General features: G+C 34.6%; 5 protein-coding genes and 1 non-coding gene across 11 annotated transcripts in view; 3 read left to right on the forward strand and 3 right to left on the reverse strand.

Moving 5' to 3' along the window:
- Positions 1 to 6,962, reverse strand: part of LOC142613019 (signal peptide peptidase-like 2) — a 9,538-nt gene extending 2,576 nt beyond the window's left edge. Inside the window, exons 1-9 of the mRNA XM_075785198.1 lie at positions 6,360 to 6,962; positions 5,368 to 5,526; positions 5,141 to 5,252; positions 4,739 to 4,858; positions 4,395 to 4,546; positions 4,102 to 4,284; positions 3,763 to 3,797; positions 2,836 to 2,992; positions 2,343 to 2,396 (exon numbers count right to left, since the gene is read on the reverse strand). Of these exons, the coding sequence (XP_075641313.1) occupies positions 2,343 to 2,396; positions 2,836 to 2,992; positions 3,763 to 3,797; positions 4,102 to 4,284; positions 4,395 to 4,546; positions 4,739 to 4,858; positions 5,141 to 5,252; positions 5,368 to 5,526; positions 6,360 to 6,497 (1,110 nt within the window). The 5' untranslated portion in view covers positions 6,498 to 6,962. The remainder of the gene's footprint in view (positions 1 to 2,342; positions 2,397 to 2,835; positions 2,993 to 3,762; positions 3,798 to 4,101; positions 4,285 to 4,394; positions 4,547 to 4,738; positions 4,859 to 5,140; positions 5,253 to 5,367; positions 5,527 to 6,359) is intronic.
- An 18,549-nt stretch (positions 6,963 to 25,511) lies between these two features.
- LOC142614036 (UDP-N-acetylmuramoyl-L-alanyl-D-glutamate--2,6-diaminopimelate ligase MurE homolog, chloroplastic) lies at positions 25,512 to 31,048 on the reverse strand. Of its 2 annotated transcripts, none has more exons than XM_075786558.1 (6): positions 29,081 to 31,048; positions 28,631 to 28,747; positions 28,128 to 28,303; positions 27,409 to 27,554; positions 26,723 to 26,995; positions 25,512 to 25,835 (listed from the first exon to the last, which is right to left on the reverse strand). In XM_075786558.1, the coding sequence occupies exons 1-5, from the start codon at positions 30,954 to 30,956 to the stop codon at positions 26,977 to 26,979; spliced, it is 2,334 nt and encodes a 777-aa protein (XP_075642673.1). In that variant the 5' UTR covers positions 30,957 to 31,048; the 3' UTR covers positions 25,512 to 25,835; positions 26,723 to 26,976. The 2 variants fall into 2 exon arrangements, with proteins under 2 accessions (XP_075642673.1, XP_075642674.1); XM_075786559.1 differs by having other exon boundaries at positions 25,589 to 25,835; positions 26,707 to 26,995.
- Positions 31,049 to 31,121: 73 nt separating this feature from the next.
- Positions 31,122 to 31,195, reverse strand: TRNAV-AAC (transfer RNA valine (anticodon AAC)). Its single transcript has one exon. It is a non-coding gene; the product is annotated as a tRNA-Val (tRNA).
- A 15,642-nt stretch (positions 31,196 to 46,837) lies between these two features.
- LOC142612368 (uncharacterized) lies at positions 46,838 to 47,416 on the forward strand. The gene has a single exon (XM_075784468.1). It carries the CDS (start codon positions 46,838 to 46,840, stop codon positions 47,414 to 47,416), a length of 579 nt encoding a protein of 192 aa, XP_075640583.1.
- Positions 47,417 to 64,637: 17,221 nt separating this feature from the next.
- Positions 64,638 to 70,087, forward strand: LOC142613657 (uncharacterized). Of its 4 annotated transcripts, XM_075786101.1 has the most exons (8): positions 64,646 to 65,068; positions 65,577 to 65,607; positions 65,794 to 66,041; positions 66,451 to 66,518; positions 66,780 to 68,445; positions 68,525 to 68,640; positions 68,777 to 68,951; positions 69,034 to 70,087. In XM_075786101.1, exons 3-8 carry the CDS (start codon positions 65,858 to 65,860, stop codon positions 69,624 to 69,626), a joined length of 2,802 nt encoding a protein of 933 aa, XP_075642216.1. In that variant the 5' UTR covers positions 64,646 to 65,068; positions 65,577 to 65,607; positions 65,794 to 65,857; the 3' UTR covers positions 69,627 to 70,087. The 4 variants fall into 4 exon arrangements, with proteins under 4 accessions (XP_075642217.1, XP_075642216.1, XP_075642213.1 ...); XM_075786102.1 differs by lacking the exon at positions 65,577 to 65,607 and having other exon boundaries at positions 64,638 to 65,068; positions 65,851 to 66,041; positions 69,039 to 69,181; XM_075786098.1 differs by lacking the exon at positions 65,577 to 65,607 and having other exon boundaries at positions 65,851 to 66,041.
- Positions 70,088 to 70,152: 65 nt separating this feature from the next.
- Positions 70,153 to 72,089, forward strand: part of LOC142613658 (uncharacterized) — a 4,132-nt gene continuing 2,195 nt past the window's right edge. Inside the window, exon 1 of one of the 2 annotated variants that reach the window (XR_012840301.1) lies at positions 70,153 to 71,217. Coding sequence is in view for 1 of the 2 variants with exons in the window: in XM_075786103.1 (XP_075642218.1) it covers positions 71,029 to 71,217 (189 nt within the window). In the remaining variant the exon portion in view is untranslated. The remainder of the gene's footprint in view (positions 71,218 to 72,089) is intronic. The other variant, XM_075786103.1, reaches the window with a different exon arrangement.

Below are 72,089 nucleotides of genomic sequence, written 5' to 3' on the forward strand. Positions count from 1 at the left end.
TTCATATTTCAAAAAACCCTACTATATCAAAATATCTCTAATAGATCTTTCCAATCTCTGGATACTTTACCTTTTTTAGTAACTTTCAAGCATCACATGTAAGGCGTGAAGCTAGGGGCGTTCATCAAGCTAAATGACCACAACCGACAGCCAAAGGCATCAGTCATGGTGGTTGAAACGGAAAAAGGAAAAAACTGATGGGGCTGGCCTGGCATGCAGATTTTAAAAGCTATCCAAAAACACACTAACCAACCCATATATATATATATATATATATATATTTATTTATTTATTTATTTATTTATTTATTTGAAGTAATAGCTGCACAAAACAACATTGTTTTGGAGGCTGATAAACAAGAAATCATCCTCTTCTCAAAATTTCATTCTCTCTCTCTCTCTCATCAGAGTCACTGCTTAGCCTGCTCCTAACCAAGAAGTTCTTTCAGGAAAGGGTGAACTCTCTCTCTTTCTCTCTGAAATTTTACTGAAAACTCTACAGGGTTTTGTCGTTTTGCAGGTGATATTTCACTGAAAACTAAAAATATCCCTCGATTTCCCTCCAGAGTCGAGGTCTTCTTTTATTCCCCCTCCCTTCCAGAAGTGAATGACAAGATTTTATTTGGGGTTTCTGGAATTATGTTTTTTTTTTTTAATGATTAGTTTTGTTTGGGGTTACTGAATACTTGTAACAAATTCATTAATTGACTTTGTTTGGGGCTACTGATATTAAGAAATGCATACATTCAACTTTAAAAGTTTGAAATGAGTTTTGAATTGGAACTATAGAGTAATGTGTACTGATTTAGCCAACCGCACTGCACATGGAAAACCTCCCTGTGATGTGGGCAGTCCAGCCCATTCCACAGTGCAGTGCAGTTTGCAAATTTGGGACACCAGCCTCATCTGTGCAGTGCAAAAATGTACAAAGAAACTGACCGATTGCACAGATTGACACCCCTACGTGTAGCAGATATATTACTTAAATTTGTAAACTAAACCACCATTACACTCATGATAATTATATACAATGCCATAAAAGATTTCAGCCACAAGCAACTCTCCATGTAACTGTAAGAGCTGTACATATTTAAAAATTTCAACATGCTCTCAAATGTGCTAAACTTGAGCCTCTCCCTACTCAAATTTCTGTAGAAGTCTCAAATTGATAAATTTGGGCTTACACATAAACAATCGCGTGCTTCTTATTAATTAAACACATCAAAATGCTTGATGCAATCTTACCTTCACATATACATTTCTGGCATCATAAAACGTTTAGGGGAAATTTCATAAAAAGGCCCAATATTTATACCATATTTCAGATTAGATCCCAAGTTTTTAATTTTGTCAATTAAAGCCCTAGACTTATGAAATTGTTTCAGTTTGAAGCCACTGTCCATCTCTATTATTCATGTCAGTTATTCTAGGCAGTAATGGAACAGAGAGACATTGGAAATCATTGACTAAATCCTGTATTTCACCTCGGGCTTATTTCTAAATCAATTTGGTAGCCACAGAACAGAAAGTGTAAAGAAAGTGAGAAAGTTATTGCCAGAGAATTTACAGTGATGGACAGAGAGAAGCTCTCTCTCTCTCTCTCCACCTTCTGTTCAGTGGCTACCAAATTGATTTAGAAACAAGCCCTAGGTGAAATACATAATTTAATCAATGGTTTCCAACTTCTCCCTGTTCCATTCCTGTCTAGAATAAGAAAAAATGACTAAGAAAGATGCAGAGAGGCTTCAAATTGAAACTTTTTTTTAAAATTTAGGATTTTAATTGACAAATTAAAATCCTGGGACTAATCTGAAATAGGGTATAAACTTTAAAGCTTTTTATGTAATTCTCCCAAACATTTATCAATGAATATCTATAAAAATAAAAACAAAATAAAATAAAACAAAAATAAAAACCATAAATTTTTAGTTCAGCTTAACGTAAAAATATTATTAATAAAAGAGCCAAACCGAGTACATTGAGGATGTACTATGGGGGCACAAATCAGGAACCAAAATTACAACGATCAAGTAAAACAGGAAGGGAAGAATAAGAAAAATGATAAAAGACCACACTCCAATAAAAAAGAGTGTGCAAGAAAAAAAACTTAATCTCTAGCATAGAACGTTCACATCCCTCAAAGCTTCTACCATTCCTTTCACGCCAAATGCACAATATCAAACAATGAGGCAATAGTCTCCTTAAATCTATGTTGCAATGTCGCTATTGTTGCACACTATTGATTATAAATTTTGTTTTTTTTTTTTAATTATATATTTTTATAAATATAGCCTAGTGTAGAGTCATTCCCTTCCAATAAAACAAAAGAGTTTGAAGCATTACCTTGAGATTGGGTACATGGACAATTTGAAGAACAGTAATAATCAGCGCAATTCCCTGATTGAAGAAAAAGGAAAAGATAAGCAAGTATTAGTTGAATTTCATCCTATAAGTACTTGCATTTTCTAAGAATCAATCAGATAACTTGGAATAGGTCTCATGCCCCATGTTTAAGATCTAGTTAAATTTTCAATCATTAGCATCTCATCTATATATATGAAATTACTATAGAAGAAAGCAGACGAAAATTCAATAGAGCACTACTTGACAAGCAACGCCAATCCTATAGATTGGGTGAACTCTTTTGGCTCATGGCAATAATGCGAACTAAATTATGCAGGTGTACCATCAACAGTGAATAGACATTGATTACTCAGTAATATTTAGAGATCCTAATGTATACTGGCCAATAGTCTCTTGTAACTTGTATTAATACTTTTAAACATAAAAAAGAAAAGGAAAAGGAAAAACAGCATATAGTGAAGTTTAAACTTACAAGTATATCTTGACCTATCCAGGCGAAGGAGTCATCTCGATAAACTGCCCAAAGAACAGCAAATGCTATGCATAATGGAGAAACCGCCAAAGTTAGGAATGAAACAGCTCCAAAGAAAGGTACTTTAACATATGATTCTGCAGTACGTTTGAACCACCTGCACAAGCATGTGTAGATTTAGTTCTATACCTTTTAATAGTTAAGAAACAAATCTTTCACCTAGATGGGCACAAGTAACCTGTAAGAAATGATATACAAACACATGCATAAGCACAAAGGCCAACTGAGTGTTTTTTTTTTCTTTTTTTTGGGGGGGGGGGGGGGGTCAAAGCTAGAAAATCTTCTACCACATTTTCTCTGAGTCAACATTTCAAAAGCTTGAACACATGATTTTTCATGTATTTAGAAGATTTTTAAATGGACATAATTTCTATATTCACAGCAAAGGGGCATCATTTTTTGTTAGAATATTAAAGCGTTTATGATTATGTAATGTAACAGTATTCAAGGAAGGAGAACATGATATTGTAGACATTGGCAATTTGGGGATTTTCGAAACTTATAGTGGGTTCCAATTAGTTCAACTAGTAAAAGTCTCTTATCGTTGAACAAGAGATGTGGGGGTTCAAAGTTCAAACCCCACCTACACTAGAAAACAATTAGTGTCTTGGCCTAATGACAGAGCAATCATCATAGAGTGTACACCATAAGTTGAATTTCTATCCTATCTATCCAAAAAAAAAAAAAAAATCATAGCAACCTACTAACACATGCCAATACCTATTCTGAGCCACCTAGGCAAAGATGCAAAAATTGTTACCACCAGGCAGCAAGTGCCTAAGTGGCTGGTTAGTTTCTCAAATACAGATTTGTTTAACATGCTGAAAGCCTTTTGACTCATTTCTCAGTAAGAGATATTATTTGTACCTTGACAATAAAGCCACCAAGCAAGTTTGCAAGCCCTGCATGTACAAGGAACTACATAGTTAGAATTGACCAAGAAATAGAAGAAAATAAGGGAGGTAAACTAAGAAAAGGATAACACAACAAAGGCGAACTAAAATATGTTCAGGTTCCGGTACTATAATCGCAACATGGTGAACCTTTAACTAAAGATGCATATTACAAGTGCATGTGCACATCCGTATGTCTGCAATTCTTTTGTGGTGCTTGAATTAGAAGCAAATGCAGATATATGCATATATACAAGTATTTACATGAGCATGCTGGCAAATATGATCATTATGAAGTAGGGAGATATTATACCTCTACACCACCAATGCAGAAAAGAACCACCAAAAGATCAAGGAACCAGACTGACATGAGTTTGTATAGTACAACCAAGAAACATGAAGCAATAATAACAAACAGGACAGCAGATGTTGTGTTAATGTCTACAACACCAGTATTGCCCATGGCTCCAGCACTCGGGATTTCATCTGCAGCATCCTACAAGAACAAGATAATTTTTTAACTCAAGACGGCATTTATAGCTGCAAAGAGAAGAACACTAGTATGGGAAGGCTAAACATATTTAGCTAAGAACAAAAATTGATAACCTTAAGTAGCTTGTCCTGTTCAATAGCCGCTTCTCTAGCACTCCATGCAGACCAATAAGATGCACACAAGATAGTACCGACCGCCATCAACCACAAAAATACTTCTGCTATGTCGACTATTGGTCGGCGTGGAGAGTATAGCTGCACAGACACTGCAGGAAGCCTATAAATTCTAAGTAAGCTGTATAAAAGTAACAGTGGGATAATTATATGTGCCTGAAAAGATGGTGCACATTTACTCACTCAAGAGAGATGACTAAATAGATTATCACTTATTGAAGTAACAAAAAACCTATGATGAACAATAGATCACTTGTGGTTATGTAGAACATGGAAATGCTTACCTGATGAACTATTCTTTAGCATTTTTTCCAAGCTTACACCAGCATCCTGTGGGAGCATGACAGCAGGAATCTTTATATCTAGATCAGTTTCATCTTTTTCACAAACCATCTTGTAAAGTTCTGCAGGAAGAAAAAAACAAGCTCAATACCAAGTTAGTAATGGTAACAGTATTGACCTTTAGCTTTGTATCACCTCTCTCCCCTGCTGCTTCAGTATCTAATTTTGGACCAGTATCTATATATCACACCATATAAGAACATTAAGCATGTTCATGCAAAATTGGATCGCAATTTAAATATCAATTTTCACAGTAGTATAACACATTTATTTGGTGTGCCCCTTACACAGCTTCAATTGTGTTAATACACACATCAAAAAGCAAAAACAGATATGTAGATTACCTTTCTGGTTATTTATAATGAGTACAGCTGAAGCACCAGCAGCTTCTGCAGCATTTGTCTTGGTTGTGAATTTGCAGTTGCCTCGTTCCACCATTAAAACATCGCCAGCAACCTAACACAATTGAAATCACAGTACCACAAACATTAATATCAACAAATACATTTTTCCCAATCAGCATGGTTATGTTTAGATTTTTAGAATATATGAAATGGAAAAAAAGAAAAACCTTATTCTTTGGTGTAGTACAACAATCTAGAGGGTCCGAAAGTTTAAGGAGAGTTTGGTTTGCATTTTTCTCCTTTGACACGATGGTAGTGCCAAACCTAGCACCCACACCAACAAATTCATCGTTCTCTATGCCATCAACCCAAGTTTGAATTTTTACCTGACACAAAGCCACATTCGTTTAATGTATGAGAAAATAGGCCAAACCACAAAAAAAGAAGGCATAATACATCAAACCATTACTAAATGACCTTCCCGTTATAGCTTCCCCAAAGCAGATACATTTTATGTCAATCTAGAAAGCAAAAAGGATATAAAGAAATGGAGATGGCACTCAATTATGACCCAAAAAAAGTATGACAAATTTTGTCATAATTATCACTTCCACTTCATAAGATTCACACAGCTAAATTACCTGAACAGCATTATTGTCATACCAATTCAAAAGCTTAATACCCACTATAAGATAATTACAAACCAACAACCACCAAAAACATCACTGACTGCAAAATGCATAGATTAAAAAAATTATTTTAAACATTAAAAAAATAAAAAGAAGAAGAAGAAGAAGAAGCCCGCATCCAACCTAATGAAGAGGAAAATAACAGGAAAGATAAGAATTAACACAAATTTCAGAGGCATATATGTAGAAATGAGAAATCTACTTTTACTAACTAAATTAAACTATAAATAGGTCCATACTCCATACTAATTTGACTCTTAGATATAATAGAGGAAAAAAGGAAAAAAAAAAAAAAATTGTAAGCTCAGCATCATCTGCGTGTGGACAAACTATTAGCTCCAAATTAAACAATAACAAAAAATTATTTACTAATTACTATAATCATATTCTTCCATATCATTAACCCATAAAACACAAAACCCAGGAAAAAAAAAAAAAAAAAAAAGACAAATTGAGCAAGACCCAGTTGATAAATCACTGAAATAAGAAATGGGTATCTAAGAAAAAAGCAAAAGCAGCACTAGATTTACCAGAACGAAGTCGTTGGCACAGCCAGGCTTCTTGGGAGCCGTATCGTCACCGTGAACTATGTCCCCAGCTCTGACAGTACAAACATGACAGACCAATGAAATCACAGCTAAAACCCAGCTTAGCCTCCGTGAATCCATGGATTCTTTACCTCCTCTTCCTCCACCAGATTCAGCAACCCTTTTGCTTTTGGGTCCTCTTCCTCTGCATCACAAGCTCAAAAGCACAACAGACAGACAAAAACACAGGGATAGAGCGAAAGAGAAAGGTCTTGTTGGTTTGGTTTATTCGTAGTGACAACAACTACAAAAAAAAAAACTTGTATGTTTCAAAGAAAACGCTTTCTTGGATCTACTGAGATTTGTATAGTAATTTCGTACTGACACTGTTGCCGGTAATTACGGTCACCGAATACAAGATTAACTACTTCTCAAAACAAAAACAAAAACAAAAACAAAAAATACGAGATTGTTTTTATATTTATTTTATTGATTTAATTATAATTTTATGTCTGGAATGAGTGAATGGCTAAAATGATTATATGTTGAGTATTGAGTTTTGACCCTCCGTACTTCCGGATAGTTGAATACCGCGGGAATATTAATGGTTAATGTCATGGTTGTAATTTACAACTTTATAATAACTTGTAAAGTCTCAAAATATATACATATATATATATATATATATATATTTCTCTATCTTTATTTTTACGTTTCTTTATTTTTTCTAATCTCGCCTCTAGTTTTTGACATTTTCAACTTGAGAAATACAAAAAAAAAAATTTCAGTCTTTTCTCAAGACTTGATATGATGGTTAGGTGTTAAGATATGGTAAGGTGTTGGGTGATAAACTCCAACACAACTCGCTAATACGATACAAAATTAACAAATTATAAATTGAAATTTAACGGTTTTTGTCATATTCGGGTTGATAAAATTGGCATATTTAATAAACATGTCGACAGTATCATGTTCGTCTCTAACTCGCGTAACATGTTCAACATGTTTGACATATTTAATTAAATATTATTTTACCAATATACCTTTCAAAACTCTAGGTATATAAACTTATTAGTCATTGTGGTTATTTTCTTTGACATATTGTGATTAATTATTTGTGATATTAAGATATGCTAGTTTTGAATAATTATTTGTGGTAAAGTTACTCGTTAAATTCTAAATTTTTTTTTCTTTTTTTTTTGGTTTTTCATAGTTTTGATAATTTTCAACAATGAAATAAATTAAGTTAAGAAGTAATAGAATATTTAAATAAACAAATCATCAAGAATGAACAATTTGCATGTTTTACCAAATAATTTTCTTACTTGGTTTTTTTAAAAGCTGACAAAATATAAAAAGATGATCATCAATAGTATTTAAATTTTGTGAGAATTTAAATATGCATCTAATTATGTTTATTTTTAAATGTATTTGTGCATATACATAAATACTTTTTTAAATGTACAAGCTAGTTCACTTAAAGATGAATAGGTTGGATTTCTATCAATCCATAACTTTTTAGGCCTTCTTATGAGGGAGAGAGAGAGAGGCATACAATTATATATATATATATATATATATATATATATATATAACCATACTCAGCCCACATTTGGAGGCCTTTACATAGTAGGCGCCCTCGGTCATGGCTTAAGTGGCCTCAGTTATCCTAAGTAGGGAAGCTACCTTCAAACTTCCCCTTTTATTCTAAACTACTAGAAAATGATTACAGTATCACCCATCTTATCAAGTGACAAAATGGAAAATAATGAAGTGTTTGTTTTTAAAGGAAAATAATGAAGTGTTTTTGTGGCCAAAGATGGTTTTAATTTTCTTTCTATTTATTTATTGCTTATATTTCTAGACAACAACAATATTTTTAACACGCATCCATAAGTAACTTTATTACATCAAACATGTTAGAATATAAAATACAACTAGTCGCAAACCTACGCTATACATGGGAATATATTATTACTTTGTAATGTGGTATAATGTATGATTAATTTTCTAAAATTTACTGAAACTAAATTGTTCTTCTTAAAAATTGAATTATTTATAAAAATATTTTTCATCTCTCTATCTTTACAAATATATCATCCTATTATTTTGAGTGTTGGTTTTTTGAAAAAAACGGGTGTATTTAATTGATATTTAAATGGAGAGAATAAAAGTCAAAATAAAAGGAAGATGAAGGGATAAGGAAATTGTAAAGTTAAGGTATAAAGTAGTAGGAAGATAAAGAGGTAAAAGTGAGAAAAAATGTTGGAGGAAGAGTAATTGTAAGGTCAAAAAATAATAAGGAGAAAAATAATTAAAGAGAAGAGAGAAAATGTTGCAAATAATTAAGTGGATAACTGGTTGCTGATGTGGCTCAAGAGAAGCATAGTTACAATAAATGTTACGTTTTAGCTTATATATATATATATATATATATATATATATATATATATATATATATATATATATAGATAGATAGATAGATGTGTTACCAAGAGCCTTATGGTTCAACTAGCATCTCATAGTATTTACGGTTCAAATCCTCAACCTCCCAACTATCAAATTATCTCATATATATATATGGGTTGGGTTTTGCAATCATAGAGAATATACAACAATAATGTAATCCAACGGTTGAATTGTCAAAATTCGCATCCAATTAAAAAATTTCGAATGGTGTAACATTATTTAAAGTTACACCTGGTGTAATTTGAACCCAAACACACACACACACACACACACATATATATATATATATATATATATAAAGACACACATTGTGTCGTGAAATTTACTTCATAGAAGACAACTCATAGAAAGGCAAAGAACTAGTGAAATGTCTTATTCTACTTTCAACGGATTGAGATCAAGTACAATACCTAGGGTATTATACTTGATGCAATTCCTATGAATGATTGAGATTGATAGTTGCAAAAAGCAACTTTCATTCTCAACCATTGATTCAAAAAAATTAAAATTTTTTTAAAAAGAGTAAAAAGTAAAAGTTAAAAAGGTGAAAAGTAAAAAAAAATTTATGAATGATTTGGGTGATTTGCACCCGGTGCTATACCCAGGTATTGCACCGATCCTATAATCCACTTTCAACATACCTTTCAACTTAAAAACAAAAATAATCCTGGTCAAAAAAATTCACCTCCCAAAGTAGTAGGAAGGGTGGATTTTGATTTTCCTTGTTATTTTTCAATAACAACAATCACATGTGATTGATGAATTAGAAGCTAAAGGAATGTACATGAGCATGCCTCCTATCTCAAAACCTACTAGTTTTGTCTTGAATTGTGCTAGTCTCGAGCCCCACTTACCCAGAAAAAAAGTACATTATGTTTTCTATAAATGCAACCTCTCACTCACAATGTTTCACTACATATCTTTTTTTTGATGAATATGTTTCACTACATATCAAAGATATGGTACAAGCTTATTAACGGAAATTTGAAGCTTTTTGATGTGAAGCACTACAAGATATAGCAAAAGATAATGGGTGTGTTTCAATTTTCAAACAAAAATAAAATAAAATGTTAGGAAATGTTATTTAGTTTTTATTTTTTTGGCCATGATTGAAGTACTCGACATAAAACGTTCGAGACGGAACATTGTGTCGCTGTTGTTAGACCAAAGCACGTGACTATGACTCAGTGAGTACAAACAAATTCATTAATCACACTGTTTCTCAAAACAAAAACAAAAAAACATTAAAAAAAAGATCATTAAGAACACACCAGAAGAAAAAAGTTTTCGAGTAGTTTTTTTTTTAATGATTAAGTGTCAAATCAATCTGTATTTTTACTCCAAAGATAGATATGTGTCAATTCAGCTATAGTTTAACGCTGTATAAATTTATTATGGCTAAATTTGCGTCTTTCCACAATTCTGGGATTTTTGGAAGAATTATGCCATATATTCTGTTCTGTCTAATGAAGTTTTGTTTTTTTTTTTTTGTTTTTTTTTTTTGTTTTTGTTTTTTGTTTTTAAACTGAGCTATAGTTTATTCGTAATTTAGCGTGGAGGTTGCACTTGAAATTTTTATAATCCATTGTATTAACTTTGTTTATTCTTTTTCCCAAAGTTGTTCTCTACTTAAAAAAAAATATACAAAATGCCCTAACAACTCCATTTCTGAAAAGAAAATTATCTTTGAATGACCAATTTGGGTGGCAGGAAATAAAGCTAATAGACTCCAATTATACATCAAGATGATCGATACTCAAATGACTCACATAATCACATCTAGCTCATTATCAAATAATTAATCCTTTTCCTGGGACATATAATCCTTCTCAGTACCAAAATGTCAAACCACTCGGTGACTTTAAATGATTGAAAATATTGTGTACAATCATGACCCTTTGTATATGGTACTATGTCTAAACTCATAATTGCCAATAATGCATTGGGATAAAGTTTAAACAATTTGAAAAACCATCCAGACACATTATTGAAAACTGGTTCAGGAGTATCCATCACAGTCAGGCATTAGCAGTTAGCCTTAAGCAGGTAAGGGTTATGATATTTTATTTGATGCTGACTTTTGATAGTGCTTGTCTCTATGAACTTCCAAAAGCTTATCTTAGTTTAATTCAGGTTAAGGTCCATAGTTTAGTATTGAAGCAGCAATTAAAAAGTAGGAGGGAGAGGGATGGTTATCCTCCATATTGTTTAGATGTTTTTAAAATTAGGTAAGATAGAAGGGAATAATTAGTCTTTTCATAATTTGTAATTTTGTTAATATGATAAGAGTAAATTGGGTAATTTATTTGGTCAAACATTTTTATATTATACTCCCCTTCAAAATCTCTCAAAGTTAGGAGAATTAAAAATGAGGAGTTATAAGAAGTTAGAACTATTTCAAACCCCTCTAAATCCCTCCCACTCATTCCTTAAAAAATATGCAAACAAAGTAATTTGATTTATTCTCCCTCCCTACTACTCCCCCTCCATCCAAACAAGATATAAATCTCCAGTTGCATTAGGAGTTCAGGCACACGCCCTCAAATTGAAAATAAATTATTTTGTGAGTTGAAGTGGACTAGGAAATCTGTCTAAACTTAAATACAGATCTTTATGTATTATACCTTATATTTTCCAATTAAATTCAATGACTTAGTGGTCAATGCAACATAACCATGTGATTTATTGGTTTATTCCCCAAACTATCAAAAAAATATCAGTTTATTCATCAATGAATTTTCTTAGTTAGAGATTTCAAGATCATATAGTTGAACTTAAATTTAATTAAATGTCAATGTTGCATTTTTGAGTCTGTCCATCAAAATTAACCATTGGCTTGAATGAGTTTTATTAGTCAAATTATAATTAAGAATTGTGTCTTCGACATGAAAAGATGATATTCTAATGAAGTAAAATACAAATAAGAGTTACGGCATTCAATCTCATATTGTTATTTGAGCCCAACAAATCATTACAATATTAGCATTAGCAATTGTTGGTGCAAACACAATGATAATAGAAATAACACAAAGAGAAACAGAATAATACTTCTGAATTTTTATTAGTTTAAAGAAAGAGATTACACAACACTATTTGGACTGAAGCGCGGCACTTGCTCTCTTTAAGGAGATTCAAGTCCTTGGTTGGCTAAACTTTGTAACCGGTGCAGACCGTCTTTGACTTGTCTCCCCCAGGAAACAATAGCCCAACAAGTGTCGTATGGCTAGAACAATCTCTGTACAAAGTGTTCAAGCCCAAAATTCCACCAGAAAGAACACCCTTCCTTGCCAAGAATCTCTCTATTTTTTTTAGTGTATATTGCAGTAACTTGGATTGTGTCTGAATGGGTCTATTTATAGGCTCAATGGGCCTCACAAAATTACTATTTAAATTAATCTGATTAATTAGGTCCATTATTCTGATATAGTGGGTGCTACAAGATTAATTGTTGGAATATTAATTCAGGTCATTTACTCACCAACGAATATGGTAATTACTCTGAATGGGCTGTCAAGTAGGAGGATCCAAGGTGCTGATTCATTTCCAAATTTGACACCTCCACCCTTCACCTCTCCCTTGCGCACGTATCTGGCCCAATATTTGAGACAATTCATGCTAGCCCATTAATCACCACAATTAAAAAGAACAAAATAGTCTCTCTCATTTTCAATGTAGGATTAAACATTTTCACTAACTCCTCATCTTCCACATTCACTCCCACATCTTTACATTTATGTTATAAAATTTATTCATTTTAATTATTTAATATTAAAATGCTCCAACAATCCCCCACTCATTTTAATATTAAATTTTTAGTTAAAGAGAGATTACCAGGCAAAGATGGGTCACTATGCATCATGAAGGTGTGCTCTGCATTGAACCTTCACTTAGTAAAACAGCGATCTTAACTCCAGAGTCGTAGTGGTCTCCGACTTGAACTAGGACTGCTTTCGAAAAATTAAGCGTCACTGCTTACACATAACAACCCAGGTGTTGACATGAGCTTTTATAGCTAGCACTTTACGACCATGTGCTGATCTCGGTTTCATGAGTGTATTTGAGATTAAGTCTAAATCTCATAGGGAGCGGCCCCACCCCCACACTCACATAGGTGAAATTTTGTCAAATGTGCTCTTGTAATTCTGACACCCCACTCATACGAGCTACAAATTTCATTAAGAGTTTTTTACTCAACCTCTCCACATTACAGGATAAATGCACTTATATCATAGGGATGAACAATTAAAAAATTATTTACAAAATAAATAATTAACAAAATTAATTGTGCATTTCTTACGACCATCATATGATTCGTTTTTCCCATTGAACCCGATTCTCAGGATCTCTGATCTTTGGGTTGGGTATCCTCATACATGGCTCATGATTCTATGGATTTTAGTCCCATCCCCCTCGATGTATTCCAGACTCTATCTTTTGCCAAGGCCTTGGTAAATGGATCTGCAAGATTATCATTAGATTTAATATAATCCACAGTTATGATATCACTACTCAAATAAGATCGCACTGTACTGTGCTTTCTTCTTATAGGTCTGGATTTACCATTGTAATGACGGTTTTTAACTCAACCAATTGCAGTAGTGCTATCACAACTAATTAGTATAGGTGGAATTGGCTTTTCCCAAAGTGGAATTTCATCTAACAAATCTCTAAGCCAATTTGCCTTTTCACCAGCTGAAGCTAATGCTATTAATTTAGCTTCTCTTGTTGAATTAGCAATTATTGTTTGCTTTTTAGATTTCCAACAAATGGCACCACTACCTAAGGAAAAAATATAACCAGTGGTAGAGAGAGAATCACCTGACAAAGTATTCCAATCGGCATCACTAAAACCTTCAATCACAGCAGTGTATTTTTTATAAAACAAGCCATAACTTTTGGTACAAATTAAATATCTCATGACTCGCTCAATAGCTAGCCAATGATCTTTACTAGGCTTGCTAGTAAACCTGCTTAGCACTCCTACTGCATATGCAATGTCAGGTTTAGTACAATCAGTAGCATAACGCAAACTACCAATGATGCTAGCATAATCCTTTTGATTAAAAATCTCATCATCATTATTCACAGAAAATAAATGAACACTAGAATCAAAAGGAGTAGCTACACTTTTGTGATCATGAAAATTATATTTTCTCAATATTTTATCAACATAATGTGATTGATCAAGATATATTCCATCACATGTTTTTGTAATTTTCATGCCCAAAATAAAATTAGCCTCACTAAGATCTTTCATATCAAAATGGCTTTTAAGCTTTTTTTTTTTGTCTCATTTATAACATTCATATTTGAGCAAAAAATCAACATATCATCCACATACAGACTAATAATAACATGTAAATTATTCCATGATTTAGAATAAATACATTTATCATATTCATTTGATTTATAACCATTCTCAATCATGCAGGAATCAAACTGTTCATGCCACTGTTTAGGTGCTTGTTTTAAGCCATATAGGGATTTAGTTAGCTTACATACCTTGCTTTCTTGTCTAGGCTCTACAAAACCTTCAAGTTGATCCATATAAATCTCTTCCTCTAGGTCCCCATTTAGAAAAGCAGTTTTTACATCCATTTGATGAATTTTCAAATCAAAAATTGCAGCAATAACAATTAACAATCTAATATATGTAATTCTTGTTATCGGAGAAAAAGTATCAAAGAAATTAAGATCAGCTTTTTGTTTAAAGCCTTTTGCAACAAGTCTAGCTTTAAACTTATCTATTGATCCATCCGATTTCAACTTTTTTCTAAGGATCCATTTACAACCTATGGTCTTACAACCCAGTGGAAGATCTACTAATTTCCAAGTTTTATTAGAAATTAGAGATTTCATCTCATCATTTACAGTCTCTTTCCAAAATATAGCATCAGGTGATGTTAAGGCCTCTTTTAAATTTTGGGGATTTTCCTCAATGTTAAAAACATAATAATCAGGACCAAAATCCTTTTCAACTCTAGCTCTTTTACTCCTTCTAGGTTCCATTTCAAAATTTTATTGATTTTGTAAATGTGAAGTAGAAGAACTAGGTTGTGACAAAATATTTTCTTTACCCCCACTATTTTTCAATTTAAAATTATTTTGTTTTCAAGATCAAAAAATCTATAGGCTGCACTATTAAATGCATAACCAAGAAAAGCAGACTGAGGCGCGACACTCGCTCTCTTTAAGGAGATTCAAGCTCTTAGTTGGCTAAACTTTGCGCACGTATCTGGCCCAATATTTGAGACAATTCATGTTAGCCCATAAATCACCACAATTAAAAAGAACAAAATAGTCTCTCTCCTTTTCAATGTGGGATTAAACATTTTCACTAACTCCTCATTTTCCACATTCATTCCCATATCTTTACATTTATGTTATAAAATTTATTCATTTTAATTATTTAATATTAAAATGCTCCAACAACAATAATAATAACAATTGCAACTCTCTCTCTCTCTCTCTCTCTCTCTCATGTAATTCCTATCAACCTTGACATTTAATTAATGTTTATGGATAAAATTTAAATATAATTTCTTAAGCAATGTATCATGAAAGCTCGCCTAGGTTGAGTGGTCATGAAAGGGCCTTGAACACAATCTTAAAAGGGCAATTTGGCAAAGGTTCAAGCTAATCTTTCTTTTGTCACATCTCCATTAGTGGCAGGCAAGTAAGATTTTGCTTTGCGGAGAAGAATAAGATGGATTATTTCTTGTTCTTTCTAGGTTCTCTTCCTTTTTTGTTTTTTCCGACCATAGGCATCATATATTTTCAAAAGCTTCAAAGGAGAACACTAAGATCCAAGACTTATTCCTTTCACATTCAACCACATGAATTACTAGCATTCAAAGTTACTGTCACTATGAGTCAACTCCAGATCGACAAGTAACAAATATTCCCACTAAACCAATTTCTGTAACAAAGCTGAAGCATATATCCAGCTGAAAAAGCTTTCTCATTTATGATCAAGAGAGGGGGGTGGGGGGAAGGGCAGCTCTAGACGTGCGAAAAAAGATTTTATTACATTCCCATGTTAGCTTTAATGGGAAGGTATCAAGGCACATACATGAACTTGGCCAGAAAAGCATACCAGTAAAATTTAGATTCAAATACTCCCACTATGGATTAAAGCGGATACTAGATTATGGAGTGAACATTCCAACCCCACACTATTCTTTGTACAATCATATCATGATGGAAAGAGAGAAATCCAATTGCAAAGCCAGTTTCCTAGGCAAATAAAACCTCTTTTAACATTTCCTCCTAAACAAAGAGCTGGTGGAAGACCCCAAACCTCTCTCTCTCTCTACAATGGTTAAATAAAAATCACAGTAAAAACAATGATAAAGAAAGTCAATCTAAATTGAAGCAAATTAAGGAATAACATATTTTGCCTGGGAAGTTTTGAGTCAACAAGATATTGAAAAGAATGACTAGACTAGATGTCATAGCTAGGTTCATGCATGGAAAATTTTAGAAAAGCTTTTGTTTAGTGTTCATCCCCACCAATTACTTTGGAAATAAACGATCATCTTTAAGTTCTGGGATTTGAAACCCCATGGGTCCACCATCAACTATATAATTGGAATTCCTGTGGAAGTTGTTAACAACATATTGTTCTGATAATGCATAGCTTCCACCAGAATATGTTATTGCTCCTCCATTCATCCTTAGACCCATTATGTTGTAATTGTCTTGGGGTAGATTTTTCAAACCAAGCTGGCTTGGAATGCTATAAGCTTCTCCAATACCCTGATGAAGTGGGTTTGGGAAAACAGTTCCAATGCTTGTGGTTGGAGTGCTGTTTTGGTTGAGGCAACCTACAATATTGGAACTTGTTTGAGTAAAGCTTCCAAGTCTTTCTTCTTGCCGCATGTCATGAAAGTACCCGCAATAAGAACTTGAATTGAGCATCACATTTGCATTTGATAAATTCACATCCCTTTTATTCCCAGAAGATCTTGGGCTGGCATAATTGCAAGGAGATGTCTCAAGCCTGTAATTCTCATTACCGGCTTCCGTTAGAATAGTAGGTAATGTCAAATGCATGGAAGAAGCAACCTGACCTGAGGCATTGGATGGAAATTTTGGATTAGCAGTTGCCAACCTTTCTCTTTTGTCATTTTCAGTTGATGGCATGGATCCAATGGCTTGCCTGTGATCAACTCGATCTTCTAGTACTTTTGAGCATTTGCTGGAATCAGCTATCCTTTTGCCTTTTACAAATCTTTCTGAAGTGTCGTTATTGCAGTTTTGAGCCCTCAAGCCTAATACAAAGTTCTTCTGATGTTGCACTTGGATGGAAGGACTAGATTGAAGATTTCGCGTAACAGATGAGACCAACCTTGTTTCACCTTTCTCCTTTCTTGTAGATGCACTAGGTCCAGTAGATTGGCCATAATCAACTTGATTTTCAACTGCTTGATAGCGATTATGATGACCAGTGGCCTTACTGCTATTAAAAGGCCTCTTTAAAGATCCATCATTGCAATTTTGAGCTCCCATGCCAGACTTCAAATTGTCATGAAGCTGCACAATGTTTGTGTCATGATTGTTTTGATGCTGTTCTTGGATGTTCCCTTTAAAGTTGTTTTGACACTGCACTTGAATCAACTCCTTGAAGTGGTTTTGATGCTGCATATGGATGGTGTCCTCAATTTTTTTTTGATGCTCCACTTGGACGATATCCTTGAAGTTGTTTTGACGCTGCACTTGGACATAATCCTCAAAATTGTATTGATGATGCACTTGAGCATTCTCCAAATTGTATCGATGATGCACTTGAGCATTCTCCTCAAAGTTGTTTTGATTCCGCACATTGTTCTTCTCAAAGTTCTCATGCTGCACTTGGATATTCTCCCTTCCACAACTGCCTTTTCTATTTTCTGACTTCTGAGCAGTATCATCTGCCACCAATTTTTGCATTTCCTCCTTCATCCATCTAAACAAATTTTCTCTCGTATCTTTAAGATCCTGTAATAGAGAATCCATGAAGATTTTAACATCAACCAGGGCTGCATGGTCATAAGCACTAGCTCCATTCTTATTTCTATTAAGTTCTTCTGGAGAATTCCTCCCCATTGCATTATTAGCTAAATTTTCCTTTCTACTCCTTCTGGCATCCTTTTTCTTAGCTTTCCCAATTTTAATTTGACCCCCATTGCCAGGAATGCGCTTGCCCTTTTGCTGAACTCTATTGGTGTCCATGGCCTCATTATGTTCATTAGAAATAAAGCTGGAAACTAGTTTATGCTTCTTAAGAACTGGCTCGCTACTTGAACTTGATTTGGACTCTTCACTTGAATCAAACTCAGTGTCTCCCCTCCTAAACTCCCACCGCTGCTGAAATTTCGATTCCTCTCTCATATTTGAGGTGGGGGGCATTATCAAAATCAGAGCTTTACAGTGTTGGGACTATGCAAAAAGTGAAATAATTGATTATCTACTGCAAGAGAAGCTCCCACTTAAAAATGCTTCAATGAGTTTTTTGAAGAATGAAAGCTGTTGGATACATACTTCAGTCTTCCATCCAAATTGAAGCTTGAACTCATGTCAAGATCAAATGAGTTATGCTGTCACAACACCTTCCAATGAACAAAGTTCAGTGAAGTGCCTGAAAGAATATCAAATCTGGCTTCTCCGTTCTTCTATCTGGCAAAGAAAGAACAATCAAAACTAATCAGAATGATTCAAGGGGACAGAAATACAGCAGACATCAATAGTTTCTCATAAATAAATAAAAATACAAAAACATGTAAATGAACCCAGAAGGGGAAAAGTACTTAAAGCAAGATAAGACTTCTTTTTAAAGTTTTCACATTTTGATCTTAGAGCCACCAAAAAAATAAGAAAATAAAGCAAGTGGTTTTACAAACTTAATATACGATAGAAAATCAACAAGCAGACCATCAACAACCAGAAATTAACAGCATACATTGAAAATCCAAATGTAAAAACAAAAGCCCAATTGGGAAAACAAGAATGCCTACTTTTACAAGTTCAAAAACCCAAGTTTTACCTAACAGTGCAAACAATCAAGTAATTTTTTTTTTTTTCCAAAATTATGAATTCTCAAAAGTCATAGCTTCTCATGAAGCAAATTGAAAAACTAATAAAGACCTAAGCTTGCATAAAAAGACTACTTTTTCATATAAAATCAAAACTTCATAAACCCAAAAATATATATAAAAGAAGAACCTTGTACAACTCCACAAGAATATAACAAAAAGTAACAAACAGGCACTGGAACAAAAGACACATCAAACAATGAAATTCCAAATATTATCTCACATGCCCAGAAACATGATCAAAAGACACATCAAACAATGAACAGCATATTAAGAAGAAAAAAAAACTATTACAAAGTGAACCAAATAAGAACAAAGTTAATGGGGGGTTTCATTTGGAGATAGATATATTCCTAACCATTTTGTCAGCAGATGAATATTGGTGCAAAGCAAGAAATTCCCATCCCCATGATCAAAACTCCATGTCTCACTGGAACTCTTTTATTTTCCTTTGCACTTATGTCTTATACTAGCCCTCTTCACTAAAAGAAATAAGTTTTTTTTTTATTCAAAAAAAAAAAAGCTTTTTGCTGTCTGTGTAATTGTTATTTCCATGTGTGCAGTGTTGCTGTATTTGGTGAGTCAGTGAGTTGGGTGGAGAGTGGCAGAGAGAGTAATGGGGATTTCTCTCTTTCCAATGAGTTGGTCTGGTGGATGGATGATTGCTAAGATAATCATCAATGGTTTCCTTTTAATTATTGTTTGGGAAAAAAGTAGTTTTATTAGTATGTTTCTCTATTTTCCACTCAGATTCACAACCCCAACGTTTCTTATCTGTTTCAACCAAAGCTTGCTGTCCATGTTGGGAAACAAAGTTTGCCTTGCCATATAGTTCTCTTCCTGCCTTGCCTCATTAGGGTCCCTCTTCTCTCTCTTCTTTTACGTTCTTGCGTTTCTTGTTTTGAACAATCCCTGTTGGAATCTTTTACTTCCATTTGGATCTCTTTTCAGCTATTTGACCAAAAAAATAATTAAAATCACCCGGTGTATATATGTGTGTTTATATATATAATAAAAAAAAAATTAATGGTGCGTACACTAATTATTTTATAACATTTTTATAAAGTGACAAATTCTTATTAGTTTTAATATTAGTTCATCACATTTTTACTTACAATAATTATTTGAAAAATGCTACCACCGCGCATCCTTGGTGCAGTGGTCACTCTACAAGTATAAATGTTTGTGGGGTGTGAGAGGTAAGGGCTGGGGTTTAAGTCTATAAGATGAAGTTTCACACATATATACACTTAGATTAAATTAGAGTAGAAATTTTATCTTGTATAAAAATAAAAATAAAACTATTTGGAAATTGCTAAAGCTACATTAGCAGTTTGTAAAAATATGGTAAAATAATTTGTGTTTGTAGCATTACTCTTAAAAATCAAGGTAATTAAGTTAAATAAAAAAAACCAAGAGTTTTGTAACTCAACCGCTTAGCATTTCATGATATAGTTCCAGAATTCTAATACCCCTCCCTAAATATCAAATTATGTATATGTGTGTGAATAAAGAAATACTGTTCAAATAAACTTTTCTTTTCTTTTTCAATTTTTTTTGTAGTTCAACTATAAGGTTAAAACAGGAGAAAATGGTTATTTGCCCCTAATTTACAAACTATGCAGCAAAATGTCCCTGTTTTGAAATTATTTAGCAAAATGTCCATATTTTTTAACTTAATTTTAACAAAATCGAATTATGTGTAAAATTTGATATTCTCAAAATCGAGTTTTATATATATATATATATATATATATATATATATATATATATATATATATATATATATATTAAGTGGAGCAATGTTGAGTTCCACTTAAATTTTTAAAAATATTTAAGTGACAAAATATGCATAGAACTTGACATTGTTAATGTCAAGTTCCACCTGTAACTCTATATTGTTAAAATCGAGTTTTAAAAACAAAGACATTTTGCTTCATAGTTTCAAAATAGGGACACTTTGCTTCATAGTTTATAAATTAAGGGTAAATACCCATTTTCCCCATTTGGGGGTGTGTTTGTTGCCTTGGAATTTAATATAGGAATTTAGTTATAAACATCTCAATTCACATGAAATATTTGAAGATAAATGATATGTCCACAACATTTTCACAACATTGTTACAACAAATCCTAAGTGGAAGGTTGTTACTAGTTGTTATTGTTTAGGTAAAAAAGTAATCTTTGTGTTAGGTTCAAATTTGAACCAATAACAACTAACCACCTGTAATTTGTTGTGAAAATGTTGTAAAAATGTTGTGGACGTAGCATCTCTCATATTCGAATTTTAACTCACATATTGTAGGTAAAAATAATTAATTCTCAAATATCTTATATATGAGAAAGGTATTAATGTGATACTTAAATTCAATTCCTTTTTTTCTTTCTTAAAAAGTAAAAACTAAATAAATAGAGTTAGTTTTAGAAAAAAAAAATATTATTTATCCAAATAAGATGTTTATTAATGCTTAAAGGAAATTTTGTCATAATATCCAACCAATATAAATGTCAATTCTTAAAATTTTAGTTATTGTAATTTTTTTTAGAATACTAAGTATTTAACACACACTGGGAGAGGGAAGAATGTCTTAAGAAAACTGACAGTGGTTTATATCCAAAATGACCTAACTCTTAAATACACAGTATAGACTTTATACCTTTTTAACTCTCAAAATATATACTCTTGAGATTTAAAATTTACAGTGAATAGTATATAGAAGGGTGCAAATGTGAATATATATATATATATATATATATATATATATATATATAATATTCAGATTTTACATTAAAATCATTTGAACTTAGATCATGTACACATTTCGTTGTATTGATAACATTTTTTTTTTGTTTTTGTTTCCCACCGTGTATCTTCAAAATTTTCAATAAGAGACTAATTACTGTTCATGACGGGTAGGCCTTAGTGGGGTAAATCGCTAGCCCAAGGGATTGTATTGATAGCATTGACTAGTCTCCCTTACAAGTAAAATCAAAATTCAAATCTTTCTTTCTATTTGTTGTAAGTTGTAACAATCATTAAAAAACACACACGCGCGCATATGGGTAGCTAAGCCTTATAGGTAAACTCAAATATGAGAGCCAATTCAATCTACTTTAACATAGATAAGGAGTTTCTTAAAACAAAAAACATAGATAGGGATATTTTAAATTGAGATTGATTTTTATTATTTGCAAAATTAATATAGATCTTTTTTAAAGTTCGGTAGAAAATATCACTGGATAAAGCCAAAATTTCACTGGATAATATATATATATATATATATATATATATATATATATATATATATATATATATTTTGTTGATAGGATTACTGGATAATTTCTTGGTAATTAATGAACATGCATATATTATATTTTCTATTACAGCAACCTAAAATAAAATAAAAAACAGAAAAATCTCCTGAAATATGTGATATAATATAATTATATAACACAAAAGGATCTCTCTTCATTTTTGGTTTTTTTTTTTTTTTTTTTGAGAAACCATTTTTGGTTATTAAAATAGAATATCTCTGTCATCACTGTTTACAGGTGTTATTTCCATCCATAGATGTATTCAATATAATGCGTTACATTTCCTCAAAAAAAAAATATAATGCGTTACATAAAATTGATGTGCACGAAATGGGTTGGGAAGGTAAGAAAAGGAAAGAGAGCTATAAACCTTGAGGCAACCACTTTATTACAATTAATCTTGTTCTTTTTCCTAAAATATCCTAGTGACTAAATTGTGCCATGCATAAATAATCCACAAGACTTTGCTAAATAATAATAATAATAATAATTGTGGGGATAAAAGGCCCAAGGTGCATTTTTGGGTCATGGGCTTTGTCCGAGGATGGATTGATAGCGATAAAAATGTTAGACCTAGAGACCCACAAGCAAATTGTGGCTAAAAAAGCTAAAGGAAGTAATCCGAGGAAGGGTATCTTCTCGGCTAAGCGAAATAAGGATCATATGGTACGTCATGTTGTCTAGAATGATCTTTTAAGAGGTCTCGTGGATGAAGATATGTTTTATGGGGGCACAAAGAGCAGGGACAGTTGTGAAATATCTAAGAGAAAGCTGCTACCACCGCTTGAATGCTCTGTACCTAAATCTCTGGCCGCATTAATGAGGAAGTGATATCTAAACAGTGATTTTCAGTCTTACAACTATTACCTAAAGACTTCTGGAAGGGGTTGATGGGACAAATATCAACATTAGCAATCTAGACCTACACGTGGAGAGCAGAAATGGAGAGGAGGAGGAAGTATAAGAGGGAAGAAGGTCCCGGGGAAAAATGGATCGAGAAAGAGGAAGAGAAAACATTGTAGACTGAATATTTGTAATCAATCTTTAAGAAATAAGAAATATAAGAATCTACACCTCGGCTTGAGTCCGAGGACAACTTTCATCATACAAACTAATCCATCCTTATCATTTTGTAATCTTGAGCTACTATTGTTGTCATAGAAACTCATTAGAAACAATATTTCTCACACACTCTTTACAAATTTATTGTATTAGGCTCTTTAAGCCAAAACCCTTCCTCTTGTTAGGCTTAGGTACAAATTGCGACCTTACAATAATAATAATAATCCGCATTCCACAAGACAATTCCCTCTGTAATTTTTTATATATTACAAAAAAATACCCTCTAATTTTGCCTAAAGTTTAATTTAGTCACATAACTTTTGCTTTATCCATTTCAATCCTATATAATTTTACTTTTATTCAATATAGTCATTTTGTTTAATCTCTCATGTTGTGCTGAATTGAAGTCATAGCCTCATAGGACTTGATATGAATAAATCATAAGTTACATGATTAAATTGACTTTTAGGCAAAGTTAGAGTGTGTAACTTTTGTAATTTAGCATTTTTTCCCCCTTACAATAAGTGAAGAAAGGAGATTGGAACCTAATTTTCCTCATGAAAAGAATAAAGAATGTCACTAAATTACAAGACTCTTGATATTTTTCTCCTCCCTTGATTTAAGACACATTTGTTTGCACGTGATAGAGATTAAAGACGATATAATTTAGCCCAAATAAAAAAGATAGATGTAACCCGTAAGCCCACCTCATCTACAATTTTACACATAAGCTCATCTCCATTGCACTTGAATGGGAGGGAGAGGAAGGAATGGGAGGGGAGTGTTTTGTTTCAGGTTTTTTTTTTTTTTTTAATTTGTTAATAATTTGATAATTACAATAGAGGAGGGGAAATTTAAACATTGAATGTCATCGGCACACTAGAAGCAGGGACAGACTCAGGTGGGGGCCTAAGGGGGCCCAGGCCCCCTGGGCCCAAAAAAAAAAATTAGTAAGTAAAATTTTCAAAAAAAAAAAAAAACTTGGGCCCCCCTTATCAAAATGACTGGGGCTCCCCTTATTTTCAAGAACCATCCTATCCCAACCAGCCAGCCCAGTCAAGAGCCCATGTAACCTTGACTATTGACTAGCAAATAGTTTTAACGAAATCTTTTTAAGTGCTAAAATGATATGCTAGCATCAGTCTATCACTAAACAAGATATGGTCGCAAAGGCAAAACTTATATTGAGTAACCTTGACGGCTTGAGGAGAAGCTTCAGGTGGCTTAACCATAAGTACACCCAAGTGGTTTATGGCTGGTGGTGATTCTATACTATACTCTTTTCTTCTTGTATGTTAATTGCTAAAAGTTCTGTTTGAATTTGACAATTTCAAATTTTGTGTCATTCTATAACTGTGTTTATGAAGTTTGTGGGTTTTGTGATCATAAAATTCATGATTTGGGTTGATCAATAAACCGAGTGGTAAATTGGTGGGTAAACTGTGTTACTTTGTTGGCTCTTGGAGGATATTATTTCAGGCTTGGAAGTTATTTTATTTATGTCTCTTATAATTCTTGCTAGCCGACCCCCAAAATTGTGGGACTAGGCTTTGTTTGCTGTTGTTGTATGATTCTTGATGCTGGTGTCATCGAAAGCTATATTTGCCTAATGTTGATAAGCCACCTTGGAGTACCCTTGGTTTTCTAATTTTTGGCACTTAGTACAAAATATAAACATGGGATTTGATTTCTTTTATTTATTTTTTATTTTTATTTTTTATTATTATAGGAATTCGATTTCTTTCTTAAGTAAAGGGGTTGCTTTCATCTAGTTGTTTAATAGTAAAGTACTTTCTTTGGTTATGACCTTAGAATTTTTTTTTCTTGCCTTTTATTTTGATCATAACAAAAACACCTATTTCCCTAGCCCAAGTTAATGTTTAGCATGATCCTTCTTTCCATGTTATTGTCTTTTGGGTGTCAACCCACATGGTAATTACACTTGCAATATCTCCATTGTAAATGCTCTGGTTACAGTCCATGGTTGAGTCCATGATTGACTCAAAGTGTCTTTTGTTTTTGTTGGTAGATGATTGTATCTTAATATATTAAGAAACAATGATTTTTAGATATTTGTCTTAATTGATAGTTTATCAATACTATATGGATGCGTATTTGAATTTTTTTTTTTTTTTTGCTTATCTCTGGCCCCCCCGGCTTGAAATCCTGGGTCCGTACCAACCAATTGAGTTACAAGACTCTTGGAGATATTGTGAGAATATGGAATCACCTAGAGAGGCATAAAACAGACCAACTTAAATCTTTAAGAACACTCTAATGGAGTTTCTTGTCAGTAACACCAAGAAGAGAATATAGACCAAATGACAAACTGTATCATTTTGATATCGGGCTGCACTTCAAAGACCCAGAAATAGGCTGATTCAGTAATTTGCCGAACTAAGTGAGATCATTAAAATGTTCATGGTCCGAACAATCAATTTACATGGCAATACAGCTACATGTTACATACATATTGCTTACAAAATTTTACCTTCAATTCCTTTCTTGGGGCCAAACCTTTTGAACATGCTGGAATTTCAGAATCACAAAGGTCCAGCAACCTGCAGAGAATCAAAAATTAAAGAAATGTGTCTCTCCCTCCAAAAATAATTCTTAATTATTGAAAAATTACATAAAACTAGGAGATATAGCTAAAGTCAGTCATGCACGACTCATGTCTATCTTTAAACAGTAGCTGCTCACATTAAATCAGAACTAAGCAATCAAACAAACCATTTACATGGCTAAATATACAGCAAATATTCAAACAAATCCTTTGCTAGGATCACATTCAAGTAGCAGGAATAATCAACCTCCCTCTCCATCTTCTCCAATCAATCCACCTTCGAAAAGGAAATGAGTTTTTGTCCCATATCCTCAGAGAACAAAGTGCCAAAATAACCTACTGGGCCAGGTAACAGGATATTATCACTAAAATTATTACCAAACTACATACTTATATCTAGACATACTAACCATTGCTGTTGATTTTTCCATTCCATTACTAATCAGTGTCCACTAGAGCTTCTAATGTATTGCGTTATAGATGCTAAAAGACAACACTCTTTTTAGTGGAAGGAGGAATACTTTTTTACTAAATTGTGCTACCTTAACTAAGCAAATTTTCAATCAGCCACATAAGTTTTCTGATAAATTTTTATACTACAGAAATTAACATATATAATGAACAATGAAATTAACATATATAATGAACACTGGTTCTTGAATACTGGAACAATTTATCACCATTTTTTTCTGGCTTCATATAGTAAATTTTTTTCAATGAAATTTTAGTTCCCATACAGTTTTCTTTTTGTTTTTTATTTTATTTTAAGATTGTCTAGCGTACACGCCAAAGACCTAAAAAATAAAATCACCAGGTTGCAGTCTTAGGCAAGGGAACATTGAGTTAAATTCGTAAACTTTACATACCAAAGGAAGTACTTGCCTTTGTAAGTATCCAACACGTATCATGTTGTAATATTGTCACTGCTGTTTTCAAGCAAGGAGCCAGTCAACTACCTTTAATTATAGGGTAATATGTCCATCAAACAAATACCCAAACAGTCCTCCACTGTCTGAATTCTTTGAAGGAAGAGAAGGTGATATGCTACTCAGTTCTTACACGTACAATCAGCCAAATCAGCAGCAAGTGATCTGTCTTAGACTAATCTGAAGATCTCTGTACTCCTTTTAACTACATCAATGACTCTCAGGCAACCTGCAGCAGAATAGGCCAGAGAAACGCATAATTAATGATAAAGAAAGGTGCATATACTATATTATTTTTGTTGTTGATGATGTTGTTAATAACTGCATATATACTTTCTGTTGTTGCCTAACTCTCTTGTGGCATGATGTTTAAATGATGAACAGATACCTTTGAGGATGATTTTCAAATAAGCCAATGATTATTAATAAGTGAAAGGACACTAAACTGAGCGAAGAAATAGATCCCGACATTAATGGAAGTGGCATCCTTATTTGATCAAAACTAGTAATCGGTAATCACTCTCTTTCCCCCTTCAATTTACTCTATGCGTTGCTTCCTAGGAGATAGTGATTCTTACCAAGATACTTAAAAAGAAGTTTAAGAACATATTCTAGGAAGGTAATGGTAGCCAATTAAATTACCGCCATGGGAATTCACTAGTATCTATTCCAGCTCGGTGAAGCTCATCAACATACTGCAATGCCTCACGGCACTCTTCCCGGTCATCAAAAAATTCATTCTTATCACCTTCTATCTGATATGTTTCGTGACCTTTGCCAGCAACCACCTGCAGCCAAAAAGTAGCATATAACAACTACTTTTTTTTTTTTTTTTTTGTGGGTCTTAAGGAAAAAAGAAAAAAAAGAAAAGAGAGAGTTCAGCTGCAAACTATTAGATAACTGGAGTGTGTTAGGGATGGTATAGATAAAACTAATCTCCTGAGAGGATAAAGATCTTTTCTTTACATCTAGTTTTCAAATTATAAGGGTCATTTGAAAGCCACATTGAATTACTAAAATATTTAAATTGTGAAAATAATTACCACACCTTTTTATTAATAAAATCTTGTTTAAATTATTTGTTTTCCAATGATTTCTTTTTCATCTTTTTCTTTAAATGGTTTTCATAGCCTTCAAATGGAGTTTTAAATTTAGTTCTTTCCCAAAATCTTTAGTTTGCTTTACATGATGATTTGTTCACAGAAATGATGTGAAAAAAAAAAAAAAAAACTAATCTTTTAAGACTTCCAAACATTCCTTTAGATTGAAGTGAGCTACCTTTTTACTTCCTATTTTGAAACGTTTCTGCTTATATCTTAGAGTATTAAAGAAAGAAAAAAATTGGAGCTTCAAGCACTTACAACCATATCACCCTCCTCACCCATGGCAACAGCACAGCGTACAGCCACCCTTCTAATATCATGCAGGAAAAGCCTATGACCATTTGGAAGAGGTGGATAGTAATCATTCTCTCCATATTTCAGATAATCTTGCATTGTCCATCCTACGCCAGCCAGCATATCATCCAAAATGTCCACTGATGAAGTGAAACACATGCATTAGCATTAGGCTTCTAGGAATTTGATCCTACAACTTAACATTCCTTAGCATCCAGTGGTATACATGAAGAAGCGCACACACTACACACACAGAAAAAAGTCACAAGGAAGAATGACCACACACACACACAATGCTACAACTAATCCTTTCTCAAATATGAAACAGTTTTCAGTGAGGAAAACTGAAAAACCTTCCATATATTTAGAAAACATTAAAATTTAGAAAAGACATGTAACAAAACATAGTCTGGTTCATGGCTATTGACAGCATACATCCTTTACAAAGTATGACTCATTGTACATACATGGATCTTCATTCCTTGGATTGTCAGATGTCAGAATTGTCACATCACTTTTATCTGTTGCAATCTTTGCCATCATGGGTCGTTTCCCCCTATCGCGCTCGCCACCACAACCAACAACTTCACATAAAGTATGAAAGTTAATCAGAAAAGGCAAGATGATTCCATTATATACGTCATTTACTGCAAATCAAGAACTATCAATGCTAGACTAGAAGCTTAAGACTCTTCCAACCATTTAAGTACAAGATTTGGTTAGGCATTTTGCGTGACAAATGCAACAAAATTAATCACCTTCCTATCTTGTGAATCTTAATGCACAATGTAAATGCCCCTTGCTACAACATGCTTGGTAGATGAATCAGTGTGGGGGTAGATTTGTGTGTGTGTGTGTGTATGCATCTGTACCTGGGTTTCTGTGCATGTACGAATTAAAAGGAAATACAAATATACCGGTGATAATCCTCCTTGGTCCAAGCTCCCTAACAAAATCTAGTAGTCTAGACAGGGCATCAGGAGTATGAGCATAGTCCACAATCACTCCAAATGCCTGTTCCTCGTCTATCAACTCACAGCGCCCTGGAACTGCATCAACCTCTTCAATCCCTCTAACAATGTCCTCCAGAGGTGCCCCAACTGCAATCCCAACTGCCACAGCTGCAAGAATATTATAAATATTATGCCTTCCAAGTAACCCCGACGAAATCTCCAGTATACCATGAGGCGTATTGACCAAAACCTGTGTCTCAAACAGGGAGAGCTCAAACTTCAGCGGATGAACATCCGCATTTTTATTCTCCATTGCAAACGTCACAACAGGCACGTCTGGGCTCCCTTGTGCTATAAAATGAGGTGCATTTGGATCATCAATGTTGACAACTTTCCTATGTCTTTCTGGGTCCACCATCCTTGCAAATAGCTTAGACTTGGCATCCCTATACTCGTCCTCAGTCCCATGAAAATCCAAATGTTCCCTGGTCAAATTTGTGAAAACTGCAATATCAAAATCCACTTCATCACACCTCCCTAGTGCTAGTCCATGAGAAGAAGCCTCCATGACAACCGCTTCAGTCCCATTATGGAGCATCTTCGCCATCAAATTCTGAACCAAAACAGCATCTGGGGTCGTGTTAGGCGACTCCAACTTGTTATCCCCATGCACATAATAAGCTACTGTGCTCAACATCCCAGTTCTCAATCCCATCGCTTCATACAAACCTTTTATCAAATACGCTGTGGTCGTCTTCCCATTCGTCCCAGTAATGGCTATCACCGCCATATTCTTCGACGGGTACCTATAAAAAGACGCAGCCAACACAGGAAGAACGGCATTGGTGTCCTCCACAATCACCAAAGCCTTACACGCCAAGGTCTCCTCTATATCAATCTCCTTACTGGCCACAACTGCCACTGCACCTCTCTTATCAGCCTCACTCAAATACAAATGCCCATCAGTTTTCCTCCCAACACAGCACACAAACAAGTCCCCTGAGCAAACCAACCTAGAATCATGTTGAATCCCAGTAATCTCAACCTCCAAATCACCGTAAACCGACACGGGCACGACCTTACTCTCGTCCAAAAGCTCAGCTAAGCTCATCTTAAACTTGGGTTCCACTATCCTACTCTTAACTTTGCCATAACTATCAAAATCCAAATCAAAATTTGAATTTGACATCGACCCACGATTGCTATTTGCAAATTTACTAACCTCATCATCGTCAAACCTCTCGGACCCATCAGTGTCCGAGTCCTCAGAAACCACTCGAAGCCCTTGAAGCTCATCAATCTCTTCCAAATCCACAACCTCCTCTGGCTCCAACTCATCAAGCCCTTCACTTTCAACCTCGCCCTCGCTCTCTTCCTTCTTTTTCTTCTTGGGGTTAGGCTTCAAGAGACCTTGCTTCACGAACTCCTTGCGCTGCATAGCGATGGCCTTGTCGATATCACCGAACATATCGTCACCGGAGTCGGAAACCTGAGATGGGTCATCGTTTTCGTCGGCGTCTTCGACGTCAGCAATGGCGGAGAGATAGGTAGAGCGGTTCTTGAGAAAGTCTTCCTCTTGGAGCTTGCGGGCTTTGGAGGCTTGGCGGTGAATTTGCTGGAATTTGGAGACTCCATGGGCTGAGTCCTCCGGAGCTTCGGGTGGGTCGTCGTCTGATGGGTTCGGGTAGTACTTGCCGTCGGGTCCGATAGCACTTGGTACTCGAAGAGTAAGCAAAGGCATAGAAGATTTAGAAGGAGAAATGTGATGGGGTTTTAGAGAGAGAAAGTGGGGTGGAGGAGGAGAGAGAAAGAGTGGGATAGAGAGGAAACTGAAAGCCATTTGAGAGAGAGAGAGTGAGACAGACAGGGTTTTAGGAACATTGGAGGAAGAAATGGATAGGGGTTTTGTGAGAAAAATAGGGATTGGGTTTTTCAGTTATTACAGTTAAAAACTTAAAACAGAAAATTTAATATGCTTAACAAAAAAACAACAAAAATGGGAATATGGCGTCGCCCGGGTTCGAACCGGAGACCTTCAGTGTGTTAGACTGACGTGATAACCAACTACACCACGACACCGTGATGGCTTTCTCCTCTTGTTGGTAGAGAATAAAACCAACAACTACCATCTAATAAAGCCTAAAAGGCTACAAGCCCATCCTTGATTCTAACCTTTGCTCCAAAATGAAAAAAGCCCATCTTTGAATATTTTATGGGCCATGTTTAGTTTTTAGAAATTTTAAAAAAAAATTATAAATGATGTCATATTATATAGTTATAGTTTTCTATATGGTGAAATTCAATTCTTGATCGTTAAATGGATCTCTGTCTCAACAAAGTTGGTCAATTAGTAAATAGTAATTAGTTCACAACTATCAAGAGATTTAGAGAAGGGTAATAGAAAGTTCCTTTGTAGCTAAGAAAGTGTCCTAACTTCTCGTAGGCAATAGAATAGTCATACCTTCTATGAAGGCTTGTTTGTCTTCCACGTTTTAACAGTGTTCTTACGTTGGCTAGTTGAGTTTTCTTTAAGGGTATTGGGAAACATATTGTCTTTTCTTTTACTTTTCTTACTATTGCGTGGATAATTTTCTGTATTTACAATGGAAGAATTGTTACAAAACTGGACGAAACTATCACTCTCTAATAGGGAGGGCCTACGTTACTATTTAGAGAGTGATTTTTTCTGTCAATGTTTTCAAGTTTTAAGTAGTCATGTTTTAATAATTCTTTATCCAAAACAAATTCCTTAGATAAAACACTAATTCTTTTATCATAGTTAGTAAATCCTAATATGTTTGTTTGGGTAGGAGAATCAAGTTGAGGTTGTGGCTCATAAAGGGCTTGATGAACGTTAGGGTTTGGTTGTGTGGTTTCTATTGGATAATAGGCTGGTTCTGTCTGAACAAGGGTTCTTTTGGTGTTTATAGGATGAATTAACAAAAGTATGTCTTTCTTCAAATTGTAAATCAGGGGGAGTAGGTTTAGGATACCAATTCTTTTTGGGGTATATCGTATATTTATTCAATTCTTCCTTTTTTGTGATCTTGCAATGAAGATGCTAAAGTTAATTTATTAATTTGTAATTTATTTGTGAATTGTGATGCTAAATTATCTATGTCTGGTAAATCTATTAAATCTGTCAATTGATTGTCTTTTGATTCTTCATCCTCTGAAGACTCAGTCCGTCCTTTGTATTTAATGTTATATTTTTGTTTTTTAATGGTTCCATGTCCTTCAGTGATTCTAGTTTCATTAAGTCTAGCTTTTTATTTATTTCATTAAGTAAATCATCAGTTTTCTCTGTAGATTTTATCAATTTCATTATTATCTCTTTTTGTTTCCTTTTCCTATTATTGACTTTTAAGGGGTTGGTTGATTTTAATTCTTTCTTCTTTACATGGTCTCTCTCTCTTTTTGTGTGACGTTAAATATTTCCATTAATTCATTTATTATGTCTTTCTCAAATTCTAATTTACTAATTTGCTTATGTCTATCACAATGTTTTTTAGTATGTCCATATTCTTAAAATTTATGACAAATAGTATTTTTAATATGTCTGTCAGTTTTCTCATTATCTGATGTTTCAGTAATATCTAAAACTGTTATGTCTTTTTCTCTGTTTATGTCAAGAGGTGCATTTAAAATTTCTATCTTTTTAGTTAATTCTGTCAAACTATCATTTTGGGCATATATCATTGATCTTTCAATTGATTTTAGTCTTTCATCAATTTCTTCATTTAAACTATTATTCTTTTCTTTATTGACTACTCTTACTAAACTATCACTTTCTATCTCTTTCTTTCCATGTGCCTTTCTTTTTCTTCTATGTCTTTTCCTATATCTAAATTTTTACATAGAGTTTCTTTTGAGTTGGTTTTGCCTTGTCTTTCCATCTTTTCTACCATTTCTTTCACTGTACCTTTCTTTAACATTCCTTTATCTTCTATATGTGTTGTTCTTTTCATAATTAGGCCATCTTTCATGTTATTGCTTTTTTGTCTATCTATGTCTTTTTCTTCTTGCATTACTTCTATAAGGCTTTCTTTCTTTTCTCTCTTTAAGTCTTCTTTCTTTAAGTCCTTTTCTTTGTCTTTATATGTTATAGATATAGGTCTGTCAGTTGCTTTTAGATTTTTAAAACTATTGTTATCATCATATGTTAAGCTATCTTTTCTAGTATTATTTATATCTATCAGATTCATTAATATGTCGGTAATTGTTGAATTATTCTTTTGCCCATTATACCAGTTATTTGTTATGGTTTTTGTTAAAGGTGATCTATGATGAGGTTCAAATTCTTTAATATATGAATTTAAAGCTTTCATTTTTTCTAGGAGGTCCAAAAAACTGTCTTTTTTTCTTTCTACTTTAATATGTATAGTGGATCTTTCAATAGTTTCTAAAGATTCTAATTTTTTATTAATCCTATCTAGCAAATTATTATTATTTCTATCGGTCTGTTTGTTGATTTTATCTCCTATTAATGTATTCCAATTATTAGTGTTGTTATATTTATAATTGTAATTATTCATATCACTTTCAGACTCAAAATCTATTTCATAATCCATATTATCATTATACCAATTACTGTCTATATCTCTCATGCTATAACCTTCATCATAATCTATACCATCATAGTCCATGTTTCTAATTAGTGTGTGCCTAGCCTAAGTGTGATCAAGCAAACAGATGATGAACTGATAAACGTATTTGTTCTATTTCCAATCAATTAATAATTACTGGCAGAACTATTACTAACCACTGGTATCCTTGCTATTGGGACCACCTCCTCGAGAAACTCCATTGCGGGACCACCCAAACACACGCCTGTCCAACGGCTAACAAAACGAGCTGACCAACGCGAAACTATGGTTTGCCAACGAGTCTGAGGCTAACCAACACTATCAAGGAGCAAGTAGTGGCTATGTAGTAATATTTTTTCCTAGTAACTTCTTAATTGCAAAGAAATAAAACTCATGCATATACCATCCATGGCTCTAATACCAAAATCTACCCATTGGAAAGAAGATAGCCCTCTCTCTCCCTTAGAAAGATTCTTGTAGTCCTTCCTCTCTTGTAATCTTGTAACCCTTCCCTTCAGACAGATAATCTTGTAACCCTTTAGACAGATTTTACTTTGTAATCTTGTAGCTCTTCATATAGAGTTTTATCTTCAAAGCTTGTAACAAAGATAGACATTTTCAGTTTTAATCAAAGACGGATATTTTATTCAAGTAAGATTTTACTAGTTTCTGTTTTCATATTCCATATTCCGTTTTAACCTATTATTTTGAATGTATCTATTTTGCTATTTTCTTCTTTATCATCTATTTTATCATTGTTTATGCTTCCATATTACTACTGTGCTCTCTCCTAGGTAGATTTTGGTATCAAAGCCATGGATGACAGATGTATGAGTTTTATTTCTTTGCAATTAAGAAGTTATTAGGAACAGATATTACTACATAGCCACTACTTGCTCCTTGATAGCGTTGGTCAGCCTCAGACTCGTTGGCAAACCATAGTTTCGCATTGGTTCAGCCTGTTTTGTTAGTTGACAGACAGGTGTGTGTTTGGGTGGTTCCGCAATGGAGTTTCCCGAGGAGGTGGTCTTGATAGCAAGGATACAAGTGGTTAGTAATAGTTCTGCCAGTAATTATTAATTGCTTGGAAATAGAATAAATGCGTTTATTAATTCATCATCTCTTTGCTTGATCACACTTAGGCTAGGCACACACTATTTAGAAACATGGACTATGATGATATAGATTATGATGAAGGTTATAGCATGAGAGATATATAAAGTAATTGGTATAATGATAATATGGATTATGAAATAGATTCTGAGTCTGACAGTGATATGGATAATTGCAATTATAAATATAACAACACTAATAATTAGAATACATTAATAGGAGATAAAATCAACAGACAGACTGATAGAAATAATAATAATTTGCTAGATAGGATTAATAAAAAATTAGAATCTTTAGAAACTATTGAAAGATCCACTATACATATTAAAGTAGAAAGAAAAAATGACAATTTTTTGGACCTCCTAGAAAAAATGAAAGCTTTAAATTCAAATAATAAAGAATTTGAACCTCATCATAGATCACCTTTAACAAAAACCATGACAGATAATTGGTATAATAGTCAAAAGAATAATTCAACAAGTACCGACATATCAATAAATCTGATAGATATAAAGAACACTAAAAAAGATAGCTTAATATATGATGATAACAATAGTCTTTAGGACTATCGATCCGGAAGTCTGTCTATCAAATCCATTATTATATCTTATCGTTTTGTTAAAACACTTATTTTTAGTTTTCTTTTACAATAACAATTATCAGGATTATTACAGTCACATAATTTAACCTTTTCATCATGTGAAGAAACATCTGTCAATGATGATGATGAGGTAATGTCATAATTATCTATCTGGTGAATTTCATTGTCTGTTTCATCATTGTCTGTCAGTTCTATTATTCTCATTAATTTATCCTTTAACTTTCCTAATATTTCAAGTTTGTTTATCTTTCTTTGCAAGTTACAGTATTTACTAATATGTCATTTTTTACCACATTTGAAGTATTTAAGGATACTATAAATCTGCTTGGTACATCTGTCAAACTGTCAGTCCATTCATATTTGCTTGGTACATCTTTCTCACAGGATAATTGTAATAATTGTTTTATATGTCGGTGCTTATGCAATACAGTAATAGGAGAATAAAAACAAATCTCTGTCTCTATATCTTGTTTATGCTTTTTTATTTCATTGTCTGTCAACTGGTTAACAAGTGCTGATTCTGTCTGTAAGAGTACCAAATGTCTTTCTATTCTACAGATTCTTTCTTTGTTAACATCTTTTAGGATAGTGACCTTTTTAAGAGAATAATATTCTTTTGGGATTGGTAGAATAAATGTCTTTTCTTACCTTATTAATTTTAGTTCCTTCATCTGTCGGTAAAAGGGGGTGAGGCAAAACCATAAAGGGATTAGTTAAAATGATTTTAGGGAAAAGGTCTTTAGCAAAAACTGTTTCATCATTACATATATGGACATTAGGTATTATTTTATAACTAATTATTAGCTTTTCTCTATTGGCCTGTGTTAATCTTTCAGATGACTTTTCATAATACCTTAAAGATACTAGTCCTTCTTGTATACAATTCATATCAGCACTTGAGTATATTAAAGCAATTTCTGTCAAAGAGAATTCCTTGTTTAGAGCACCCACAGCAGATGTGCCAAATGCCAAATATTTGGCACATTTAGCACACCAAACACAAAAAACACCTCCCATCAGATGTTCTATATGTGCCAAATTTTTACCATTTGTGTTCGTACCGTTGCAAATTTGCAATGGTACGAACACAAATGCCAAACCAAAAAATACTATTTTATTCGAATTTTCTCTCTCCTCTCATTTCTTTATTTGATTTTTTCTCTCTCTTCTTAGAATCTGTCTCTCTATGTCTGTCTATCTGTCTGTCTGTCTCTCTCTCTCCCAAGTTCCCAACCCATGTTCTTCCTTTTCTCACAATCGGACACGAGCAAGAAGAAGGTGGCGGCGGCGGCCAAGAGAGGAGGAAAGGCAGGTGCGACTTTGTTGAAATCGGTGGCAACGGCCGTGGCGTCGGATTCATTGATGGTGGTAGAGGGGTTTGTTGGGTTTGCCATGGTGGTGATCGATGGTGGTAGATGGGTTTTTTGGGTTTGCCATGGTGGTGAATCTCTCTCTTGGGTTCATCGATGGTGGTAGATGGGTTTTAACAGTTGCTAGTGGTTAGTGGATTTGGTGGTTGAAGGTGGTGCTTGGCGGTGTGAGCTTGAAAGTGGGTTTAGTTGGTGATAGGTTTGGGTTTGGCAGGTGATCTCACCCTGAGGCGGCCATTGATCTCACCCTCTTCCCTCTCCTCTCTATCCGACTTTCACTCTGCCTCTCTTTGGTTGTGGATTTTTTTTTTTTTGGCTGCAATTTGGGTTGATCTAATATTGGTGAGTAATTGTGGTGGTTGGTTTGTAGTAGAGGTGTTGTTACGGCAGTGGATATTGGTGGCTGGTGGTTGTGCCATTGATGTTGTTGCTGTTGTTGATGATAATGGGGGAGGAGATAATATATTATTTTAATGTGTAGTAAATATTATTTTAATTTATAGAATTGAATGATAAAATATCTGATAAATGGGATGTTGTAAAATGATGTGGTAAAATAATAAAGTAGGCCTTTGGTGTGACAAAATGACATTTTTTTGCCACATCTGATGTGGATGCTCTTATTACTAAAGTGATTTTTGTATGCCATTTTTGGAAAATTACTCTATCAATCAAATTCAAGAAATTCTATCTATTGTTGTTTTTAACCAAGATGTCTTTTTCTGATAAAGAGGGGTCTATCATGGGTTTTGAAAGTTCTCTAACATTCCTTCCTATAGTATACTATACTCTATGTGAAAATCATGGAGCATTTCATGAGCATGTAGCCAACTCCGACTCTAACCCGTTAGATTATGATAATTATGTGGATAAAGATTGACAAATAGACAGGCTAAGCAAGACAGAAGGATCTCCACTATTCATCAGCATGCTTGAATAGCTTCAAACAGATCCAACACAGTCCGAACAGATCAAACAGATATTTTGAAAGATTACTATTCACCAGTATGCGGACAGCATGGGGATAGCTAAAAAATCAAAAATTACTTTTTGACAGACAACTATTCACCAGCACACGCGAATGATACCCTGACAGATTCTCAGACAGACTACTGTTCATGAACAGTAAAAGTTACTTCTACAAGGTTCCACAAGTTTCTATCGACAGATTAACTTTAGTTAATTTTACCAACTTAGGTTACTTTTCAAATATTACTATGGTTCAGAAGACATAAGGCAAGTCCAGAATTAAGTTCAACTCGCAAGAATATATCATAGAAGCAAAGTTTCTTTCAAAATGAGCTCTTAATATTGAGGTAATTGTAAAAACTTTTACTCTTTTGTGGCGTTCGAAAAGTGGATTCAAAGTCAGAAATCTTGGAGATCATGTAATTCTTTTCATCTTTGAAAATGCAAGTGAAATGGATAAGGTCCTTTGTACAGAGCCATGAAGTTTTGATAATCACTTAGTGATCATGCAAAAATACAATAAAAGCAATGTTGTGAAAGAAATGAAGTTTGAGAGGACTCTATTCTAGGTGCAAGTTTATGGGATTCCCTACAAATACTTGAATGTCAAGGCGGCCGAGAAAAATTGTGAAGTTGTAGGACAAGTCATACACTCTACTGACCCAGTTGAAATCGAGGGTGGCAATTTTATGAGGATTCAAGTGGGGTTGGATGTATCTTTACCTCTTTGCCGTGGTCGAGTCATATCCTTGTAGAATAGAAAAAAAAAACCCCGGATCAAGTTCAAATATGAGCGTCTACCAAATATATGTTATTGGTGCGACGGAATGGATCACACGGATCGAAATTCTGAAGAAAGCTTAGTAGAAAACCAAAAGCAATTTGTTCCATCCCTACATGCTTCGCTGTTCTTTCCATCAAGGCAAAGTGTTGTTGTCGTTCCAGATTTTTACACTCCGAAATGTAAACCATCAATGCCATATGCGAACGGGACCATGTCTAAACATGAAGGATTGACCAACGACGAGCCACCACCAATGGAGGAGTATACAGTGGAGCACAACCTGGCAGTGTCGGACAACGAATTAAAGTCTCAATTATGGGAGGAAACTGAGACCATTAATGAGCCAATTCAATCATGAAATGGTTATAGTGATATTTAAGTCGTCGTCCCTGATAATACTCCACACAATTCAGAACCAATTAATGTAGCAGATAATGAGACAATCATGATCGAAAAATCTAGAGCTAGCTGTGAGAGACCGGGAAATTGCCTCTAAAAAAAAAGAGATTTTTGGAGTGCTTTTTAGGGCACCTCTCTTTTTGGGTATGAACTGTGGAGTTGCCACTTATTTTTTATGTACAAAAAATAAGAAAAATTATTAAAAATACATGACTGAATTGTTTCGTTTCATTGATTGAATAAAAAAAAAATACAAATTTGAAAACTTGAACTTTACATGGCTTTGGGTCCTAGTTACAATCTACCAAGTATACATGACTTTTTGCCCTAGTTACAATCTACCCAAAATAAATAAAGACAAGACTAGATCTACTTAACCAAAAATCTAAATTTGGAGGCTAGGTTACGGAATAGAAAGGTGTAAGGCACCCATGTACCATTTTATAGACTCTTGTGACCAATGTACCATTTTATACATGTCATGAATGATATGTTGAACATGTGAAATAAACTAAATAAAACAAAACCATTTATGAGTGTATCCTCTTTTGTTTAAAAATTCAGATCTTTTTTAATGATTAGGAAAAAATTGATTTTGGTCTATATAAAATATCAGATCTGTTTTATATATGTAAAAAGAATGGTTTTTGAAGAGAAAATTCATATATGTTTTTGTATGTGTAAAAAGAATGATTTAAAGAGAAAATTTAGATCTGTTTTTTAAGAGATAAAACAAAGTGGTTTTGAGTTTTGTAAAAGATCAGATCTGTTTTGATGATGATAAAAAAAATGGTTTTTATAACAGAAAAATCAAATTTGTTTTTGTATTTGAAAAAGATATGTTTTCTATGGAGAGGATCTCATTCATAAAATTATTTCATGCTATATGATTCAAACAAAACAAACAACAAACAACAATTCATGATCTCTTTATTTATTTCAAAAATCTGCATGCATTAAAAAAAATCAGATCTATATCTGAAAGAGATACAAAATCCATTTTGATCTTAAGAAAAATTCAGATTTACATCTAAGGAAGATGTAGATCCGTTTTATTTTGAAGAAAAATTCAGATCTACATCTAAGAAGACGTAGATCCAGTTTATTTTAAAGAAAAAAAGAGTCAAGTACATGTTGATCTTTAAAATTAAGAAACAGATTATAGTTACGATTAAAGAATCAAGAACATGTTTTGGTAATCTAGATTAACAACTCATAATATGAATATTTGAAACAAGAAAGCATGCATCATCTTGATAAAGAAAAGCATAAAAGCTAAAAGGGTTAAAGAACAACCTCTTGCATGAGCACACTTTGTTCTTGAAAGGATGTTTTAGGGTTTAAAGAAATTTGCTCAATTCTCTTTGAAACCTAAAAACCCTAGTTTAAGCAGTAACACTCAAAGAAGGGTTTAAAAAATATAGGTGATTTGAGAGCCTAAAACGTATGCCTCTTAGAGCGTAGTAAAAAGGTTCTGAATTATGAGGTTCAGCCTCTATTTATAGAGGTCAAAGGACTCCAAAAAATAGGTACGGACGATTAGAGTTTGAATCTGGATGCATCCTTTTGCGAAAAGGTCGAACAGGGTGTGCCTTATCATCACCTGAAGGCCGCTGGGCCAAAGCCCACAAGGATAAAATTCGAGCCTTTTAGAGTGTCGTTCAGCACTCCAAAAGTGTCGAATTGCCCTTTGGACTCTGAACACTCTTTCGTGTTCAGGTGCCATTTGGACTCCTCTTCTAGATTTTCAAAGGTTCTGGAGGACAAAGGAGTCCTTTCGCTTTGGCTTTGGCTTGGGCCATCTTTTTCACTTCCATTTCTAGCAAATCATCATCAGTGGGCTTATAGCCTAGCCCAAAAGGTGGTGTGGTAGTAAGGATCGTCGAATCCTGAATAGTTGGCTTTTTCACAGTTCTCCCCAAATTCATCCCCGGAAGGTAGTTCATTCTTCTCATCATTGCTACCACATTGTTGTTACCATAAGGCGCAAAGTCCATTAGGATCTTCTTAACTTCTCCCACTCTCTTTTAAAAAATAGGCCTTTCAATCATGAAGCCATCTAAGGTCAACGGCTCTTTCTCAGAATCAATACTGTAAACAGGTTTAGGCACAGTCAATTTATCCCCATAGATGGTCACCATAGCTCCTTCATGTGAAAACCAAGCCTTTTGATGTAGGGAAGAAGGTACGGCCTCCGTGTCATGAATCCAAGGTCGCTCAAGGAGCATGTTGAAGCATGAGGCTATGTTAAGGGCCTGAAAGTCCACCTTCTTGATCATTGGTCCTATGGTAAGCTCCAAGGTTATGGTCCCCAAGACCTCTCTTCTATTGTTGTCATATGCCCTCACATATTGGTCAGTAAGCACAAAGTCTTCAATACTAAAGCCCAAGCAGCTTACAGTCTTTAAAGGACACACATTCAAAGCACTTCCATCATCTATCAAAACCATCAGTAGCCTCTTCCCCATGGAATCCATAGTGATATACAAAAGGCCGTTATAGTGCTTCCCCTTCTTAGTCAAATCCTTGTTGGAATAAGAGATGGTGAATTCCCTGTTTATAGACCCAATCATAGCATTCAGATCCTGAAAGGTTTTGGTTGTAGGGACTTGGATTTGGTTGAGTAGGTCTAATAGGTTTTGACGGTGTTTGTATGAGGCCATAAGTAAACCGAATAAGGATATGTTAGCTTGTGTCTTTAGTAGTTGCTTGAGGACTACATCTTCCTTGGCAGGTGTCTGTTAGGTTGATCTATTCAAGGATTCCACAGGGTTGTCAGTCTCTAAATGTGGGGGTTTGAAGTGTCACCTCCCTTGTGATGTGGGCAACTTTTGTTGGATCATTGAGGTCAGTGTCTTGGGGTTTGAAGTGTCTCCCCCCATTTGTGGATGTTTGGTTATTTATTTGGGGTTTAAATGTCTCCCTCTGTTTGTGGATGTTTGATTGTTCATTTGGGGTTTGAAGTGTCTCCCCCCATTTGTAAGTGTTTGGTTATTTTGGGGTTTGAAGTGTCTCCCCCCATTTGTGGGTGTTTGGTAATCCTCGGGTTCTAATCCTTCATTCCAGATGTAATATCCTGTGCTGGTAGTAGAGGTCCTATCCATTAATTCTTCCCATGTCATCATGAAGCATTCAAGTAGGTCATAGATCAGGTTGGATGGCTCTTCCTTATTCTCCTCTTTGATCATCAAGCAATTAATCCTTAGTCCTTTCCCAAAATTGTGATTGGGCAAGGGATTGTTAGTGAGGCTAGGCCTTGTAGGCAGCGCGATCACTTTGTTGTCTATTAAGTCTTGAATTGCGTGGCAAAGGGTGAAACAACGGTCAGTGTCATGACCAGGGACTTGGTGGTAGCCACATCTTTTATTTACATCAAACCTTAAGGGCAGGGGTTTGGAATTGGTCTTGGGTCTAAGGGCTTCAGTAACCCTTTTACTTTAACTTATCAAACGCTTGGCTCATGGGCATGTATAACTCATGAAATTCTCTTTTAGGCCTTGGCCCTTGTGGTACTTGCACAGGTGCAACGGGTGCAATCAATTGATATGGATCATTTTTTTGAATATCAGAAATTTTTGCAGTCTTAGAATTAGATCTTATACTCTTTCTAAACCTTGGAGGGTCATCAGTCTTTATAGTGCCATTGTTTATTGCATCCTCAATTTGGGTTCCGATAGCAATTAAAACTTTAAAAATTGGGAAAATACTGTGCAAACAAATACTTGTGGTATATAGGCAATAAATTCTTTACAAGCATGGCTAACTGTTCTTCCTCACTAGGCCTACTCATTATTTGTGCGGTTTTGGCTCTCCACTTGGTAATGAAAGTAAAGAAAGATTCTTTTGGCTCTTGCTTGGTAGTCTTAAGGTCTTTTCTTGTGATGTCCACTTCAGTATTGTACTTGTATTGTTTGTGAAATTCTCAGCAGATGTCCTCCCAACTTCTTACTCTTGCATCATCTAGGTTGAGGAATCACCTAAGAGCGGCTTCGGTCAGTGTGCTTTGGAACATTTGAGCAAGTACTTTTTTGGTCGCGCCTAAGGGTTGCATAGCCCTCATATACATCTTCAGATGTGACTTTAGGCAGTCAGTCCCATCAAACTTGTCCAAGGCTAACATCTTGAACTTAGGCGGTAACCTTGCGTTGGGGAATAGTGAGAGAGAATCATAGTCCATAAGGTCCTCCATTTTATTCATCCTCTCGTTGATCTTTTTCTTGCTTTCTACGGTTGGTGGATCATGATCAGCCTTGTCTTCCTCTTGATTACTCTTCAAATTCTGGAACTATTGCATCATACGGTTAACGTCTTCCCTCAACTAAATCTGACTAGCTACCATAGTGTTAAGTAGCTCTTGGGTGTTCATGGGTTCCTCTGTCTTCAGGTGTTCTCCCTCTTTTGCCATATTGTAGGGAGCTTCAAACTTCTGGTGGCTTGAACTATCTTGGTGGTCGAAGATGGGGTTGTAATGTTGCAGCAGTGGAGTTTCTTCTATGCTTGACGGCTTCAGTATGGTGATAGGAGTGATAGGCTTGGAACTGGAGCTACTGACTTGAGTGTCGGACTTAGGTTCTCTTTGCAGTCTTCATTCTGATCTTGACCAAATTCTCCCCTAATGACAGGCTTGGTCGGATTAATCAAAACTAAGACCCCATCCACATCCATCAATCAAAAAAAAAACACACACACACACACCATGCAATGCAATTTAAACCGGGACCAACCTAGAGATAGGTTCTAAGTCATTACGTTGTAGGGTGGGTTTGTTGTTTCATTGGTTCCTATAGTTTGGACGTTACACCTCTCAACTTGTAATGTAATGAACATTGCATTGGTCCAAATGGCATAGTTTGTCCTTTACAGTCATCTGGATATTATCCAGTGACTTTGGGCTATGAGTTGGTGAGTTAGCCACTGGGTCGTCAAATCTAATGAAGACCGGTGATCCATGGTTACTACTACCACAAAATTGTTGAGAATGGGGTGTATACATATTGTTTGGATGGCACGCATAATGACAGTTAGGGAAAGATTCTAACAAACAATACATACAACAAAATATCATACAACATCCCATCAAACATAAATAAACAAACAACAACTACATCATGTAAGACCATGCAAAACAATGGTACATATTTGGTCACTTAAGTCTAATACGAAACTTAGCTCTCGACATCCCCAGTGGAGTCACCACTATCAGAGACCGGGAAATTGCCTCTCAAAAAAAGAGAAATTTTTGGAGTACTTTTTAGGACAACTCTCTTTTTGGGTATGTGATGTGGAGTTGCCACTTATTTTTTATGTATAAAAAAAAATACATGACTGAATTTTTTCGTTTCATTGATAAAATAAAATAAAATACAAATTTGAAAACTTGAACTTTACATGGCTTTAGGTCCCAGTTATAATCTACCAAATATACATGACTTTTTGTCCTAGTTACAATCTACCCAAAATAAATAAATACAAGACTAGATCTACTTAACCAAAAATCTAAATTTGGAGGCTAGGTTACAAAATGGGAAGGTGTTAGACACTCATTCCGCCTAGACAGAGTCTGGTCCTCTAGACTCTTGTGACCAATGTACCATTTTATGCATGTCATGAATGATATGTTGAACATGTGAAATAAACTAAACAATACAAAACCATTTATGAATGTATTCTCTTTTGTTTAAAAATTCATATCTGTTTTAACGATTAGGAAAAAATTGATTTTGGTTTATATAAAAAATTAGATCTGTTTTGTATATGTAAAAAGAATGGTTTTTGAAGAGATATGTTTTTGTATGTGTAAAAATAATGATTTTTGAAGAGAAAATTCAGATCTGGTTTTATAAGATAAAACAAAGTGGTTTTGAGTTTTGTAAAAGATCAGATATATTTTGATGATGATAAAAAAAATGGTTTCTATAACAGAAAAATCAGATCTGTTTTTGTATTTGAAAAAGATATGTTTTTTTTATGGAGAGGATCTCATTCATAAAATTATTTCATGCTATATGATTCAAACAAAACAAACAACAAAAAACAATTCATGATCTCTTTCTTTATTTCAAAAATTTGTATGCATTAAAAAAATCAGATCTGTATCTAAAAGAGATACAAAATCCATTTTTATCTTAAGAAAAATTTAGATCTACATCTAAGGAAGAAGTAGATCCGTTTTATTTTGAAGAAAAATTCAAATCTACATCTAATCCAATTTATTTTAAAGAAAAAAAGAGTTAAGTACATGCAGATCTTTAAAATTAAAAACAAATTATAGTGACAATAAAAGAATCAAGAACATGTTTTGGTAATCTAGATTAACAACTCAGAATATGAATATTTGAAACAAGAAAGCATGCATCATCTTGATAAAGAAAAGCATAAAATCAAAAAGGGTTAGAGAACAACCTCTCGCATGAGCACACTTTGTTCTTGAAATGATGTTTTAGGGTTCAAAGAAATTTGTTCAATTCTCTTTGAACCTAAAAACCCTAGTTTAAGTAGCAACACTCAAAGAAGGGATAAGAAAATATGGGAGATTTGAGAGCCTAAAACGTATGCCTCTCAAAGCATAGTAAAAAAGTTCTGAATTATGAGGTTTAGCCTCAATTTATAGAGGTCAAAAGACTTCTAAAAATAGGTACGGACGATTAGGGTTTGAATTTGTATGCATCCTTTTAAGAAAAGGTCAAAAAGGGTGTGCCTTATCGTCACCCGAAGGCCATTGGGGCCAAAGCCCACGAGGAGAAAATTCAGCCCTTTTAGAGTGCCGTTCAGCACTCCAAAAGTGCCAAATTTCCCTTCGGACTCCAAACAGTCTTTCATGTTCAGGTGCCATTTGGACTCCTCTTCTAGGGTTTTTTGACCAATCCTTGTATCTAGACGTGTTTTCATCCTTCGTCTATGATTTTTTTATTATCTCTTTTCTAAATAATTCAGGCTTTTTAAGAACAATTATCTTGAGCAATTATCTTGTGGATAAATCCCTCAAAAAAAATGTTAATAAAGTTCAGATTATCCACAATTTTATTGTTATCCAATCATCCATTTTATTCCTATGCATGGAACCCTATTTTAAACACTAATTATCAACCAATTACAAAATGATTTAATTAATTTTAATTGTTTGACCAATCAAAATTAATTTAAATTAATCATATGTGGTCGACTTTACCTAGACATCATGCATGCTGACCGTGCAAACTTGATCATGCGATATCTTTCGATCCGATGGTCCGATTTGAAAACCGAAAACACTGTTGCGACCATTAGAATCTCAAGATCATTTTCATGATATGTAATGAATGACATGATGCATGTAATGCAAAGACAAAATGATGTATGTAAAGCAAGAACAAATTGATGCATGTAAAGCAAGAACAAATTGATGCATGTGATGCAATTATGATTTTTGGGGTACATGGATGGTCATTTGAGTCATTCTCCTTGATTAAATCATGGGGGTACATGGATGGTCATTTGAGTCATTCTCTTTGATTAAATCATAGGTGCAAAATTGAGTGTCTACACTAGTTGTGATTTTCCTCCAACGGATACAAGTGGCTTTATTCCAATTGATGCCTCAGATCAATCAACAAGGTGCAATCAATTCCAAGTGGCAACTCAATTGAAACCTAGTCACCAAAATAATTTACATGAATCATTGTCACGTGAGAAGCATGAGATTACTAGGGCACAAAAAAAACCTAGCACATGGACTAGGCTAGATAGAGCAAACACAATCCAGAAAGCTTGTCAGTTAGAATTTACAGGTGCATGTAAGCGAAACTTTTCGGCAGTTGATGACCATTCAAAATTACCTTGCAGTAAAAAACAGGTTTTGAAGGATGGTGTTTAATTTTCTTTCCAAGTGGTGGAGGCTAATGATCAGCCCTGCCAACAGTCATGAATCTCTTAGTATGGAACTATCATGGACTTAGGAACTTATGTACAAAGAAGAAGCTTGAAAATATCATCTGGGTAAAAAATCCATCTGTCGTGTTTTTAGCCAAAACATGGGCAGATAAAGTTAGGTTAGATCGAGTTCTTCACAACATAAATTTTGACCACAAATGGGAGGTTTCTAGTGGGAGGAGAGGGGTTGGACTGGTGCTTTTTTGGGAACGATATGCCAATTTAACTATTGAGGATTTTCATAGGTATTTTATTGATGCAACATTAGACAAAAATATGGAAATAGAATGGAGATTCACTGGAATTTATGGAGAGCTTGAAACTCATCGGAGAATGGAAGCTTGGAATAAATTAAGGAGGTTAAACAATAGGCCATCTATCCCATGGCTTTGTGCGAGGGATTTTAATGAAATCAGTAGACAGGATGAAAAATTGGAGGGAGCTTTGAGGAGCCACACTCAAATGCAAAACTTCAGAGATGTTATTGATGAATGTGGCTTCATTGACTTGGGATTTGAGGGTCCCAAATTTACTTGGAGCAAACACTTTACTGATGGTCATTCCATATAGGAACGGTTGGATAGAGGTTTGGTGAATAGTGAGTTCCTTCTAAAATTTCCAAGGTCAAGGTGTCCCATCTCAGATGTGTGTTGTCAGACCATGTACCAATTTTTATCAACCTTTCATTTTGAGGAGATGTGGCTGTCTAATTCACAATGTGGTGAAACAGTGGAGGCAGCATGGAGGAATGGAGAGGAAGGTGACATTTTGGAAAAAATAGAAATATGTAATACAGATTTGGAATGGTGGGAGAAGAATTGTTTTGGGAATGTTAGACGGGAGTTGGAGGAGAAAAAAATACTAGCTATAGCTGAGGCCGATGCAATGAGGAGGGGAGATAATTCTTGGCTTAGAGAATTAAAAGCTGAAATTCATGTACTCATGGATAGAGAAACCCGATTGTGGAGCCAAAGATCAAGAGTTCTATAGTTGAAAAATGGTGACAGCAATTCCAAGTTCCTTCACAACAAAGTAACTCAACGGTTTAGGAAAAATACCATTCTTGGAATTAAAGATAGAGGTGGAAATTGGCAAGAGCAACCAGATTTGATTGGAGACATCATTGTTGATTTTTTTTGGGAATTGCTCACCACATGCAATCTGACCATGGGAGATGATTCACTCTCTATCATTCCACAGCTAGTTACAGATGAGATTAATGAATAGCTAACGGGGGAATTTATGGATTGGGAAATTTAGGAAGCACTCAAACAAATGACACCTCTAAAAGCACCAGGGCCGGATGGGATGCCTCCCTTATTCTACCAACATTTTTGGGGGATGATGAACCAAGAGGTAACATCCACAATACTCTCTTGGCTGAATTCAGGTAAACTGCCACACCCAATAAATCATACCTTCATCACTGTAATCCCAAAAGTAAAAAATCTTGTATTAGTTTCTGAATATCGCCTTATAAGCCTATGTAATTTGTTGTATAAGATTTTTTCCAAAGTTCTAGCAAACAAATCAAAAAAAAAATTCATGCTAGAACTTATAATTGAGCATCAATCTGCTTTTGCAAAAAATAGAGATAATGTTTTAGTTGCTTTCGAGACTTTGCACTATATGAAAAATCATACTTCAAGAAAAACAGGTTTTATGGTTGTAAAGGTAGATATGAGCAAAGCATATGATAGGGTGGAGTGGATTTATTTACAAAAACTTATGGAGAAAATGGGTTTTTGCCCAAGGTGGATTGGATTAATTATGGAGTGTGTTCTGGTGAACAGTGAACCGAAAGGGCTAATTGATCCAACAAGAGGCATAAGGCAAGGGGACCCACTCTCCCCCTTCCTCTTTTTATACATAAAAGGATTACACAACCTAATTACAAAAGCTGCAAGAGCAAAGGAAATCAATGGCTTCTCTCTTTGTATGAGAGCCCCCAAACTAACCCATTTATTTTTTGCATATGACAACTTGCTTTTTTGCAAGGCAACCCCCAAGAATGTGAAAATGTGCTCAAACTATTGTCAGAATATGAAGAGAATCGGGCCAAAAAATCAATAGAGAAAAGACATCTCTTTTCTTTAGCAAGTCGATTGAAGATGATACTAGGTAGGAGATAAAAAGAGTGTTGGGGGTGCAAGATATAAAATTTTATGAGAAATATTTGGGGCTACCCTCATTGGTGGGAAGGGAAAAAAAGCAAGCTTTAACTATATTAAGGAGAGGGTATGTAGAAAATTACAAGGGTGGGAAGGGAAGCTATTATCTCAAGCAAGTAGAAAAGTTCTAATCAAAGCAATTGTCCAAGCCATCCCGACATATGCCATGGGATGTTTCAAAATACCTTGGGTCTATGTCATGACATTGAAGCAATGGTTAAAAAATTCTTTTGGAGGCAATGGGATGATAAAAGAAAAATACACTAGATTAAATGGTCGAAATTGACAAACTCCAAGCTAGTAGGAGGAATGGGCTTTAGGGACCTTGCATTGTTCAATGACTCGCTTCTTGCCAAACAAGCTTAGCGACTTTTACACAATAAAGATACTCTTTTTTACAAGAATTTCAAGGCTAGATTTTTCCCTCATTGTTCATTCATGGAAGCTAAGGAATTGGCATCTGGGTCATATGCTTGGAAAAGCATTTTGAAAGGAAGGGAGGTCATAAAAATGGGTTCAAGATTTTGGGTTGGCAATGGGAAAAACATCAAAATATGGCAACACCATTGGCTTCCCATTAAACACCCACCATTAGTCACTTCTATAATTTTTAAGTCGATGAAGGATGCCACGATCGATTGTCCGATTGACAAGAACACAGGAAAATGGGATGCTGAAATGTTGGAAGGAATTCTTATATCGGCTGAAGCTAAACTTGCAAAGAAGATCCCACTAGCTTGAAGCCAAACCAAAGACTCTGTTCTGGCCTTTTCATGGCAAATGGGCAGTACGATTGCAAGTTTGGATATAGGTTTCTCAAGGATTTGGAGGCGGGTTCTGAGGAGGGTACACAACCAGACTTGTATAAAAATTTCTAGAAGAGCATTTGGTCCTTAGAAGTCCCAAACAAGTACAAAAACCTGGTATGGCGAGCATGCAAGAACTCCCTCCCAATAAAACTCAACCTGACTCAAAAAACAATCATTGAGAACCCAACATGTGACCGATGCTCTTCAAACACTGAGGACTCCTTGCATGCTCTTTGGGGTTGCTTGGGTTTGGATGAGGTTTAGGATGGAGATAGATGGAGCTTTCGAACAAGGGAGGTGTTTGCTGACTTCAAGCAATTATGCAGATGGATCATGGAGAATGGGAAGTCACCTGAGCTCTTCGCTATCCAAGTATGGTCTATATGGCACCAACGAAATCAAACACAACTGCAACAACCTTGCTGCCTCACAAAGGATCTGCAACAAGCTGCACAAGAGCTTTGGAATAAGATCAAAACTGTCAACCCCCTGCCAAACCCGATCAAACCACAACCAAAGCCAAAATGGACAACACCCCTACTAAACAAATATAAGATATATTATGATAGAGCGATCTCAAACGTAGACAACAAATCAAGGGTTGGAGTGGTAGTTCGTGACTGCAATGGTGAGGTAATTGCATCCTTAATTCATCAATTGGATCAGGCATACCAGCCTGTGGAAGTGGAGGCAATTGCTGCGTGTAGAGTAGTGGAGTTCGGCAGCAACATTGGCGTGGACGGTGCTATTGTGGAGGGTTATTCAGAATTGATTGGGAAGGCCTTGAGGAGCAAGGATAATGGATTAATTTCTTTTCCCCCTTTGATAAATGATGTCTTTTTATTTTCGGGTTTGTTTTCAGAATTTTCATACTCACATTAGGAGAGATGGCAACAAAGTTGCTCATAGTTTAGCTATGCTAGCTTTGACCACACTAGTTTGCACCATGTGGATGGAGGATGTTCCGTCTTGCACTTAACCTTTTGTTCAAGCTAATTTGGCCGCCTCTCAATTTCATATAATGAATGTCTTCTTTCTCAAAAAAAAAAAAAAGATTTAGCAAACATCCCACTTGAAAGTAAGGAATGGAAAAAACTTATGGAATTATAAATCTAAGAGAGACTTAAAACTCTTTAATTGGCAGAGAGCATATAGCAAATGAAAAGTGGAGATGTGATTCAAAAAATGATGAACATAGATGATAATGGTTGCATGTTATGTGAGGATGAGGAAGCATCCCCAAGTCATCTATTCATATATAGATCGTCCAGTAGCAAAAATAGTGTGAACTAATTTCCTTAGGCTAGCTCATTAATTAGTTTCTTTTTTAATGTATTTTAAACATCTATAACTGATTGGGGCAAATCTCATCCTCATTCCCCTATATATTTTCGTGTGTGTGTGTTTGTCAACAAAAAAAAAACTGATTGGCGCAAAATTGTGTTATTATCATAATCTAAACTACAAGTGTTAAGAAAAGGCAACAAAAGCTTCATATAATTTGCAACCATATGTTGCAATATAATATGTGTGGGGAGTAAAAGGACCCGAGCAGGTATTTGGGCCTTTGGGCTCTGACAAGAAGGGTCAATCCGTTCTTGATTAAAAGCTTGTTAGTACTGCAAATCGGCCCATACGCCAAGGGTCCAAGGATACATCCGAGAATGAATTTCTCCTCGGATAGACCCAAGAGAACTCGGAGATTCGCTATAAAGATCAAGGCAAAGTTCCAGAAAGACTGTTGGTTAAAAGGGGGATCCCTTTACCCTCTAGATGCATCGGTGTTAGAGAAATATCTTAGAAAAAGGCTGCCACCTCCACATTAAAGACCCTGCACCTACCTCCCTGGCCGCATTAATGGGGAGGTGACCCCTGAACAGTAGAATTGAACCTTCTGGTTACTATTTAAAACACTTGAAGAAGGTGGTGTGAAAGAGGGATTTTTGGGCAACACGTGGATAAAGCACCAAGAGAAGAAGTATTTAAGGGGAGTAGAGGCCAAAGAAAGAGGGAGATCAATCAATTACCAAGAAAGAAACTAAGAATTGTAACCTTCAAGAAAGAAAGAGAAATAATACAAAAATTGTCCTCGGCTTATGTCCGAGGAAGCTCCTTTGCAATAATCATTTACTATTCGCAAGTATTTTTACATCTTAGCCTGTTTATTAAGTTTCCAGCACCTCTAAACTAGATTTCAAACTCACACTCTACAAATTTCATTGTTTAAGGCTCATTGGGCCTGAGCCCACAGTTCCCTTTGGGTCCAGGTGCAATTGTGCGCTTGCAATATGGATGCATGACCGTCGATGTATAATATCATCATAATTATTTGATTTTATTATATAAACGTTTAGTGTCTAAATGTATATAGTAATATTTTCGCACCAAATACATTTCCTAATAAAACATTTACTCTCAAATGTTTTGACCTTTTAATAAGGGAAATTATTGACATAAATGAATATTTATTAGAAATTCAATCAAGTTGTCAATGTTCATAAAACCTCAAGTATATAAGGCTATTTTGTCTCTACACATATAGAGAAATAGACTGCTAACTATGTACGGTGAATGTGAGGTACAAAAACGAGTGTAATTTTGTTTTGTCCTTTTTACATGCAACAACATATTTCTAAAACACTTGTATGGAGTTTTTCCTCTTCTTTTAATGGAAAATATATATCCCTACTATGCTATATTTATGGGTAAAGAAAGTACTATTGAGAGCATCATATTGTACAAGTAGTGTAGACTTGTAAGGATAATCAGCAAAGGTGGTTAGATTGTTGTATCGCGAAGGCAGTACACAAATGTTTAGTCTACAATATCGAAAACTCCGTAGATGCGTGTATCGTCTTAAGACGATGACTTGGTTCATGCCTCAACCCCACCATCTAAAAACATATATGAATTGATGGCAATTTGCTTATAATGTTATGAGACTATTTTGAAGTATCATCGAGGTAATATCTCTCCATTGTTCTCTAATTTTATGGTAAATTATAATTTATGTGATATGTGATTATTTAATTGATATTTTGAAGATTATTTATTTGTTAATTATTGTTCTTAGGAACAACAAAGAGTAGTTCTCAGCTAAGACCCTCCCCCCCCCCCCCCCCTCGTCAAAATGAGTTTTGATGCAGCCATTAGTGAGGATAGAGTTTTGCATAGTAGCAGTGGACAAAAATCACCCAAAAAAAAAAACACTTATCTTTGCTTGTACCAAGATGATTCAAGACCAAAACCATCCAAAAGTATAAGCCAAACTAGAAGCCAAAAAGCAACGGAATTGGGGTTCGACCATGTGATATGTGTAGGAGAATCTTCCCCTCCTCATTGCGTGCTTCAGCATATTATAATATAGATGGAACTTTGTCAATTTTGAATTATTTTGATGAGTAGTTTGCTAGCCACACTTTTAGGGAGGCTAATCTTGTAGAAAGTAAATACAAATGGAAGTAAGAATAATCCAGTTAAAGAATAATATTATGAAGACAAAAAAAAAAAAATCTATACAAACTAAGAGATAAAATTATGAAAATATTTGCAAATTAATCATGGAAGTTGTTTTAATGTATTCAAGTTCTTTCCTTCACACGACATTTTTCTTTTTTTCAAAAGACCAAATTAACCAACTACATATCATTTCTCATATATATATAAACACTTTTAAATTATATAGGTAAATCCGTAAATGATTTGGAGTACATTAAAAGATTTGAATTGTTTTAAAGAATCAATTTGGGTTGAACAAGGCATAAAGAACCCACTAAATTTGAGTAAGTTTGGCCAGATCATATGCTTAAACAATTTACTTTTTTAATCAAATTGATCTAACAGAGTCTTGTTACTTAACCTGCACCGTATAAAATTTCAAAGGAAGATATCCATAATTCAACTCTCCACCCAAACTATCCACACACACACAAATTTGACCAAAGTATCAAATCATTAGTCTACTTGGCGGAAGGACTTATGAATTTACTATATATGTTCCAAAAATGCAAATAAATAAGCCTCCACTTAAAAGGAGAAATAAATATTTCATTTAAGTCCATCCTAATACATCCAGAGTAGTTTTAAGACCATAAATTATTTCACAATTTTTTTGTCACAACTTTAATATGGTAAATTGTGAGTAATTAACTATCACATTAATTCTCAAAAAAAAAAAATCACTTAACTATCACACTCTGCCACGTCGCAATCCATCCTAATAGAACTGTCCGTCAGTATTCCTATTCCTCTGTCACATTGTTTTCACTTTGTACAATATATGCGCTGCGTGAGTACTGTGTTTTGCGACATACAATACAATACTATTCACAACCTCAATTCTCTTACATGGTCTCATCTAAGCCACAAATTAAAGACCAGTAATGTACTAAGTACTAGCGGGCAAGGTCCAATTAATACAGAACAGACAAGGGCCTTATTACTTTTGGTTCCTCCTCATGTACAAAGCGCTTAAAATTTAAAGGAAAAAAAAATGTTAGAAAATTTTTATTCAAGCAGAAATGATGTTCTTATATGAATCATATATACTTATTCATGACTTCATATGATGGAGTTTTAAGAGAAGTTTCCTAATTAAAATCACAGTTCATCATCGCATATTTTGTTAATTCGTAGCTCGCACAAAAGCAAGTGGAATTTCCGTAACAATTTTTTTTTTTTTTATGAAGAATTTCCGTAACAATTAGAATTTAGATGTACTGTTTGATTTATTTCTGAATAATGCCTCTTTATTGAAGGAAAGAACTACCAAAACCAAGAGACCTGCAAAAAGATTGAGGTAAAGGGAAGGAGAGCAGTCCAGTCCAGATACAAAAGAGAGCCCCGTTCAGCTTTTAGATCTACTGTTTACAAATTGCTTCATTTCCCAACATGACACAATAAACTGCTCACCACGATGCTATTAACTTTAATAACAAGAAATATTATGTCTAGAATATTTTTATAATATATTTATAATAAATCTTAAGTAATAGATTATTATTAATCATTGTGGAGTGATCGTTACGTTAAATGTATGCATAAAAACAGACCCAAGAAGGCCCGACCTCCCTAGTCCTAAGAAAATATATATATATATATATATATATATATATATATATATATATATTTTTTTTTTTTTTTTTTTTTGAGAAACCGGCCTAGAAGCCCAGGCAGGAATTTTATTCCAACTGAAAAACCATTAAACAGAGTCAGCAAAAGCCAAAGAAATAATTTCCCTGGGAAAGTCTTCTAACCAAACTTGGGACACTGAACCTACTCTAGCCTTCTTAGCAAGGAAGTCTACTACCTTATTACAAGTACGGGGAACATGACTGAAATAACAAAAATGTGACTGCGATGTGTTGGAGCATTTTAATATTAAATAATTAAAATGAATAAATGTTATAATATAAATGAAAAGATGTGAGAGTGAATGTAAAAAATGAGAAGTTAGTAAAAATGTTTAATTCCACATTAAAAAGGAGAGAGACTATTTTGTTCTTTTTAATTGTGATGATTAATGGGTAACATGAATTGTCTCAAATATTGGGCCAAATACATGTGCAAGGGGAGGTGAAGGGTGGAGGTGTCAAATTTGGAAATGAATCAGCACCTTGGATCCTCCTATTTGGGTAGTAATTTTGTGAGGCTCATTGAGCCTATAAATAGACCCATTTAGACACAATCCAAGTTACTACAATATACACTAAAAAAAATAGAGAGATTCTTAGCATAGCCACACGACACTTGTTGGGCTGTTGTATCCTGGGGGAGACAAGGATCCTCCTATTTGGGTAGTAATTTCGCGAGGCCCATTGAGCCTATAAATAGACCCAGTCAGACACAATCCAAGTTACTGCAATATACACTAAAAAAAATAGAGAGACACTTGGCAAGGAAGGGTGTTCATTCTGGTGGAATTTTGTGCAGAGGTTGTTCTAGCCACACGACACTTGGGCTGTTATATCTTGGGGGAGACAAGTCAAATAATAGTGTTGTGTAATCACTTTCTTTAAATTAATAAAAATTCAGAAGTATTATTCAATTTTTCTTCGTGTTATTTCCATTATCATTGTGTTTCGCAACAACAATTTTAAGGAGATTCAATACATGGAGCCTACACAAGAGAAACCAAATGAGCCTGTTGGAGATCTCAACAAACCCTTTCGCTTTAAAGGAGCCCGCTTCAAGAGGTGAAAAGGAGAGGTCCTCTTCTACTTGAGCCTTCTCAAAGTCGCCTACATCCTCACTGAGAAGAATCCGTCAAAGGTTCCTACCGATGAGATGAGTGACGAAGAATATATTCTCCATCAAGAAAAATAGATAAGTATATAAAAGATGAATATAATTGTCGCTCTTATCTATTGAATTGTCTTGCTGATTATTTCTATGATTATTATGATACAACTTATAAGTCTACTAAAAAAATTTGGAAAGCTTTACAAAGCAAGTATGATACCGAGGAGGCAGGTGCAAAGAAGTATGTTGCTAGTAGATTTTTCTGTTACCAAATGGTGGATGGAAAATTGGTGGTGGATCAAGCACAAGACTTTCAAATGATTGTAGCAAAATTGAGATCTGAAGGCATAAAGATTGGAGACAATTTGGTGGTAGTTGGCATAATTGATAAACTACCACAATCTTGGAGGGAGTTCCAAAAAACTTTGCGACACAAACAAAAGGAGACATCCTTGGAGACTTTGATCACACGCATCCGTGTGGAGGAGGAGGCTAGAGGACAAGATGCACTCATGACACAAGAGAGCAATGGTAATTCCACCACAAAGGTAAACCTTATTTCTTCTAATAATAATATGTCCAAAAATCATTTTCCTAGAAATGGTCAATTGAAGCCAAAAAAGAAAGCCTTTAAAAACAATAATAGATCACATCAAGGAAGGGGAAACCTGAATAAAAATTACAATAAGAATCAAGGACCCCCTTCACAAGATCAATTTAATAGATCTTGTTTTGTCGGTGGCAAGAGTGGGCATATTGCTCGATTTTGCAAATTTCGGAAACGTGAATCTATCCCGTAGGCTAACGTAACCGAAGGGCCTTTAGTGGCTATGATTACAAACATCAATATGGTGCAATATGTTGAAGGGTGGTGGGCAGATTCTGATGTTAATAGGCACGTCTGCTATGATAAAAATTGGTTCAAGTTGTACACTCCTTTTAAAGAAGAAAAAACTGTTATACTTGGTGACTCTAGCAAAACCAAGGTTTTTGGGAGTGGTGAGGTTGAATTGAAATTCACTTCTGGACGTGTGCTAACATTGAAAGATGTACTTTACACTTTGTCCATAAGGAAGAATTTGATGTCAAGTTTTTTGCTTAACAAGATTGGCTTCAAGCAAACTATGAAATCTGATAATTATGTAATCACTAAAAATGGATTAATTGTGGGCAAGGGTTATGCTTGTGATGGAATGTTTAAATTGAATGTTGAGAATAATAAAGCATCTACCAGTTCAATTTATATGCTTTCATCTGTTAATTTTTGGCATGCTCGTTTGTGTCATATAAATAGTAGATATGTGGTAATCATGAGTAGTTTAGGATTAATTCCAAGACTGTCAAAAGATTTTGAAAAATATGAAACTTGTAGTCAAGCTAAGATTACAAAAAGACCTCATGAATGTGTTATAAGAAATACCGAATTTCTTGAGTTAATTCACTCCGATTTATGTGAATTTGAGGGAATTTTAACTCGTGCAGGAAATAGATAAATTATCACTTTTATTGATGATTTCTCAAAATATACAACTATTTATTTGTTGAAAAATAAAAGTTATGCTTTTGAAAAATTTCAAGATTTTTTAAAAGAAGTTGAAAATCAATTCGGTAGAAAAATAAAAAGAATAAGAAGTGATAGAGGCCGTGAGTATGAATCAAGTGCATTCAACTCATTTGTTCAGTCTTTGGGAATTATCCATGAAACTACTGCACCATATTCACCTGCTTCTAATGGTATGACAGAAAGAAAAAATAGAACTTTAATTGAGTTAACAAATGCCATGTTAATCGAATCTAGTTCATCTTTACGTTTTTGGGGTGAAGTTATTTTAACTGCATGTCATATTTTAAATAGGGTGTAACATAAAAAGTCACACACCGCACATTTTGAGATGTGGAAAGGACATAAGCCAAATTTGGGATATTTGAGAGTATGGGGTTGTCTTGCTTATGCAAGGCTTACTGACCCTAAAATACCTAAATTAGGTATAAGAGCTACTACCTGTGCTTTTCTTGGTTATGCATTTAATAGTGCAACCTATAGATTTTTTGATCTTGAAAACAAAATAATTTTTAAATCTGGTGATGCAATTTTTCATGAATAAAAATTTCCTTTTAAATTGAAAAATAGTGGGGGTGAAGAAAATATTTTGTCACAACCTAGTTCTTCTACTTCACATCTACAAAATCAAGAAAATCTTGAAATGGAACCTAGAACAAGTAAAAGAGCTAGAGTTGAAAAGAATTTTGGTCCTGATTATTGTGTTTTTAACATTGAGGAAAATCCCAAAAATTTAAAAGAGACTTTAACATCACCTGATGCTATTTTTTGGAAAGAGGCTATAAATGATGAGATTGAATCTCTAATTTCTAATAAAACTTGAAAATTAGTAGATCTTCCACTGGGTTGTAAGACCATAGGTTGTAAATGGGTCCTTAGAAAAAAGTTGAAGCCGGATGGATCAATAGATAAGTTTAAAGCTAGACTTGTTGCAAAAGACTTTAAACAAAAAGCTGATCTTGATTTCTTTGATACATTTTCTCCGGTAATAAGAATTACATCTATTAGATTGTTAATTGTTATTGCTGCAATTTTTTATTTGAAAATTCAACAAATGGATATAAAAACTGCTTTTCTAAATGGGGACCTAGAAGAAGAGATTTATATGAATCAACCCGAAGGCTTTGTAGAGCCTGGACAAGAAAGCAAGATATGTAAGCTAACTAAATCCCTATATGGCTTAAAACAAGCACCTAAACAGTGGTATGAAAAGTTTGAATCTTGCATGATTGAGAATGGTTATAAATCAAATGAATATGATAAATGTATTTACTCTAAATCATGGAATAATTTACATGTTATTATTAGTCTCTATGTGGATGATATGTTGATTTTTGGCTCAAATATGCATGCTATAAATGAGACAAAAAATATGCTTAAAAACCATTTTGATATGAAAGATCTTGGTGAGGATAATTTTATTTTAGGCATGAAAACTACAAAAACATGTGATGGAATATATCTTGATCAATCACATTATGTTGAGAAAATATTGAGAATATATAATTTTCATGATCACAAAAGTGTAGCTACTCCTTTTGATTTTAGTGTTCATTTATTTCCTGTGAATAATGATGATGAGATTTTTAACCAAAAGGATTATGCTAGCATCATTAGTAGTTTGCGTTATACTACTGATTGTACTAGACCTGACATTGCATATGCAGTAGGATTGCTAAGCAGATTTACTAGCAAGCCTAGTAAAGATCATTGGCTAGCTATTGAGCGAGTCATGAGATATTTAATTGATACCAAAAGTTATGGCTTGTTTTATAAAAAATACCCTGCTGTAATTGAAGGTTTTAGTGATGCCGATTGGAATACTTTGTCAGGTGATTATCTCTCTACCACTGGTTATATTTTTACCTTAAGTAGTGGTGCCATCTGTTGAAAATATAAAAAGCAAACAATAATTGCTAATTCAACAATGGAAGCTGAATTAATAGCATTAGCTTCAGCTAGTGAAGAGGCAAATTGGCTTAGAGATTTGTTATATGAAATTTCACTTTGGGAAAAGCCAATTCCACTTATATTAATTCATTGTGATAGCACTGCTGCAATTGGTAGAGTTAAAAATTGTTATTACAATGGTAAATCCAGCCCTATAAGAAGAAAGTACAGTACCATGCGATCTTATTTGTGTAGTGACATCATAACTGTGGATTATATTAAATCTAATGATAATCTTGCAGATCCATTTACCAAGGTCTTGGCAAAAGATAGAGTCTGAAATACATCGAGGGGGATGGGACTAAAGTCCATAGAATTATGAGCCATGTATGAGGATACCCAACCTAAAGACCAGAGATATTGAGAATTGGGTTCAATGGGAAAAATAAATCATACGATAGTTGTAAGAAATGCATAATTTATTTTGTTAACTATTTATTTTGTAAATAATTTTTTAATTGTTCATCCCTATGGTGTAAGTGCATTTATCCTGTAATGTGGAGAGGTTGAATAAAAAACTCTTAATGAAATTTGTAGCTCGTATGAGTGGGGTGTCAAAATTACAGGAGCACCCTTGACAAAATTTCACCTATATGAGTGTGGGGGTGGGGCCGCTCCCTATGAGATTTGGACTTAATCTCAAATACACTCATGAAACCGAGATCAGCACATGGCCGTAAAGTGCTAGCTATAAAAACTCATATCAACATCTAGGTTGTTATGTGTAAGCAGTGACACTTAATTTCCCTAAAGCAGTTCTAGTTTAAGTCGGAGACCACTACGACTCTGGAGTTGAGATCGTTATTTTCCTAAGTGAAGGTTCAATGCAGAGCACACCTTCATGATGCATAGTGACCCATCTTTGCCTAGTAATCTCTCTTTAACTAAAAATTTTAATATTAAAATGAGTGGGAAATTGTTGGAGCATTTTAATATTAAATAATTAAAATGAATAAATGTTATAACATAAATGTAAAGATGTGGGAGTGAATGTGGAAGATGAGGAGTTAGTGAAAATGTTTAATCCCAAATTGAAAATGAGAGATACTATTTTGTTCTTTTTAATTGTGGTGATTAATGGACTAATATAAATTGTCTTAAATATTGGGCCAGATACGTGCGCAAGGGAGAGGTGAAGGGTGGAGGTGTCAAATTTGGAAATTAATCAGCATCTTGGATCCTCTTACTTGATAGCCCATTCAAAGTAATTACCATATCCGTTGGTGAGTAAATGAGCCGAATTAATATTCCATTTTTATTATGAAAAGTAATGAGCCATTAACCCACTTAATGGACTATCCGTTTGGGTCTTTTCATTATTCAGAAAACTCCTTATCTCACCATTAATTGTGTAACTCTAGCCCATCAGAATAATATCCAATAATTAATCTTGTAACACCCACTATATCAGAATAATGGACCTAATTAATCAGATTAATTTGGGTAGTAATTTCATGAAGCCCATTGAGCCTATAAATAGACCCATTCAGACACAATCCAAGTTACGGCAATATACACTAAAAAAAATAGAGAGATTCTTGGCAAGGAAGGGTGTTCTTTTTAGTAGAGCTTTGGGCTTGAACACTTTGTGCAGAGGTTGTTCTAGTCATACGACACTTGTTGGGCTGTTGTATCCTGGGGGAGACAAGTCAGATACGGTCTGCACCGGTTACAAAGTTTAGCCAACCAAGGGCTTGAATCTCCTTAAAGAGAGTGAGTGTCGCGCCTCAGTCCAAATAGTGTTGTGTAATCTCTTTCTTTAAATTAATAAAATTTCAGAAGTATTATTTAGTTTCTCTTCGTGTTATTTTCATTATCATTGTGCTTTGCACCAACAAGATGTTTGTTGCATAACATCATCAAGGATATGCCCATACACGGTCTGATCTGCTTAGCCGTGTTTGGGGGCTTGAACAATGATCGCTAAGTCACTTTCAAAGACTACCTTGCTGATGCCAATCACCCTGACCAGTTGGGCAGCTTGACGGCATGCGAAAGCTTCCACTTCCTCCACCGTTTGCAGCAGTGGTATGCGTCTTGAGAGGTCACCAATAACTTCAGCATTAGAATCTCGAATCACCGCTCCAATTCTAGCCACATTGATGTTTTTGAACACGGCTCCATCGAAGTTAACTTTAAATCGTGGCTAATTTGGAGGTTGCCACTGATGCGTGATAGGCAGTTGGTCAGGTGTGGGCAAATTGGGCTGCACATTGATGTATTCCTAAAGCAAACCACCTGCCATCGAGAGTGTCTGATCCAGCAGATGTGTTGGCCGATTCAGGCATACTGCATTCCTTCAATTCCATAGAGACCAGGTAGCGAGAATAAATATTTCAGCTTTGTAATCCTCAGTAACCTGCAAAAAACTAGCAAACAAGTTAGAAAAATTGCCCGGCTGGGCATGCACCAAGGGATTCGTCCAGCTTAGTGTCTACCAAACCCCTTCCACTTCATTACCGCTCCACACCGCGTGAACAACATCTTCTACAACAGAGTTACAGCTGCAGCACAAGTCCAAATTCACCACCTGTCTACGAGCAAGATTAACCATTGTGGGAAGGGCATCATTAAAAGCTCTCCAAGCAAAATGCTTCACTTTGGCAGGACCACATAGCTTTCATAGACCTCTCCAAAAAGAATTCTGGGGGCCCAGATTTGAGCTACTTGGATTATTGGCTGAAGCATTGGATGCCAACAATCTGTAAGCACTTCTAGTTGTAAATTTACCAGAAGGATACCATCCCATTCTTCACTACTTCTCTGGCACTAAGGATGCTTTTCCATGCATAAGAACCAGCTTTGGACTCGTTTGCTTCCAAAATCGAACAATTTGGGAAAATTCTAGCCTTAAAAACTTTAAAGCGCAAGGAATTAGGATTGTTCATCATATGTCACACTTGTTTAGCCAACAAAACTTCATTGAACTTCTCAATCTCCTTAAAATCCATACCTCCATCCTCCTTAGGACTACATAGATGTTCCCACTTTACCCAATGAATCTTCCTAGTATCACTGTTGTATCCCCACCAAAATTTTTGAATCATCACTTCGATGTCCTTAATCAAACCTTTGGGAAGTTTGAAACAACTCATGGAATAAGTTGGGATTACTTGGATGACAGCTTTTATAAGCACCTCTCTGCCTGCTTGAGATAATATTTTCTCTTTCCATCCCAGTAATTTTTTCCAGACATACTCCCGAATGTATATAAAGCTTTGTTTCTTTGCTTGCCCCACAAATGCAGGTAGACCCAGATATTTTTCATAATGCCTTATTGAAGGCACACCCAAAATTTGTTGAATGCTAGCTTGAAGATCAGGTTAAGTATTGGAGCTAAAGAAAATGTTGGTTTTGTCTTGGTTAATCTTTTGACCTGACCTTTTCTCATAGATAGATAGGATGTCAAGAATTACCTGGCACTCTGATTCTTTAGCTCTATAGAAGAGGACACTATCATCAGCAAAAAACAAGTGAGAAACACACAGTCCAGTTCTACAAATTGAGACCCCTTGATGAGTGCTTCACTTTTAGCTTTATGTAACAGTCCTTGTAGCCCCATAGCACACACTAGAAACAAATATGGGGAAAGCGGATCACCCTGTCTAAGCCTTCTGCTAGGCTTTATATTACCAACGGACTCCCCGTTAAGGAAAACGAAGAAAGACACTGATGTTATACAAGCCATGATCATGCTAACAAATCTATCAGCAAAACCCAAGTGTAGCATAGCTGTCCTCAGAAACTCCTACTCAACTTTGTCATAAGCTTTGCTCATATCCAGTTTAAGTGCCATGAAACCTAGCTTGCCTTGTGTTTTCCGTTTCAAATAATGCAAAGTTTCAAATGCTACCAAAACATTGTAAGTTATAAGTCTCCCTGATATATTTTATTGGTTATATTTTTTCATTTTTGCAATCGGCCCCCTTTTTCAAAACCTTAGACCCTCAGGTGCAAGATTGTGATTAAAAGAAAATCATGTAACTATTATAACACATAAAAGGCATGGATTTATGATTTTCAAAATTTTCAAACTAATGGTGTTAATTGTTCTCACCTATCAAATGACTCATTTTATAAGAGGTCATTATTGTTGTATTCATTAGAGTCATCAGTTTTGGCTGAACCAAATTACTTTCCTTAATTGTATATATCCTTGATTTCTCTACTGAAACAGCTCAATATTGAAAAATTATTAGATACTCCCAGAATATCATAAATGTGTACTTCCTGTTTCCACATAAAATAATAGGTCCCTCAATATTTGTATATAGTACTAGAAGTCATTAACTCACCATTAATTTTGATTACAACTTAACCTGAAAACAATACCATCCATCTTATGAAAAATGATGAGAAATCATCATTGTCCCATAATAAACACAGAATTGTGATTGCATTTATTACCCAAAATTGTGACGGTGACTAGCATTGTCAATGGCCCATTTTTGAATTGTGCATTAATTATAGGTTCAAACATGGGTCCAAATTTACACACCAGAAACCAGCAGTCATAAATTACCACTACACCAGAACCAGTACACTACACCTATATATATATATATATATATTTTTTTTTTTTTTTTAACTCACATTGAAAATTGAAAATTAAAAATTGAATTTTTTTTTATAAGTAAAAATTGAAAATTAAAAAATTTGAAGTTTGTCAAAAATCTAGTGTAAGGACAAATGCTCTTTTCAAAACGATACAGGCTTTAAGGTGTTAATTCATTCTGACCCGTTTGGAATTTGGATTACCTAAGACGACAACGTTTCTGCAAAATCCTAGAAAAGGAAAAATCTTATGTCACACGTAAAAACGACATTGGTGAAATGAAAACAAAATCGACATAGGCCTATCATGTTTCTTTTATCAAAAAAAAGTGTAAGCAACTAAACGACACGGTTCCAACTGTCAAACACCATAACGAACACAGATGATAAGAGTTGGACTTGGACATGCAGGAAAGGAAGGTGAGAATTGCTGAGAGAGAGAGAGAGAGAGAGAGAGAGAGAGTGTGAGAGAGAGAGAGAGAGAGAGAGAAAAATGGGAAATCAAAGAGACTTTCCTTTGTGTTGAAAGCTTTCCAATAGTAGTCATTGCTTTCTAATTCACTGGTCAATGTCACAATAACTCCTTATCACATCACACTCCTATTCTCTCTCTCTCTCTCTCTCTCTCTCTCTCTTTGTTTTTCATTTGTTGGGCTTCTCTTTCATTTTTTTTCTCTCTTTCTCTCTCTATTTCTCTTCCATTTTTAACTCCTGGGCCTCTTCAGGTTCTTGTTCTTTCTTGGTTGAGTGTTTTATGTACTCTGCTTTTGTCACTTGGTTCCTGAAGATCATGGACGTACAGAAGATTAAACTCTTGGGATTTTTACTCTGACTAAAAGGGTCACTTTATTTTTCTTCATTTTCTGTGTTTCCAGTCCCAAGCATTACCCTTTGTTCAACCTCAAAAATCAAAATTGAGGTTTTTTTATTACATGAGGTAACTCACTTTCTCTCTCTAGTGGTCTTGTTTTCACAGCACTCAAGCTTGTATCTTTTTTACTTTTAGGTATAACATAATGATAGTGGTACCTGGGATACTTGGCATGGCTTACACAAATGACAAAACACTAAAATTTTGTTAAAAACCAAAGAAATTGTTCAAGATGTTTAATTTTAAGGTTGGAATATTTCATAGAAAGATATTCTAATTTTTCTTTTTTTTTTCTTCTTTTTAGGACACTTTAGGCTCACTTCAATAAAAAAGAAATCAGGATGTGTTCGGATAAGAGACAGACAAACACATTTATTAGTTATTGTTTTGTTTTGTTTTGTCTTTGTTTTTGTTTTTTGGGTTTCTTGTAATTTATAAGTTGAAGAAATCTTATTGGGTATTGAAGTAGCTTACATTTTAAGATTTTGAATATCATGTCCACTAGTCTTCCTTGTTTTCATGTGTTTGGTACCACTTTCAAAATTTGCTCAACAGAAATGTTTGTCGTTTGCAGAGGCCAACCTATTCTTTAATATTATCACATTGTAAGTCTCCTTTATATTTTTTTGTTGTTAAAGAATTAGATATACATACAAGATTGTGTGTGTGTGTTTGTTCAAGAGCTCGCATACCTCTTTGTGCCTATCTATTTTGGATAAACTATTCTGTAGAGACAATTGGTATGCTCTTTAGGTGATCCTCTAGTTTCTCATTATTGCCTTTCATTCTAGGGATTTGATTTCATCATAACTCTTTGGTATGTAATTGGACGAAAAAACGCATCACAGCTTAAGCATGTCATTCACTCCTAATCATATGGCAAGGAAATCACCGAAGAGTCCGGTGCCAGTGGTATGTGAAAAAAATCATTCAGGATGCATGTATAAATGGGGTTTATATAGACTCTTTGAATTTCGCCAAGGTCATTCCAAGAGGAAGCTGCTATCAAATAGGAGGCACTTGAGCCGTCATCCAATAGGTAAGAATTCTTTCATCAGTACTAGAATAATTTGATGTATAAGTTTTTGTGTTGTACCATGGGGCATCATGTGAAAATTATATAACTGGTTTTTTTTCCTACAAGTAGCATATCATATCTAACTTCTTCACAACAACCAAGCAAGCATATATGAATTGTTTTCTGGTCACTTACATACTGCGTTCAATATTTTCCAGTACTGAGGAATAGATGGAATAATTACTGGAGGACATTTCTCTTTTTAATTGGTCATTTTGCAACATGCTGTTAGTGATAGAAAAAAAAATGCTGAAATATATAGGAGAAGTATTTGTTGAATATTTGTGCATCTTTTAAGTAACTCTATCGTTTTGGTGTTACATTTCCTTTCGAAATCATCAAATCAGCAAATTTTAATATTTATCTGCAGGCGATGTGAATTTAAGGAGCAAGCTTGACTTGAGTACCAAATTTAATGAGAAGTGCCAAGCCGTTGATGTAAGTTCCAGCAACCTATTATTTTTTATCAAATCTTTCAAATATTTCTGTTTAACCATTTGTTCCAATTTTCACAAGGCAACAACAAGTCAAGAGTTAAGAAAATTTTGATATTGTTAGTTTTTATTTATTAAAGAACATTGGAGTGAGTATTTAATTAGACTTCCGTTAAAATAAACTTACTAGTCCTGTTTTTTCCTCTTCTTACATTTTGAGTGCAAGAAAGTATAGATGCTGATTAGCAAATTTTAATTTATCCAGGATAGTAAAGACAGGGAAACTCAGACTATTATTACTGATAAGGCAAGTTTAAAGAGACTTATGGAAGAAGAGATACCCTCTGAGCAGCATTCAAATAAGAAAATTGCCACTGATAAAGTGAACCATGCACAATCTAATCCTAAACTTGTTGATGAATTAACAATAAACCATGGAAAGGCAAGCAAAAGTTGTCACAGGCAATGTCAAATGCCTATTCATGGTTGGAAAGATGCAGAGAATATGGAGCATCATCAACCATCACATCAAAATGTTGTGGATAGATCTTTAAACAAGCATAATCCATCAGCATCAAAAAAGGTTTTCTTCAAAGAAGTGCACCCCAGAAATAGAAGATCTTGTGGTTGTAAAAATATAAATTGTGTGGAGCATGACCAGCTGAAGGAGATAAATCTCCAGTTAGTGCAGATGAATGAGGTAGAGGAAACTGGAAATCAGAAGTTCACTGAGGGAAAATGTCTCAGCAGAAATGGGGTGGGCCAGTCTAAACAATTTTTGGGTGCATTGGAGATTTTAAATTCGAATAAGGAATTATTCATAGAACTTCTGCAAGACCCAAATTCCTTGTTAGTAAAACATATCCAAGACCTAAGGAATTCTCAGGCAAAAGGACAACAGACTAAATCTTTCTCTGGAGCCAAATTGTCAGAATACCAGACAAGTGTTGCAAGACAACATGAACAGCCTACCTGTCCCAAAAGGTCGGAATCTTCTGATAGATTCCTTTCTAAAGGAAATGGCGATCCTCAATCTTCAGACAGAATAGTAGTCTTAAAGCCTGGCCTAAGAATCTTGCAAAATTCTTCAGACAGACTCAGCCCTCCCTACTCTTCTTTGCAATCTTCTTATTACTTGAAGGTTAAAGAACAGAGTGATAGGGCTACACCTTTTTCCTTTGATCATATAAAGAGGAAGTTGAAAGATGCTATGGGTGTTAACAGAAAAGAGCAGCACTGGATGTCAAGCAATGGTGAATTAGAAAAATATCCCTATGATTGCCAGGGCTCAGATGCTGGTGATAGGGGGATAAGTGTAGAGATAGATGGAAGTAATGCACCAAATACTGACCTCAATATTGGCCATAGGGTGAAATCTTCTCTTGGTGCCAAGACAACAAACAAGATAGGAAAGGCTAAAGATTGTGAATGTAGTGGACATGAAGCTGCTGCAACCAGTGGAAGTGGTTGTAGAAACTCAAACTTTTCAATTGTTGGCCATCTCACGCGACATGAATCTGACATATCTGCCATGGAGCAGAAACATCTCTCTGAGATGTTAAACAATGGAAATGAGGATGTGGATTTTTTAAGAAAGCAGGTGCCAAAAGCCTGTGGGAGGATGTCATCTTTTCCTGAGCATGGCCTTCTGCCTACACTCAATCCTGGAAGGGACTGGGAACTCAGTTTTGCTACTAGACATATGAGCTTTCCCCCCCATAGCAATCATCAAATGGCCTACGAGAACAAGTACAAGTTTCAAAAAGAAAAGAAAAAAAGATGCTTAAGTTCATTAAAGCAAAACATAGAACCTCTATCATTTGCTGATACTGAGAAGCCCAATGATCCATTGCAAATTTTTGACGCAAAGCCAAATATCTCAGAGGATAATTTTTCTGGCATGAAAATTAAAGATGATTCGAGCCCTACAGGTATGATACTGCTAACTTTTTACCTTGAATTTGGTCATATATTCTCTCTTCTTACCTGCTATTGATACTCCATAACCAGGTGAAACTAATGCTTTGGAGATGCCCTTTGAATCACTAAGCACACATCGGGCTGGCCCAAATCAAAGCACTGATGGAGCCAATGATTGTGAGAAAATTGTGGAGTCCCCAAGAGAGGTAAGTTGCTCTTTATAATTTTCTTTCTCACTAAATCTCTTACTAGCGCTTCTATCTGTCACCTATAGTTTGTTGCCTTTCGTTTTACACTTCTCAGTCCTCATTAATGTGCTTAATTAACTCTGGCCTTATTCAGCATTCACCTTCTGAGAATCAACCATCAAAATTTGAACCAGGAGAATTTTCTTTGTCTAGTCCTTCAAGCCTGCAGAGAGTGGAAGATTCTGAAAACCTGAAAGATCAAGTAGAGCAGCCTAGTCCAGTATCTGTTCTTGAGCAGAATTTCAGAGAAAGCAACATAAGTCAACCTGGTAGGCTTTCATATCAAGAATTGTTATTAGTTCTCTACTTCCTTAATTCTGCATCTGAGATAACTGAGTTAAACTTCTGCAGCTCAGTTGCCCGCTGAAACACCACTAGTTAATGCTGAAGACCACTGTTCGGCTACACTAGATAGTCCCCTTTTGGGCCCCAGAATCAATATAAATACTGCTATGGATGGGCATGTATCCTTCTCTGAGTACATAAGTGCACTGTTTGGAACTTCTGGCTTGAATTGGGATGAATTGTCAATGAAGTGCCATTCATCAGGTCAACTGCTTGATCAATCCTCATTTGACATATTGAAGATGCCAGATAGTCAATTTTGTGGTGATTGGATGCTCCTATTTGACTTTATTAATGAAGTCCTAGCAGAGATTTGTCAGTATAACTCTGGATGCTCCCCTTGGGTGTCATGTATCAAACCAATAATTGGACCACTTCCAGTAGGCAAAACCATTATCCATGAGGTGATAAAACGTGTTGATTGGTATCTTCTCTCACAATCACCACTGCAGACATTGAAGCAGATTTTTGAGCAAGACCTCACAAGGTCTAGAACATGGTTGGATATCCGAAATGAAAATGAAGATATTGCTATGGAAACGGCAGAAGGTGTTTTAGAAGAATTACTAGTGGAAATTGTATTTGAATTGGTTATTTGAAGCATCATATATTTGTCCATATTACATCAGTGAGATTACGCAGCTCGGGTGGGTTAGTGCAACTGGATTTTTCTCATATAGAATTCTTACCAGCCTCCTTGGACTCATGGCTTGTATGCAAAGTTTAATCATTACATGTCTTTTAAGATGCAAAATTGAGTCAAGGTGGGGGATAAAAATGAAGCCTTTTTCTGACATAGAGGTTGGTGAGAGCATGCTCAAGCTTTGTGTATACTGTATAGTTTACACTCAATCTCCAAAATCTATCAATTATAGGGTTCTGATGGGATTTCATCAACCGTTTCCTTTTTCGTATTTAAAAGCATTGTTACGAGATGTAATACTTTTCATCAATATACTAGTATGTAAAAATTTTCCATTTTTTTAATGCTGATTATAGAAGTTCTGACTTCTGACTTGTTCTAAACATTGCTATGATATGATTGGTTTTTAAATCTTAATTTACTGTTGTTTGTATGGAAAGAAACTTATGCATTAATTGTTAAAAAAAGTGTTCTAAGCTTTTGAGTGAGGTTGCTTATAAGTAGTTATGGTATTTTCTTTATGGACTCTTAACAATCTCCTTTCAATTCTTTATTTTGCTTTCACAATTCATCATTGAAGTTGCGGTAGATATGCTAAATCTGCCACATGTTTACTTTTCATTCATACATGCAGTAGGTGTAATGCAGAAATGCGTAGGGGCTTCTTTTGCTGTGTATTAGTTGTACAGCAATAGTACGTTTCCTGCTAATTCTTGATAGAGCTGCTGTGTAGCAGTACAATAAGTAAGCTAGTCTTGATGGCATATGCTACTTTAAGTTAAGTTAAGCATTCACAACATCAACTGTCCATTATTTTAATATTTGATTTTTTTGTCCCAGGATTAATCCTTTGTAATGATTCAAATTGATTTGTGTTTTGATTTTTTTTTCTAAACATGATGTTTCATTACTTGGTAGCACTTTTATCTCAAATTCTGCTCAGAGACTTTCCTGCAAGCCAATATAGATCATAGCAAGGAGTAGGTGGACTGCTTTATGTGGAAAATTTAAAGTGAAACATCTAGTGCGTGGTCTCACGCTCTTATTTGTTCACTTGGATGTCTAGTCTAGTTGTTTTATTTTCTTTCTTTCCTTTTTGGGGTCTTTTTTGGAAAGTTCAAGCGTTAGAAGCTGAATTTATTTTGGTTTGTATACTTTTTTAAAGGGGATTTCTCTTGTATACTTATCAAATACTAGCTATGTGCCATTTTCTTTTCTATGAAATTCCTTTGCTTCTTCAGAAACATAAAAATGAAAACATAATATATTACTGTGGACAGTATTTATTATTTTCGTAGGTTATTTTGGTAGGTTGTATACTTATCAAATACTAGCTGAGTTTTGTAAAATAAGGAAAAATGGATGCTGGATTCAGGACAGTGGCTGCTAAATATTTCAAGAACACAATCTTTCCACTGCTAGTTAAATTTGCTTTGCTTTTAGATTCAGATGCAGTCCAAGGATGGGGAAGATTATCTAAGGAAGAAGATATGGAGCTGGATAGACAGCTCAAACTTACAAATAAACCTGCAATCAAGACTTTCCAGGTAAGGATAGGATTTTTTAATTTGTGCCACCTTTATTTTAATTCTTTGGAGCAGCTATTTCTTTTGTACTTGCGTCAATTTTTCTTGTTAATTGTTATTCACTAGCCAATGTTCCACACAATGTGCGAATACACTATGAGTTAATTTTGAAATATTTTATAAGAAATTATCTTTGTGGCAAATTCTACTATACTTATTATGTGGTCTAATATTTAGGAACTAATTTCAATTATATTGCATATTATTAAGAAGAAAAGAAATGTAAATTATTAAGATTTGTATAATTAAGAATATGAACATACATTTTAGAAAAAAAAAGAGAAAAGAATATGTATGTGCCAAGAGCCTTGTAGCTTAGTGACATTGCCTAGTCTTCCTCATGAATCATGAGGAGAACTAGGGTTTGAATCTCCCTTTTCTTGTTGTAACATTTTTTTTTTTAATTTATAAAAAGAAAAGGATATACATGTATTACTTGAGTTAATTCACAAATATTGAATTTTTTTTATTAAATTATGTATAAAATTATTTTTTATATTCTTGATTGCATGTGTTATTATTTTCTTTTAAGCTTTAGCTGTTTTTGTTTCAATTGTTGTTAAAACAACTAAACTTAAGCAAGAATGTCATATTCCAAATCTACTATTTCTAATTTAAAATTTAGAAAAATAACCATATAAATTCATTTTACATAGATTTAAAAAAAAAAATTGAGATGAAAGGTAAGCTGATTTTATTGATTAAAATTTTGAAGAGAAACAGAGATAAAATCCGGTGGTAATTCTCCCATCCAGACAGTTAAGTCATGAGCGTCTAGAGCCTTCTTAGCCAAAGGAGCCACAACATTTTCCTGGCATTTTACATGAGAAAAA

This window comes from Castanea sativa, chromosome 10, assembly GCF_040712315.1.
Source record: "Castanea sativa cultivar Marrone di Chiusa Pesio chromosome 10, ASM4071231v1".
Classification (NCBI taxonomy): Eukaryota; Viridiplantae; Streptophyta; class Magnoliopsida; order Fagales; family Fagaceae; genus Castanea; species Castanea sativa.

Coding starts and splice junctions, on each gene's coding strand:
- LOC142613657 (XM_075786098.1), top strand. Junction 68,446..68,524: donor AGATGATTCGAGCCCTACAG/GTATGATACTGC, acceptor CTCCATAACCAG/GTGAAACTAATGCTTTGGAG. Junction 68,641..68,776: donor TTGTGGAGTCCCCAAGAGAG/GTAAGTTGCTCT, acceptor GGCCTTATTCAG/CATTCACCTTCTGAGAATCA.
- LOC142614036 (XM_075786558.1), bottom strand. CDS start 30,956: ATGGCTTTCAGTTTCCTCTCTATCCCACTCTTTCTCTCTCCTCCTCCA. Junction 28,304..28,630: donor TCCAAGGAATGAAGATCCAT/GTATGTACAATG, acceptor TCACTTCATCAG/TGGACATTTTGGATGATATG. Junction 27,555..28,127: donor GTGAGGAGGGTGATATGGTT/GTAAGTGCTTGA, acceptor TTTTGGCTGCAG/GTGGTTGCTGGCAAAGGTCA.
- LOC142612368 (XM_075784468.1), top strand. CDS start 46,838: ATGAATCTCTTAGTATGGAACTATCATGGACTTAGGAACTTATGTACA.